Source organism: Telopea speciosissima, chromosome 10 (assembly GCF_018873765.1).
Source record: "Telopea speciosissima isolate NSW1024214 ecotype Mountain lineage chromosome 10, Tspe_v1, whole genome shotgun sequence".
Lineage (NCBI taxonomy): Eukaryota > Viridiplantae > Streptophyta > Magnoliopsida > Proteales > Proteaceae > Telopea > Telopea speciosissima.
The window spans coordinates 40,143,535-40,215,623 of NC_057925.1; the positions used below are offsets into that span (position 1 = coordinate 40,143,535).

The 72,089-nt window shown below is 40.1% G+C and overlaps 2 protein-coding genes across 4 annotated transcripts; one reads left to right on the forward strand and one right to left on the reverse strand.

Moving 5' to 3' along the window:
• Positions 1-4,382: 4,382 nt before the first annotated feature.
• LOC122643554 lies at positions 4,383-7,356 on the reverse strand. Its single transcript, XM_043837167.1, has 5 exons — positions 6,298-7,356; positions 5,914-6,147; positions 4,850-5,809; positions 4,595-4,746; positions 4,383-4,473 (listed from the first exon to the last, which is right to left on the reverse strand). Exons 1-5 carry the CDS (start codon positions 7,354-7,356, stop codon positions 4,383-4,385), a joined length of 2,496 nt encoding a protein of 831 aa, XP_043693102.1.
• Positions 7,357-19,233: 11,877 nt separating this feature from the next.
• LOC122641562 (F-box/LRR-repeat protein At3g59200-like) lies at positions 19,234-36,879 on the forward strand. Of its 3 annotated transcripts, none has more exons than XM_043834836.1 (5): positions 19,234-19,679; positions 19,833-20,099; positions 20,486-20,548; positions 36,379-36,499; positions 36,647-36,879. In XM_043834836.1, exons 1-4 carry the CDS (start codon positions 19,274-19,276, stop codon positions 36,435-36,437), a joined length of 795 nt encoding a protein of 264 aa, XP_043690771.1. In that variant the 5' UTR covers positions 19,234-19,273; the 3' UTR covers positions 36,438-36,499; positions 36,647-36,879. The 3 variants fall into 3 exon arrangements, with proteins under 3 accessions (XP_043690771.1, XP_043690772.1, XP_043690773.1); XM_043834837.1 differs by having other exon boundaries at positions 19,234-19,675; positions 19,829-20,099; XM_043834838.1 differs by lacking the exons at positions 20,486-20,548; positions 36,379-36,499; positions 36,647-36,879 and having other exon boundaries at positions 19,234-19,692; positions 19,839-19,960.
• The last annotated feature ends 35,210 nt before the right edge of the window (positions 36,880-72,089 follow it).

Genomic DNA, 72,089 nt, shown 5'->3' on the forward strand with positions numbered 1-72,089 from the left:
TTCCTCCGATGAGCATTCCAAGTAAATAGATCTAAACCTCCAATGGTGCAGCCAAGGTTCTTCAAGCCAATCCTAGATGCTCTTCAGTTCTTCAAGCATAGATCTAGGTTTCCAAAACCCTAACTCTCAAACAAAGTAGAGAGCAGGAAAAAGGAGAAGAAGAGATCACAAGAGAGAGAGGGGAACCAAAAATTCGTCCAGAGGGGGGGCAGCCAAAAATGTGGAGCACTTCCCCTTCCTGCGTTATTTGGTTATTTTATATGCTATGGTTTCCAAAACCCTAGATGGAAAAAATACCAGTGAGAGTCTGACTCTCTGTCTCTCCTTGTTGGCTTTCCTGTTTAAACTCAAAGTGCTTCTAATTGGTAAAGAAGCAGAATCTAATAGGGAATGATATAATTAATTAATTATTTTAATTTATAGATAATTATAATTAGCACCATATCCATTAATTAACCACTAATCAACACCATCATTATGGAATCTAGGGCATGTACACTTGTACTGTCAAACCCCATTCCATAGTACATGTCCATATAAGAGTGTCTGTGTAACTAATCGGGTCCCGCAAAACTCGATAAAACACTTTAATCAAATAACTGTATATAATCTATTATTTTATGTAAATTAGGTTTTGCAAAAATCATTTCTAAAACGGCATTGGATCTAGATTCCGATCCGACCATACACAGACAACTTCAATCTTGGTGTTCCCCAATCGGGCAGTGGTGACCATGTTGAGTAACTCCTTCACTCATAAAGTGTTCGTGCATTCCCAGAACATTGGCTTTGACTCACTTGAGTCTCAATCATTGATGAACCAAAGAATGCGGTCACACTTCGCAGTGACAGGGTTCCCTCAGGTAAAGGGTCTCGGTGACACATGTCTATCCCTTCCTACATCTGGCAGTAATACATGAGGAAATCGACAAAGTAGATTCTTCACCAATACACACATCGATCATGTGAGTACTCGCATTCGTACCCTGACATCACATGTCTAGGCATACCCAATGCGACAACCATATGATAAGGGTGCCCAGCCCAAACCCTAGTCATGACTGTCATTTTAAGTAATACTTACGGACACAAAATGCTCAAAAAGTTTATATCGCATGTGATAATATTAAACCAAAATGTATAAAGGTTCAATACAAAGTAAAATCGGATTGAACCGGACCGAATCGGTTTTGATGGACACATAAATACAACAGAGGTTGATAAGGGAATGTCTGGTGAGATAATAAGAATAAAAACCACCAAATTATTTCACTCTTGCTTTGTATCATGTGTCTCCAACTGTAAAATTTTCCCTCCAAAACTCAATAATTGATACACGAAAACCCCATAGCAGGGGAGTTAATCAATCTTTCTGGTCGGATATCGATCGAGTTGAATCGATTTTGGTGTAGGAATGGGTGAATCTGAAACCAAACCAATAAAAAAAAGGTTCGGTTTAGATTTCAGCCCGATTTGAGTTCGGTTTTATCTCATAGGTTTGATATGGGATTCGGTTTACCATGTATATCTCTTTACAAATGTAGGAACAGACATGTTTTTTTTTATATAAATTTTGGATTGGTATTGATTTCTTATCAATGTGGGTTCGGTTTTGATCCTGTTTTTTATGTTCAGTGTGGTTTCGACTGGTTCGATTTTCAGCCGATTCTACAATACCTAATCCGAAAACATACCAATAACTAGGTGTCAATTTAGGACCAGAACCGGTAACTAGACCGAAACTGGCCCGCTAGGAACCGAAACCGACCCACTCAATAGCTTATTGGTCTGGTTCCAGATCTACTGATAAGTTATTGGTCCGGTTCCGGATCTACCAATTAGGAACTGGTGGAACCGGAATAATTTCACATCCTAACCTTAATTCTTAAGACTCAATATCATGAGAGCTAATGTCAAACCTTTTTTAGTTTTTCAATTTTGGCTGGTACCACTTGTCTCATAAACTATTTTACCAAAGATTTGGCTGTAAATTTTTAAGGTCCATTTAGGAATGCTAAGTTACGAACATACCTTAAAATAATCCTAACTTATGAGGGTGGTGGTATTCCTACTTATTAATTAATACCAAACAAGAGGTAATATAGACTAGTTATGTGCTTTGAGAAGAAAAAAAATGAATAATATCTCAAGTGCTTGAAATTAGTGTCTTATTAAATATATGTAGCATGCGTTAGGGATTTTTGTAGGGATTTTTACAAATGCCCCCTAAAAATGCCCATTAGTCCAAATGCCCCCTATAACTTTTCTAATTGTAAACTCCCCCTAGTTTCAAAACATTGTAGCACTTTGGTCCCTACCGTTAATTTGGGACGTTATAGGCAAACGGATTGACATTTTTGACAATTTTGAGACCATTCTACCCTTTGTCTAGTACAATGACCAAAATACCCCTCACTTACCATATGACCGTTACAGATCTTCTTCTCAAGGGAAACCCTAGGTTTCTCTTTTCCCTTCTCATTACACCCTGTATTTCCAAATCGGAGAGAAGTTGCGCCACCATGTTCACCGTGAGAGGAGCTGCGCCACCATTGTCGCCATGAGAGGAGCTGTGATAGAGAGGAGCTGCGACTGGGAAGGAGCTGCGACTTAGAGGGAGTTGCAAGCAATTGAGAGGGATCCGTGACTGAGAGAGAGGTGATCTCACTGAGAGGGATCTGTGACTGAGAGGGAGCTGCTCAGACTGGGAGGGAGATTCGATTAAGGTGGAGCTGCAACTAAGAGGGAGTTGTGATTGAGAGGGAGCTGGGACTGAGAGGATTTGCTTGATTTGAAGGGTATGGTTCCCAATTAATCCTAATTTTTTCGGTATGAAAAGGGAATTAGAATAGGAATTATAGGTATTTATCAATGTTTTACAGCAAATTAATTAGATCCATTACTACTCAAGATTCCTTCCATTTGGGATGAAAATACAAGGTGTAATGAGAATTAGAATTAAATTTTTTTGGAACTTTACTTATGAGTTCCTTTAGTATGGACCATGAGTATGAAATGTGAACTTGAAATGAAATGATAGTGAATGGAATTTTCTGCTGTGATAAAGAAGAAGGGAAGGGTGGGTGCCAAGTTGCTATCTCTGGGCTTTATTATATCATGCTTTCATTGTTTTGGTTAATGGGTGTAACCTCATTTGCTTGTTCAACAGGGAATATGTCTTCTGCTAGTGTGAATGAGAGCAGATCAAGGAACTTGGAGTATCCCTTCAAACAATGTCATTGTAGGAAAAGAGCTGCTGTGAGGGTATCGAACTCATTAGAGAACCCAAGCAGACTGTACTATAATTGTAAAGACAAATTCAGGGGTGGTTGCAACTTCTTTCAATGGTGTGATCCAAGTCAAATGGATGAACCAAGTCAAGTTAGCCTAACCAATGATGCACCAAACATTATGGTTGAAAACAATGCAGAAGATCAACAGAGGATGATGCCACACAGGAGTGAAGAGCTTCGCAGTCTGAAGAACAGAGTTAAGGCTCTGGAGAAGTCAAATGAGACAATGAAGTTATTGTGTGTAGTTATGGCAAGGTTATTTGTAGTGAATCTTCTTGTTATTATTCTGAAAATGTGATAGGATGTATGTAGATCCTATGGTTTATAATGAATGAATGTAGGTTCTATGTGTTATTTGAAGTGAACCTTCTTGGTGTAAAGTCATATGTAATTTTGTGATTTGAATGAATGAATAGTACTATGTCATCCACTGTCAAACTACTCTCTCCACTTACATCATTAAAAGTAGACTTCAGAAAAATATGAAAAATAAGACCATAAGAGTGTGGGACTTTGGGGGGGGGGGGGCAGAAAAGGAGTCCTATGAAATTTTGTTGTTTTTTGGCATTAGACAAAGAAAAGCTGTCAATTCTATTTTGGCAGAGGTAGGAAACAGTTGGAACAGCCAAGGTACCATAAGGTCAAACTTGGACAAATGAAATGTCGGACAAAGCTGGGCATGCACAGGTGCTAAAAAATAGAACTAATAAAAAGAAGATTCATTGTAGGCTGTAATTCATGCACAGAGACTGTAATCCATTCCCTAAAAAAGATTTGTTGTTTTTTGGCAACTCTCACTATAGGCTGCTTTACTTATTGAATCACCATGTTATTAAAAAACACATAAACATAAACCACACTCATTGTTCTTCCATCAATCCCAACCTTGACATCAAATTAAACACATAAGAAACATTGTTTTTGCATCAATCCAAACCCCAATCTAGTGTTATGACAATATTACATATAATGTATTGTCAAATGCCATATACAATATGTTAAACACTTAAAAGGAAAAGATTTTTTTCAGCAACTCTTCTTTGACAGCATCTCCATATTTGACAGCATCTCAAGAATAACTGCAACTACTCAATGACAGCAACTCCTCCTTGACAGCATTTCCTCCTTGACAACATCAACTCCATCCTTGACAACAAGCCTAGCCTTGACAGCAACTACTCTACATAGATGAATCACATCAACTTAATTAAATAATTGCTTGCTTATACATGTAATACAAATGCGTCTATTGAGCAGCATATCAAGCAAAATCATACATACCAAATCATTTTTGAATTTGCTTTTGCATTCTCCTTGCCTTTTCTCTGGCAGCCCTCTTTGCCCTTTCTACCAAAGCTTTATCTTGTTCATCTACAGTCAAGCTTGTAGTTGAATTTTGAGAGGACCTTGTGACCCTTTGAGAGAGTGTTGGCTCTTCATGAATGTTTTTCCTCTAAAAGAAACCAACAATACTAGTTAATGAAAAATAAACAAAACATAAAATGTACCTACAAAATAGAATGAAAATCAAACATTTTCATGAGAGCAATAAGTACCTTGACACCACTGCTTTGAGAAGAAGCTGGCCTCTTTCCTTTACCCTTAACTGGACCTCTCTTGCATGTTCTCCTGTTATAACCATATTCTTTGCAGTGGTCACAAATATTAGTGGGGTTCTTCCTCCTCTTCTTATTTCCTTTAGGTGGCTCATTAGCTTCTCTCTTCCTATTTTTACTAGGTCTACCAATTGACCTTTTCAACACAGGAGGAAGCAGTGCAGTGTCAGCTAAAGTTTTGACATCAGATAGTGGGTGAATCATTTCACCATTGGCCATGAGATATCTCTCTGTTGTCAGATATGGATCACAATACTCCACTAGTCCTACTCTGGAGTAATTAGTAGTTGACCCAACATGTTTACATGGCAATCTAGTTGCTACCCAGACATCACATTGACATGTCTTGTTTTTCAAGTTAACCACATAGCTATTCAGACCATCCTGCACCTCATACTCATCTGCTCTAGCATATATTGGATGACACTGCCTCACATCTTTCTGCAATATATCAAGCTTCTGTCTCATTCTGGGAGTTAACACATCTTCATTGCTGCAACCCTTTACATACCTTTTCTGAAACCTTCCCATCAATTTCAATCTAATTTGATCAACTAAGGTTAGTATAGACTTGCTCCTATAGGATCCAATCCACTGATTGAATGACTCTGTCATATTATTGGTAATATGATCACTCTTGGCATTGTGATCATATGCATGTCTTGCCCACATACTGACAGGAGTCCTCATCATCCACTCATATGCTGCTACCTTCTCTTCTTTCATGGCATTCATAGCCTTTTGAAAACCAAATGCATTGTATGATTTACTTGCATCCCAGAAATATCTCCTCAATGCAGGCCCTCCACCAAACTGTGTCTTGAAATTATTATATAGATGCCTGCTGCAGTGTCTATGATGTGCAACTGGGAATTTGATTCCAATTGCTTCAATAAGACCCTACAAATCAAAATAAAAAATAATAGATTACAACATATTATTGGAATAAAAATGAATCTCAAGAATAACACATAAACATATGTTGCTATGAAAGAACAACTTACTTTTTGTTTGTTTGTCATGAATGTAAATGGTTCCCCAGTAGGTGTGACTGATCCAATGCATCCAAGTACGTGATGTAGGAAGAATAACCAACTGTCTTTACACTCTCCTTTAACCACACCATATGCAAGGGAAAACATTCCATTGTTCCCATCAATTGAAATTGCTGAAACCAAGACTCCACCATATACTCCCTTTAGATGACATTCATCAAGGCCAATGAATGGCCTACATCCCTACAAGAAGCCTTTCTTACACTCATCAAAGCATATAAACAGGCGCTTGAATTGTGGATTTACCCTTATCACTCCATGTTGCTCTTCTCCATATATATTTGCATTCTGGTACTAAAGCACATATTTTGTCCCACGGTTTTTTTCTTTAACCATAAACTCATAACTTTCTAACTTTTGGTATGCCCTTGCATGGCTCCCATCAGTTTCCTCATTCACAATCCATTTAGCCCTGTAGAGTTTACTTGGATAAACTGTTACACCATATTGTTCTTTCAACAACTCATCCATTGTCTGGATGCTCATTTCTAGGTCTGCCCTAAGATTGATAGCCAATTTCTTTGTTATCCATGTTGCTCTTACACCCTTGTTTTTGAAACTAGACCTCTGACAAGTGTGATTGGCATTCAATGTCTTGATCACAAAGGTGATCCCATCACTGTTAGGTGAAGCATGAATCCTCCATGTGCAACCTTTCCCAGTACAGATTCCAGTTACTCTATTCTTTTCATTTTTCTTCTTATACACTTGAATACTCTCTTGAACTTCATATTCCTGCAACACCTCTCTAAAATGGTGAACATTTCTAAAATCTTGACCAACACTCAATACAATCTGTTGGTCTACAGCACCCTGCCTGTTAGACATTTCATCCCCTTTTTCAGACTCACATTCTGTATTTGTTTCACTGCTATTCTGCTCTCTTATTTCCTCAGTTTCTTCATCTTCAAATCCTGAGTCATCTTCATTGTTACTTGTACTATCAGATATTTCATCTGATTCTCTTCCCAAGTAATCATCATCTGATGTGTCAGTACAATGTTCATCTACTCCTTTGTCATTGTCAAGTACATCACTGGCTAAAGGAACATCTGCCTCAATAGTAGTAGCAGTTGTAGTTGAAGCACTAAGAAAGCCACCACCTCTGCTTACACATCTACCTGACATGCCAACCTCTTCAAAAGACATACCAGTTTCAGTTAATGTCGCACTAGTTTCATTAAAAAATGAGACATCAACAGGAGTAGTATTGTGTCTTTCTCCAAGAACAACAGTGTGTGTACAATCAGACCTCACAGAAGTGTTCCCCACAGTGGGTGTACTCCATCTCCCACTCCTTGCTGTGAGTGAACCCCCCTGCCAACTGTGGTTATGCCCTCTCTCCTTACTGTGGGTGAACCCCCTACTTACTGTGGATATACCCTCTCTCATGGCTGTGGGTGAACCCCCCTGTTTACTGTGAGTGTGGCTTATCTTGAAGTTGAACCACCCCTACGTATAGGTACTTTTGGTGGCCTACTAAAACTAGCTTCTCTCTGATTTTGGCTGTCACACAACTCAAGAGGAGTAAGAACTTCTACATCCCTTTCTGGCCTATCCATTGTAGTATCACCACCAATCACTCCCAATGTGTGTCCATTGATGGTAGTACATTTAGTTGGCTCAACAAACATCTTCATTATATCTCTGTCACATTTCAAATCTACATCTGTAATCACATCTATTGTTATGCATTTCACTGAGAAGTTGACAGATCTACCCTTGGGTATAGGCTCAAAACTGAGTTGTATATATCCCCAATCATCTCAAGGTAACCAAACCTGTCCTCTTCTACCACCTTAGATTCAGCCCTCACATTATAATGGTACACTAACATGCAATATCTATCACCCATTCTATTTATTTATGCCTGTAATCATAAACATAAGCAGTTTGTAGATAATCATAATTATAATCATAATCATATCATAATCATAATCATAACCAAACAAACAACATGACACAAAATATCGAATAAGATTTTATAAATTTCAATTGAAACCCTGTATTTCAGTTTCGGCAACCAAACAAATCAAAATATTTTGGAATTTCAATCAAATCAGAAGAAACCATACAGTAATTACAGGATTATTCAAGATACAGCTTAAGTCAACAAATGGAAACATTTTGACTTCGACCTGAACCAAAATCAGGTTTGAAAATTGAAAATTGTGAGCTGCATCATCCCTTTCCATCTCCTATACATAAGATACTGGAATCCTAGTAAACTGCCACCATCAAATAAGATTTTAAACTTTCATACCTTTTCCCTGCAGCCCACAAGAATTGTTGGACAAGTGTGTGTCCATCAAACCCGGTTCGGTCCGGTTCAACCCGGTTCACCTTTGTATTGAACATTTATACATTTTAGTTTAATATTGTCACATGCGATATAAACTTTTTGAGCATTATGTGTCCGTAAGTTATACTTAAAATGGTAGTCACGACTAGGGTTTGGGCTGGGCACCCTTATCATATGGTCGTCGCATTAGGTATGCCTAGACATGTGATGTCAGGGTACGAATGCGAGTGCTCACATGCTTGATGTGTGCATTGGCGAAGAATCTACTTTGTCGATTCCCTCATGTATTACTGCCAGATGTAGGAAGGGATAGACATGTGTCACCGACACCCGTACTGAGGGAACCTGTCCTGCAAAGTGTGATCGCATTTTTGGTTCATCAATGACGAGACTCAAGCGAGTCAAAGCCGGTGTTACGGGAATGCGTGAACACTTTGTGAGTGAAGGAGTTATCCAACACGGTCACCACGCCCGATTGGGGAACACCAAGATAGAGAGCTGCGTGCATGGTCGGATCGAATTTGGATCGAGCATCGTTTTGGAAATGGTTTTGCAAAATTTAATTTACATAAAATGATACATTATTTATAGTTATTTCAAATAAAGTGTTTTATCGAGTTTTGCGGGACCCGATCGGATGTACAGACGCTCTTATATGGACATGTACTATGGATTGGGGTTTGGCAGTACATGTGTACATGCCCTAGATTCCATAATGATGGTGTTGATTAGTGGGGGGGTTGTATATGATAAATTGTTATCATATAGGGAGTTATTTGGAATTTGCTAATTTAATTGAATCTTTATTTAATTAATGGATTTGGTGCTAATTGTAATTATCCATTAATAATTAAATAAAGAATCTAATTAATACTTTCCCTATTAGATTCTGCTTCTTCACCTGTGTAGCACTTTGAGTTTAAACAGAACTGCCAGACTGAGAGAGAGAGAGTCAGACTCTCACTAGGGCTCTATTAAATCTATCTAGGATTTAATTAAACCCTATTATTATAAATAGGGGACCAAAAATTCACAGAAGAGCAGTTCTCCACGTTTTTGGAGCAGACACTCTCTCTCCTACGTTTTTGGTTTTTCTCTCTCCCTCTTGTGATCTCTCTTCTTCTTCTTGCTTCTCTCACCTGTGTTTGAGAGTTAGGGTTTGTGAAACCCTAGATCTGTGCTGAGGAGTTTGAGGGCATCTGGGATTGACGTGTAGAACCTTGGTAGCACCATTGGAGGTTCAGATCTGTTTGCTTGGAGCGCTCATTGGAGGAAGAACCACTAACTATTGGAGGAGCAACAATTGAGGCTCACCAGGTTAGCAGTTCTTTATTAATTCCTTATGTTCATTGATTATTAATATTTATGGGATGCGAAAGAAACTCGAATCGATTATTTTCCGCTGCGCATTCGAGTATGGGATGGATCCCTCTTGCCATGTGATGGACTAGAAACGAATTTCTCCGTCCCTATTGTGATAATTAAGTTTATGGAATGCAATAGGGAAGGAGAAACCCTAATAGGGATGCACCAGGGTTCCCATGGGCGACCATGGGAAACCCTAAAATTAAAATGGGGCACCCATGGGACACCATGGGCTAACCCAGGGCGTGCAAAACCCTAAAGATAAATATCTTGGTTTCCCTAGGGAACCATGGTTTGATCCCTGGACCGTTGTTTGGCCAACAGTGTGGTATCAGAGCCACCTTTCTCACCCATAAATATTAGATAATTAATGGTTAATATGATTATCATGAGTGGGATGCAAGTTGGCACATGGGTGGTTAGGATATGGTTGTTGTAACAACCTTCCCATGTGCACATGGGTAGTTACAAGGTTGTTAGTGTAACAACCTACCCATGTGATGATGGATTTGGTTTGTTTTGTTTATTCCAATTATTGAAGCATGTATCCAATTAGGTTGTGATTACTAATTTTTATTTTAAAAATTTTTAATCATGTTCTATATGTGGGGGGGGGGGGGGGGAGCGCACGCTGCCAAGCCTCTGTGCACGCCCTTCCCCATGAACCTACCCTTGTGCGCATCCCCTTATGGGCTGCTGCCTGCGGGCAGCAAGCTTGCGGGCTGCGGGCCTGTAGGCTGCTATCTGTGGGCTTTAGCCTATGGGCAACGAGGCTCGGCCTACAGCACCCAAGGCTGCTGTCCGTGGGCCCTGTGCCTATGGGCTGCGCGCAGGAGTGCTGCGGCTGCGCAAGTGGGCTGCATGCACCCCCCTTGTTTTTCCTCCAGTTTAACAAAAAAAAAAAAAAACAGTTTTTTCAAAACAGAATTTTATTATTTTGTTTTGTTTTTGGAGGATGATGATGGGTGAAGAGATTCCCTCTTTACCCACTTGCAATTAAAATGTGATTTTAATTTTATGGGCTTGGATACATGATATCACATGCGATGTGGTGGTTCAATAATTGAAGGAATCCATGTTTTAATTTTTGGTTCACTTGCTTTAATGCCCATGCATGAAATTATATTATGATGTGATTATGGGAATGGCATTCTAATAAATGGATGGATTGTTTATGTATGTGATACATGGGGTTATGGGTGGATGTGATGCTTCTCTCTCTTTCTCTCTCTCCCCCTTTCTTTTTTATAAACAAATGTACTCCACCCCATGGGCAACCCAAATGGTGGGTTGGTTTCTCCATGCGGGGTTTCTTTATTATTATGGAAAGGAAAGTGTATAGAATTTTTCTAGGTTTCCATTGTAATTTTAGAGGAGTTAGGACTCCCAGGGCATGTAGATGGTGATCTACATGTGGTGCTCAAAGCTTATGGAGATGCAAGTCACCTACTTTGAAGACGTGATCGGGCGGAGGAGATGATCGAGGCGTGGCATCCATGGCATGATAAATGCACCCAAAGTTATTAGTTTTAATTTTATTGGGAGGGTTCTTTAATTGCTTCTGATAAAAATGCAGTCATCCCATAATCACTTTTAATTAATGTTGATTAATTATGTTGTTTAAATCTATCCATGTATGTGAGAGTTAATTAATCCCTCTTTATTCACAATACATGTATGATATGGACTAGTCTTAATCGGTAGACATGTCCATGGCCTCCTATTGAAGATAAATGTAGAAAATGTGTGACATGACCCCGCATAAGCCGACAGGACATTGTCAGGACCTCTGTCACGCATTTATCTATATTTACCTCCATTTAGATACGTTAGGGTATGGATAGTGAGAGGGCACTGCGACAGTGGGCTATCTTTCATGATTCTATGATTCTAACTAATGCGATAGGTAAGTACATGACTTGGGTGTATGTCAGCCGACAGGATCTGGACATGACACCCAGGTGGCCAAAAATATTGGAAGCCCATGAGGCGGACAGCTTAGTCCACACTACCATGGTGTGTATAATGACTCCCGATAGGGTACGTTATACATGCAAGGGTTGTAGGTATCCAATTCATCTTTTGGGTTATGAGGGAAACCCAAATCATGAAAGACCATTGATGTGTGTGTGCTCAATTTATTATTTTCAATGGTCATTAATTAGCATGTGGTTATTTACTTGTGCATGTGTAGATTAATATACGATGGCTGCCGTTAATTCCAACCTATTAACACTCATTAGCGAATACAAACTTAATGGTACAAACTATGTCGATTGGTACCAGGAGCATTAAGTTGCTCATGATTCTTGAAGGATGTACACGTTCTAGATGAACAAGTTCCTCCTCAACCCGACCGAACGATTTTGAGGCAAATGAAGAGATGCAAGGGTTCCTCATGAGGGATTCCAAGGCATCACTCTATATCCTAGGATCGTTGGAAAAATCAGTTGTAGACTCAGTCAAGGATATACGCACTACTGGGGGTAAAATGGATAAGCTTGCTGAATTGTTTAACAGGCAGTTGACACACGCACATTCTAATGCGGTGAGTCAAATCCATAACTCCAAGATGTCTCAGGGGACTCCAGTGATGGATCATGTAATGAAAATGATCAATCTGTTTGAAAAACTGGAATCCATGGGGACTGATTTCAACCTGCGATACAAGACTGATGTGATCTTAGCGTCACTCACTTTTGCCTACGCACCTTTTAGGATGTCCTACAAGATGTCCGAGAAGGAGATGGAGCTCACCGAGCTTGCTAATGCACTGGTAGAGGCTGAAGCATCCTTGAAAAAGGACAAGGTTGAGGTCAATGCAACTGAGGTAAAGCCTTCTTCAAATGGAAAGAAGAAGAAAAAGGGAAGTAAGGGCAAGACCCTGAAAGCCAAGGGTGGGAAGTCTGGCAATAAAGGCAAAGGCAAGTGCTTCTATTGCAAGAAGGAGGGTCACTGGAAAAGAAACTGTCGTGCTTACCTGGCAACTTTGAAAGACAAGAAGCCGGATGAAACAGAGGCTGCTAAAGAAGGTACATGTGATGTTCACGTTCTTTATGAGTCTAATTTGTCTTTTGAACCGACCAATTCTTGGTTGGTGGATAGTGGATCCACTGTTCACATTTGCAATGATTTGCAGGGGTTCAAGGAGACAAAGAACCTGGAAAGAAATGAAGTGCGTCTTCGGATGGGCACTGGAGCTGAGACCATGGCGTTGGCTGTGGGAACTTTTATTTTAAATTTTAGTTCTGCTAGTTTAGTTTTAAAGGATTGCTATTATGTACCCTCTTTCAAGAGGAAGATAATTTCAGTTTCAAAACTTGTTTTGGACGGATATAGTTTTCATTTAATTCTAAATTGATTATTCGTTTTAATAATTCCTTTATGGCATCCAGATATATGCAAAGTTGTTTGTATTTTCTAGATTGCCCTATTAGAACGAATGTTGTTTCAAATGTTGATTTGAAACGGAAAGCAGCTCCAGTGAACTCAACATATCTGTGGCATCTAAGATTGGGTCACATTAATGTGGACCGAATCAGTAGATTGGTGAGGGATGGGTCCTTAGAGAGTCTGAGGGTGGAACCATTCCCCACCTGTGAGTCATGCCTTCAGGGCAAAATGACCAAGAAATCCTTTAGCAATAAAGGTGCTAGAGCCACAGATCTGTTGGAGTTGATACACACTGACGTGTGTGGACCCAGAAACATACAAGCAAGATATGGGTATGAGTACTTTATCACGTTCACCGATGATTACTCTAGATATGGTTACATATACTTGATGCGTAGGAAATCGAAAGCCTTTGATAAATTCAATGAATTCCAAGCCGAGGTCGAAAGATAGCTCGATAAACGCGTCAAGTCCTTAAGATCAGATCGTGGAGGGGAGTATCTATCGGATGAGTTTAAAGAACATCTCATATCCCAAGGGATAGTTAGTCAACTAACTAATCCAGGCACACCACAACAAAATGGTGTATCCGAACGACGCAATCGGACCCTATTGGATATGGTCAGGACGATGCTCACTTATAGTGAGCTGCCTCTTTCTTTCTGGGGGTACGCTTTAGAGACGGCGATATATATCTTGAATAGGGTTCCATCTAAGTTTGTAGCCAAGACACCCTTTGAGTTGTGGAAAGGGCGAAAGCCCAGTATTCAACACCTTAGGGTATGGGGTTGCATAGCACATGTGCGAAAGTACAGACAGAGACAAGTTAGAATCCAAGACTTCGAGATGCTATTTCTTAGGCTACCCCAAAGGCACGATAGGCTATTATTTCTATGACCCAGTTAACCAAAAGGTCATTGTAAGTAAACATGTCACATTTTTGGAGGAAGAAATGATGACCCAGAGGTCCGAACCAGTAGTCATAAAAGAGCTATCGGATGGCTCAGAAACGTCACTTCCAGAAGTGAGGCCAACTAACATAACCCGCTGAAATACCAACACCTGAGGAACCTCGACGCAGTGGGAGGACTGTTAGACCACCCACCAGGCTAACTCTTCTAACCGAAGAGGAAACAGTGGAAGAGTTCCACATGGTATCGGTTGAATCGGATGATGATCCGATGACATACTCTGAGGCTCTAAAGGATGTTGATGCCACTAGGTGGCTGGAAGCAATGCGCTCTGAAATCGATTCGATGCATTCCAACAAGGTTTGGACTCTAGTCGATCCACCACTTGGCGTCAAGCCGATTGGATGTAAATGGATCTTCAAGAGGAAGAAGGGCGCAGATGGAAAGGTCGAGAGATTCAAAGCGAGACTGGTGGCAAAGGGTTATACCCAGAAAGAGGGTATAGACTATGAGGAAACCTTTTCACCAGTAGCGATGATGAAATCCATCAGGATTTTATTGGCTATCGCAGCACACTTTGATTATGAGATCTGGCAGATGGATGTGCAGACTGCATTTCTAAATGGGTTCCTTCAAGAGGAAATCTACATGGAACAGCCAGAGGGGTTCTCTTCCTTGGAGGAAGAAAGAAAGGTGTGCAAATTGCAGAGGTCCATTTATGGGCTGAAGCAAGCTTCCAAGAGCTGGAACATCAGGTTTGATCAATCAATCAAATCATTTGGTTTTGATCAAAACATGGATGAACCATGCGTTTACAAGAAGATCAGTGGGAGGGCAGTATGTTTTCTTGTTTTATACGTAGATGACATATTGCTGATTGGTAACGATGTAGGATTCCTTTCATCAGTAAAATAGTGGTTATCCACAACGTTTTCGATGAAAGACCTTGGTGAAGCTAGCTATATCCTTGGGATCAAACTCGTAAGAGATCGTCAGAAAAGGATGCTAGGCTTGTCACAGGCTACCTATATAGACAAAGTCCTGGCCAGATTTAGTATGGAGAACTCCAAGAGGGGAAGTGTTCCCTTCAGACATGGAGTCAGTCTTTCCAGATCTCAATGTCCTCAGTCTCAGACAGACATTGAAGAGATGAAGAGGATTCCCTATGCCTCAGCAGTAAGGAGTCTTATGTATACTATGTTGCATACGAGGTCGGACGTTTGCTATACAGTAGGTATTGTGAGTCGTTATGAGTCTAATTAGTGGACGTGCCATTGTATAGAGGAGTACAAAATAGAAATCTACAGCCGATCCCTATTTTTATGAACACCTTGCATCATGTTATGCGGCTAATAAGGTGTTTAGGTTAGGAAGTTCCTAACATTTTTGGAGTAGTTCCTGATCTTGTCAAGGGCCCCATTCCCCTGTTATATGACAACAGAGGGCCATTGCACAAGCTAAGGAGCCTAGGGCTCATCAGAGGAACAAGCACGTGCAGCGGAAGTATCACCTCATTAGAGAGATTATCCAGCAGGGTGACTTGAGTATCTCCAAAGTGGACACAACTGAAAATGTGTCTGATGCCATGACAAAGGGTTTGTCACCAGGAGTGTTTGAGAAACACATGGAGGGCATGGGCTTAAAATGTATGGGGGATTGGCTTTGATGTACAAGTGGGAGATTATTGGACAAGTGTGTGTCCATCAAACCCGGTTCGGTCCGGTTCAACCCGGTTCACCTTTGTATTGAACATTTATATATTTTAGTTTAATATTGTCACATGCGATATAAACTTTTTGAGCATTATGTGTCCGTAAGTTATACTTAAAATGGTAGTCACGACTAGGGTTTGGGCTGGGCACCCTTATCATATGATCGTCGCATTGGGTATGCCTAGACATGTGATGTCAGGGTACGAATGCGAGTGCTCACATGCTTGATGTGTGCATTGGCGAAGAATCTACTTTGTCGATTCCCTCATGTATTATTGCCAGATGTAGGAAGGGATAGACATGTGTCACCGACACCCTGTACCTAAGGGAATCCTGTCACTACAAAGTGTGATCGCATTCTTTGGTTCATCAATGACTGAGACTCAAGCGAGTCAAAGCCGGTGTTCTGGGAATGCCTGAACACTTTGTGAGTGAAGGAGTTATCCAACACGGTCACTACTGCCCGATTGGGGAACACCAAGATAGAGACTGTCAGTGCATGGTCGGATCGAATGCGGATCGATGCACCGTTTTGGAAATGGTTTTGCAAAATTTATTTTACATAAAATGATACATTATTTATAGTTATTTCAAATAAAGTGTTTTATCGAGTTTTGCGGGACCCGATCGGATGCACAGACGCTCTTATATGGACATGTACTATGGATTGGGGTTTGGCAGTACATGTGTACATGCCCTAGATTCCATAATGATGGTGTTGATTAGTGGGGGGGTTGTATATGATAAATTGTTATCATATAGGGAGTTATTTGGAATTTGCTAATTTAATTGGATCTTTATTTAATTAATGGATTTGGTGCTAATTGTAATTATCCATTAATAATTAAATAAAGAATCTAATTAATACTTTTCCTATTAGATTCTCGCTTCTTCACTGTGTAGCACTTTGAGTTTAAACAGAATCGGGGAGAGAGAGAGAGTCGGACTCTCACTAGGGCTCTATTAAATCTATCTAGGATTTATTAAACCCTATTATTATAAATAGGGGACCAAAAATACGCAGAAGAGCAGCTCTCCACATTTTTGGAGCAGACACTCTCTCTCCTGCGTTTTTGGTTTTTCTCTCTCCCTCTTGTGATCTCTCTTCTTCTTCTTGCTTCTCTCACCTATGTTTGAGAGTTAGGGTTTGTGAAACCCTAGATCTGTGCTGAGGAGTTTGAGGGCATCTGGGATTGGCGTGTAGAACCTTGGTAGCACCATTGGAGGTTCAGATCTGTTTGTTTGGAGCGCTCATTGGAGGAAGAACCACTATCTATTGGAGGAGCAACACTTGAGGCTCACCAGGTTAGCAGTTCTTTATTAATTCCTTCTGTTCATTGATTATCAATATTTATGGGATGCGAAAGAAACTCGAATCGATTATTTTTCGCTGCGCATTCGAGTATGGGATGGATCCCTCTTGCCATGTGATGGACTAGAGACGAATTTCTCCGTCCCTATTGTGATAATTAATTTTATGGAATGCAATAGGGAAGGACCAGGGTTCCCATGGGCGACCATGGGAAAGCCTAAAATTAAAATGGGGCACCCATGGGACACCATGGGCTAACCCAGGGCGTGCAAAACCCTAAAGATAAATATCTTGGTCTCCTTAGGGAACCATGGTTTGATCCCTGGACCGTTGTTTGGCCAACAAGAACCCCAACCATCCTGTCCATCCAAATGCCTTATCCACATTACATACAAGGTGTCCCATTTCATGCAATCTCATCATCCAAAATAGAGCAGCGGTGAACAGTATGAGCATCTGTGATAGGTGGAGAGACTTCCCGCTAGCTATATTCTACAATCCTATGTTATTTCAATGGATCATGATAATCTCTCCACATATTTTACCCATAACTACAACCAAGGTAGAATAGTGCTCAATAGTATGAACATCTGTGATTGGTGGAGAGAGCCCCCCCTGCTTTATTCTTCAATCCTATCTTCTGTTAATAAGCCATGTTAATTTCTCTAGGTATACTACACTTTAGTACTTTACTAAGAATAAGTATATCAAATTATCAATATACACCAAATTATCAGAAAAAGTTACCCTCATTCCTGAGACAATCCTAAGACAAGTTATCTATGCAACATATATGATGCAGAGTGATGAATTTAATTCCAAGAGAGCAATTCATATGAGTCAAGGTGTTGGTTGACAAAGCCTCCAAACTTTGGTTTGGGAAGTAACACTTCTTGCTAACAGACCTAGAATAAGCACGTAGCTGCCTAGAAGAACATGACAACAAAGGAACTAAACAAGCAATCTCAATAAAATCCTGAAATTCATGATTTTTTTCCTTTTCTAATTAAATAAGGAAACAGGGAGAGGTTTTCCCCAAACTTCTAATCTATACCACCACATCACATTTACAACCTCAATGCTTTCGGATACAGAATTGAAGAATCTGAGCTCTTCAAGCAACAATCTCTCCCTCTCTCTTTCTCTATCTCTCTCTCTATTCTCCATATTGATTCAATTTGTATGCTAGCAAACCCTAAACCTATTTCACCAAAAATAAACCCTAATTTTCAAATTCACACAAATAAACCCTAATTGAACATCTTAACAGAGTAAACACAATCGTAGGACTTTAGTTTGTTAGGGGTTTTCACTTACAATGTATCTGAGGTCCTCTTAGTAGCAGCTCCACCTCAGTCGCAGCTCTCTCTTAGTCACGGATCACTCTCAGTTGCAGTTCCCTCTCAGTCGCACCTCCTCTCTATCGCAGTTCCTCTCACGACAGAAATTTCTCAATCGCAGCTCCTCTCACGGCGAACATGGTGGCGCAGCTCCTCTGAGGAAATACAGGGTATAATGAGAAGGGAGAAGAGAAACAAAGGGTTTCCCTTGAGAAGAAGATCTGTAACGGTCATATGGTAAGTGAGGGGTATTTTGGTCATTGTACTAGACAAAGGGTAGAATGGTCAAAAATGTCAATCCATTTACATATAACGTCCTAAATTAACAACAGGGACCAAAGTGCTACAATGTTTTGAAACTAGGGGGAGTTTACAATTAGAAAAGTTGTAGGGGGCATTTGGACTAATGGGCATTTTCAGGGGGCATTTGTAAAAATCCCTTTTTTTTTAAAATATTTGATTGGATTATTTGAAACCGTTTGGGAATCAAAACCGACCCACCCATTAGGTAACGGTCCTGGATCTCAAGATTGGAGCCGATTAATTTATTGGTCCGATTCTGATCCTAATCCCTTAGGACTAGAACCGTTAAAAAATCGGATCGATAGTCCAAAACCGGACCAATTGACACCCTTACCAATAACTCAATAAGAAATCGGCCAGTTTGATTTGAGGTTTTTGGACGGTTCGGGCTAGGATTTGACACCCCTACCCCAATGGAAATGTTTCCCGCCATCACTCAGAATCCCCATCGTTTTCCTTTTTCCTTTCCCTTCCCGCAGGCGAGGAGAGGAGGTGTTGGTTGAAAGCAGCAGAGCCACGCTCACAGCCGTGTCATATAATCTCTTGTCGGAATCGAAACTCCCTTTTGATCTTTCTGTGTTTTCCCACTTAATTTCGACAACTTCTCTCTCTTTCTCTTTCTCTCTCTCTCATATTATCTATGCACTTATAAAATGTGAAGAAGGTTTAAAATGGAAGAGCAGAAGAAGCGCCGAAGAACTGAAGAGACCTGCTACGATCGGATAACCAACCTACCTGAAGCAGTCTTGCGCCACATAATCTCGTTCCTTCCCACTGAAGATGCTATGAAGACGAGCGTCTTGTCCAAGAGATGGAGATATCTCTGGACCTGCATCCCCGTCCTAGACTTTGATGAGTACTTCTTCTCTGATCAAAAAGCCCTAATGGACTTCTACATGGCAGTTGAACAACAGAAAAAGGCTCACTATTATGGTTTGTTAGAGGAACTCAGGAATTTTGATTACGATTTGAGTCGGCTGTACAAACAGAAGAAGATTTTTGTGGATTTCGTTGACCGAGCACTGCTTCTTCATGAGGGAAAAACCATTCAAGAACTTCGTATAACGTTCCGCCATTGTGAGAATTACAGGTTCGTTTCTCATATCTATCAATGGTTTCGTTTTACGTTGATGAGCGTGAGAATGCTTGATCTAAACTTCGCAGGCGAAAATGAAATTTCACCGAGAGACCCTTGTTCTGAAAGTCTTTACGAGTTACCTTCGTGTTCTTTTTCAGCTAAATTGTTGAAGGTTTTAACTTTGCAGTTTTGCGTGTTTAGACCATTGGATTACAAGAGTTTTCCCTCTATGGAGAAGGTAGTTCTAACTCAAGTTAAGTTGCCCGACGCATCAGTTCAGGATTTAGTCTCCCATAGCCCTTGCCTGAAATTCCTAAGATTAGAGAAGTGTTGCCTACCCACTGATTTTGTTATTTATGTTCCGACATCAAATCTCCAGTGGTTGTATGTGGATTCGTGCTTATGCTACATGGATGACGAAGTTTACACATATGGGATAAATATTCCGAGCCTTCTACACTTTAAGTTTGTCGGGAAGATGCTGGAAAGCTTCTCGGTGAAGAACTTGCAAAACCTAATTAATGCAGAGATCGAGTTTCACCAGAACATCGTCTATGATGGCCATGGTGAAATGATTTGTGAACTTATCAAGGATCTGGATCATGCTGATGAGTTAACATTATCCAGTTGGTGTCTCCAGGTATGATCCTTTTCTTTTATTTTTTGTAACGTGGAAAAGGTTAGTAGTATCTCCAGGTATGTTCTTACTTGTACTTTCTGTTAAAGGATTTGCATTTTGCTTTCTTTGGTTGAAATCTTTTTATAAACATGTTGTGAAACTAGAACACATTACTTTGATGCAAATTTTACATGATAACCTTCTGTAATTGTCATGAAAAACATGTTCTCTTGCTCATGTGTCTACCTGGTGAGTTATTTAATTTCTTTATTACTTGAAAAAATTGTTAAGCTTTGAAATAGAAGATCCAAAGAAGATCGAAAGACTACGAGGTCAGAATTTAATTTGCTGTAAACGCAATTTCAATGAGAACCAATCTCATAATAACAGCATATCAACTTAGCCACCCAACCAAGCTAGCAATATTATGAACATGATTGATGTAATTAATTACAAGGTGTGTCTTCCTTGCACAATCTGAGGTGTCCTGGTATCTCGATCTTATGAGGGAACTAAGGGAAAATATAGAACCAGAGATTGATAAGAGTACTTTCTTGATGATGCCCCCCCCGCCCCTCTTTTCTGCAAAAGCAATGATCTATGAAATAGATAAAAAATGAATTAGTATAACAATAACCACCCTCCTAGAGGGGAAACGGCTCGATGATCATCCACTAATTTTTTTTTCATGTATTCATGTCCTTAAATGATGTGGATTATACAGGTGTTCTATCCCTTAATTCCTTACTGCATTCAGTGTGATGGAAAAGCTCGAGCTACCAGTGTGAAGATGCAAGTTGAAGCCTGAGGGAGGTCACTGCATGCAGAAAATGCTGATGGTTAGGGCAAACTCCAGTCAAACGAAGTACTGTTTGCACTGGTTTACGGCCCTTGTTCCTTTTTCATCTCCATCTCACCCCCAGTATAAGCTTATGATCTATGCCCTTTCAATGGTAATATAGAAAGGACCAACCAAAAAATAAAGATCTTAGGAGGGAATCAAGCCATAAGAAGGTCAATATTCGTGGCATGGTTCAGAGGAACTACTTCTCCCTCACTTTTGGTTAATGTTCATTATAAATGGAGAATCCATCAACCATATGTATCTTCATTGTCAATTTTCTGATGGTATCTGGTGCATTGCCTTGGAATCTTTAATTTTATATTTGTAGTTCCAAACTTCCAATGACATTCTAGATATACTCTGGAAGTTGGCACTTCACCCCCTTTCATAAGAAAGAGAAGGTTCAAAGGAGCTTCACTTTGATGAAAGGGCTACAGATGGTAGGGCCTTTTGTGATATTATCATTTCATCCAAAATATCATCAACACTGTTACAGTGGAAGAGTTTGCAATTGTTTATCCTCGAGTTGCCATTCTTCATGGGATTTGCATACCCTCCATCATGTGATATTTCACTCAGATCAACTCAATCTTTGGTCTCCTGAAAATATCACTAAGCTCAATTATGGTGGTGCCATTTGGGGAATCCATCTTTCTGGAATTGGAGGAGTCTTTAGAGACTGGACTGGAGAGTCATGGTCTTATTGACAGCTGACAAGTTTATGGCTTGAGTTGAGGTCAGATCACTTCTTTTAAGACTCATCGGTTCCTCTTGTAGGTATTCAAAATTTTGTTGTTGGACGGGACAGGATATGTATCAGTGATAGCAAGGACTTCTTTTTAAGTAACAAAATTTTTGTGTCAAAGAAGAAGAATATTAGGAATATAGTACAACAACAACATTAGGGTAGGGATCCTGGGGAAACCATCAAGAGTGACTACACAATCACCCACATACAAAGGATTCCTGTTAACCCCTTCCGTAGGAAGCCCTTCTCCTAAAGACCTAGCAGTCACTCTCCATTATAGGGTGAAATTCCCTTGCAAGCAAAGAAACCGGGCTTGGGGACTCTTATTCTATCAGCGAGGTTTGTAGTCTAGCATCATTTATGTACATCTCATTCATTTGGATGGCTACAGAAGTAAACTTCTTCTGTTAGCTAAATATAGGAATTATGAGGCCGATTATGTAGGAGAAAACCCTATTCCATGAGTTTTTTGTTATTGATGTGAAGATTGTTTTATCAGTCCTTGTTTTTCATTTATTTTTGCTTCTTTTTATATAATTCTCTTTTCTGATAAATTTATCAAATTTCACCTAAAAAAATTCCACATTTATGTGTCATTTCAAACTTTGGGAATGCATTTATAAGCAACATAAGTAGATTTTCTATGTTGCTTATAAATGCATTTACAAAGTTTGAAATGCATGACTCATAAATATGGCATGCATTTTATAAGAAAGATAAGTTGATTTTCTAAGAAGTGTCATATAGAGAAGCTTTGTGTTGCAGAGATGAGGATGAAGATGGATGTGCGGCAAAACTATAAAGGATAAACTAAGAACTGATCGTGTTAGAGCTGATTTGGAAGTTGCCCCAATCAATGACAAGCTCCGAGAATGTCGTATGAGGTGGTATAACCATGTTCAACAGAGGCCTGAGGGTGCCCCAATTCGGAGGAGTGATGCAGATCTATGCGGATCTGCCCCAAAACCAACCCGCAGGGCCAAGAACCAGCCCCAATTAAGCCCAGCCATGGGTTAAGCTGCTCAGGGTTAGTCCTTGTGATATTATTGCTAGTGGGGCCTATTAAGTTGACTCCAAAGAGCCACCAGACCTAAGTTTAATTTTCTTAAAGTGTCTTTTCATATTCCAACGTGTCTTTTCATTTTCCTAGGCTTAGTTAATGAGTTGATTTCTTTTTCTAGGTGCTTTAATTAGACTTTTCAGTTTTCAAGTTGGGTCTTTTAAGTTTTTATGTAGGTGTCCAAAAGTTTGTGTAAGTAATTAATTTTACTCGGTATTAGTTTCTAGGTAATTTAATGCTTTATTGGAGTTAGTTTTTAGGTGATTAATGCTTGAGTCCAAGAGTCATTTTTATTTTCTTTATATACTCATGTAATCCAACAATGAAAGAGAGATTTGAAGAATGAATTGAATATTGGATTTCATTGGAAATCAGCAGGTGTGTTTGATCACCTTCTATCCCTTCCGCTCTTCTCAACGTCTTCTCTTCTCTCACGATATTCCCTCTCATTCCCCCTCGTCACTTCTTCTCTCTTCATCCAAGATAAGAATCTGATCTTAAAACCTCGTCTTCTCCCTTTATCCTATCCCTAACCTCCCTATAAACTAGATCTGATCTCTCTATTACAGATCTGAACCTACCGCCTGCGTCAAGGAGTGATCTGATCCTGAATGAAGGAGCTAAAAGAGCTAAGGGAAGATCTAAAATGACCATAGTAGAGGTTGTGAGGAATGACATGCGTAGTTTGGGTCTTGTACCAAGTATGACCTCGGATAGAGCCTATTGGAGGGAAAAAATCCATGTTGCCGACCCCATATAGCTGAGATTTCCCTGATTTCCTGTGCTGGGCCTCTTTCCTCTTAGTTTCATTTCTCTTTTTCGCACTTCTCATCTCTTATGTCTTCATTCCTTCTTTTCTCTTACTTTGATTTGCAAGGATCCATGTAGCCGACCCCATTTAGATGGGATAAGGCTTAGTTTGTTGTTGTTGTTGTATAAGTAGATTTTCTAAGTAGAGGGCAGACCTTGGCACAACGGTAAGGTTGTTCCATTGCGACCTAGTTGTCGTGGGTTCTCGTCGGGAAATGGCCTCTCTGCGAAGCGGGGGTAAGGCTGCGTACATTATGACCCTCCCCAGACCCTACAGTGGTGGGAGTCTCGTGCAATGCGTATGCCCTTTTATAAGTAGATTTTCGAAGGGATTATAATGCAGTTATGGTGCAACATTAGGGCTTGTTTTGATGGTACTTGGTTATGACTTTGATGTAGAATGGACCACTTAGACCAGCAAGCACTGGGGCCCCAATTGGACCAGGTTCATGGATCTATAGAACTAGCCATCTTTGGCTGAGTTCTCCAAGTTGTGGGAGCTTAATAGCACAGTTAATTTGCTTTGTTTTCTTTCCTAGTTCTAATAGGAGTAGCCTATTTAAGTCCTATTTGATTTCAGCAATTGTAATAGCTAATAACTGTACTCCTATTCCTAATAAGAGTTTGATTTCAGCTTGCATTGTTTGATTAGGAGTTTTGATTTCAGTCTATTTGAGCAATGTAAGGCTGCTAAGCCACTTTCATGTTTTGAATAATAAAATTTTGAGTTGCCTTTGGCTGCCAGAATCTGTGAGAGACGGAATGGGAGAGATTCCCTTCAACCTGAGATAGGTCTCCTTCCCCCTTTTCTGTTCTACCGCCAACCATACTCTGTGCTTGATTTCTGATCGAAAGTTGCTTCTGCTGGGTGTGATTGATCCCTGATTTCATTGAGGTTAGTTGGTCTTGCATCCGACATCATATTCCTATCACCAAGCAAGTCCAATCAAGGATTTAATATCTGTTTCACTGTTCCTGCACATACCTTGTTTTCCACTCTTTCAGCATATAGTGTTCTGTCAACTGAATTTGATTCCCATATCTGATTGCACCTAAACTTTGGGATATCAGAAAGTATCCCTAGAAGGACATTCGATCGAGGTTTAGTGATCTTGTGGGCTTTGTTTTGCTTGCTTTTTTTTTGGGGGGGGGGGGAGGGAGGGGGGTTCTATTGGTCTGTTTGGATTTAATTGCAGTTTGATAATTCTTCCAATATTTCTATCCTGAGTCGGAATTCTCTAATTACTGTCAAATTACTTATCCAAATTACTCTCATCTTCTAAAGGGTGTTATTATTCTTCGTGAGGGTTAGAAATCTCAAGTTTGACCTTAATTTTGGGAGTTTGACTGTTTCTTGAGATCCTGCTGTGAGACTAGGCCTGAGCTACTGTTACAGGTCTACTCTTGCATTAGGGTTTTTACTTTAAGTGTTTTTATTTGTAATGGGTTTGTATAAGGTTCAAATTTTAGGTCCACAGTGGTACACGAATTTAGTCTTTTAATTTAGTATTCTAGTATGCAGGTCCCAGACGTAGATCAAAGGAGAAAGAAGAGAAGAAAGGCCAGCCCAGCCAGCCATCATACAGCCAACCCATCTTGCCTAGCAGCCCCACCTGGCCAGTTAGCATAGGCCCAAGTCTTCATTGGCCAAGCCTAGGCCCAATACTACATGTATTTAGTCCATTCGTGGGGGACTTTTTAATGGTTTTTATTTTGCTTATATTCTCTTTATGTTAGTAGTAGCTACTAATTAGTGAATGTTTCTATTTTGAAATATATCTAGAAGTTAGATCTTATACTTGGACTAGTTTCTATTTTAATTCGTTACTATTTTTAGGGGTTTCCTTCACGGCTTCACCACACAAGGGGGAAAATCTAGTGTTGATTGTTAATAAAGAGGAGGCTTCTACATACACCCCACAATTTTAGACAATAGAAAAGACAATGGCTATATGCTGTTTTCCTTGTGAGATGCAATTATCAAGGTGAGAGACTTTGCATAGCCGGTGAAATGCTGATCCAGGCTTGAATGAGAGGTTCAAGTCATATCCCCCTCCCATCATTTTCTTCTTCTTGCAAATCTGTTCTTGTGATTCAAGTTCCTGTTACATCTGGGTGTTCTGTTTACAAGTTACAAGTCTGCGGTTTTCTGTTTTAGAAGTTGTAGTCAAGCCTGTGGTTCTCTGTTTTAGAAGTTTCTTGACAGCAACTTTGAGGTGTCGTTAGAACAACATCTGGCCATGGGCTTTCTTTGATGTTTTGAAGTTTCCAATAGGTAAACTCCTGCCGCCTTCGATCTTAATTGTAGTCTGATCTGACCTATGGTTAGAGAGTTGCTGCTGTTTACTATTTCTGCTACCTAGTTACTAGTCTGGGTTGTTGCCAAACTGTCCAATATGGCTGTTGGATTAAGTTGTTTTTCATATATTATGTTCTACTTGAAGGATGAGTCAATCAATCCAAATATGATGATGTTCTGTTGTAGAAGGTAAAGCCTAGTTTCTGATCTTTCAAAAAGGAACTTATCTCTTAAGGATGATCTGATTTTGAGGGTTTTCAATTTAAGACTCTCGGCCTCGAAGCTGAAACACCCAATGCCAATTTACTGGTGTCCCCCCTTCAATATGCTGAAATTAAATGTTGATGGTGCAAGTAGGGGTAATCCAGGAGTGAATGGTGGTGGGGGTATCATTCATGATAGTGAAGGATCCTTGATTGCTGTCTTCTCTAATTTTTATGGTATCTGTTCTAATTCGGTGGCTGAAATGAGAGCCCTTCGGGATGAGTTGCGGCTTTGCACCAGTTTGGGTTTACACCGTTTTTTCATTAGCTCGGATTCGGCTTCGATTGTGTGTTTCGTCATACAAAGGAAATTGTAGAATACCTAGGACCTGTAACCAGTAACTCTAGAGAGAAGAAAAGAGAGAAGAGAAGATGGAAATTGTAAAATACTTGAATTAATTAATTGATAGGTAAGCCCCTCTATTATAAATAGAGGGGAAATTACAAATAGACAAAACTAGGCGATGTGGGACTAAAACCCACATTGCCGACTGTACCTAATAACATAATAAATAAACTAACCCCAAAACGACCAGAATACCCTGGATTACATATTCCAACACTCCCCCTCAAGCTGGATCGTACAAATAAAAGAAGAAAGAAGATCCAGCTTGAACTAAAGAAAAAAGAACTCCTAATAACGCTAACACTCCCCATCAAGTTGGCGTATACAAGGTATTAATGCCCAACTTGAACAAAATGGAAAAAAACTAAGTTGCAGCAGAATCCAGTTTGACATATGAATGCAGCTCCCAAATAAACCTTCAAGAACTTGAAAAAATAGATCTTCAAAACTTGGACAGATATGATCAGCAAACCGGGACTGGAATGTCTTCCAAAAAAGGTAGCTTTCAACGATCTTCAATAGCTATCCAGTGATGAATCTCAGATTGTCATAGTAACTTAGAATCTTGAAGTGAAATAACTAGAGCAGCAAGCAGCGAAAACAAACTGAATCAGGCAGCGGAAAAAATACTGTATCAACCCAACTGAAAGTCCTCAGATAGGCAACAACCAAATATCTTCAATACTTCAATCTCCCCCTTACGGCAAACTCAACCCAATAACGAAGGATACCCAATGACAATGGTGGAGAAAACTGATCTTCTATGTTTTGCATCGATGTTCCTGCAAGTTCTTCTGCGTTCTGCAATGTCTGCAGGTGTACTGTACATAATCCCCCCCTCACGTGTAGTACACGTGGACATAACAGAGATGATGTAAGAGATAGAGCAAAAACATAATATTCCAGAATTTTCCAAGAGGTGCTAAGGGTAATGGAAAAGGAAGAAATGGCAAATTAGAGAATACCATTATTGTCCAAAGTGGTTATGGGTATATGCCTAAGGTATGGGATATGAAGGGAATAAGAATTATTGAAAGGGAATGGTGTTGGAAAAAAAGGATGGCATGGCTGTAATTTGGTGAAAATCCACTTTTAAATACAATCCAAGCCAAAGGGCAAACTGGTAATAAATCAGAATTTTCAAGGGTCAATTGGGTAGTCAAATAGGGGAATGGTAGAACTGTAAATAACACAAAGTTGAAAAAGGGATGGCATTCTGGTAAATATGGGGAACAGTATAGGATTCCTTTGAAAGAAACAAAAAAGGCCATAGGGTCAAGGAGCAAATAAGTTCACAAAGTAAGGGCAAAGCTGGAAACTCAAATAAGGTAATGATGGCACATGATGACATGAAAATTTGGAGAATGGCTTAAGTGGAATAAACAGAGAAAGGAGGGGTAATATATGAAACTAGATAAAGTAATGATGACATAGGGTACTATTGGAGTAGTTGTCTTCACGTGAAACAAAGGGGTATGGATGGAAATCCAAAATAAAGCTAACCAAGATGAAGAGATATCGTGGGCAGAAGGTCTTCTTCAACCTCACGACACAAACAAAGGTGGAGAAAGTCACGGAACCAGACCTGGTTCGAAGGGAATATCGCAACAAATAGGGCTTTTTCAACCTGAAATATTGGGAAATACTTCGTAATCTTCAAGCCTCTTCTACTGTGAGAGAAGGAAGCATAGTCACCTTCAACCTTTGGCCACATCCGAAACCAGAGACGAAACCAGACTTGACTTCGAAGAAGAAAATTTCCTCACCTTTGATCTGTTCGATCCTAAATTTCAGGCAAGGCTTTGTAACACATAGGCCTCTCAAGATCCCCCAAGGACAGTCCCTGATTTTAGGTATTATGCCGACAAAGTGTGGCTAAAACAAGTTGGGGCGATAATCTGAGAACCAGACCTGATTTGGTTTCGATTCTCACTGTAGGAGCATCAACAGGAGCCAAGATTCTAGAGTTTCAGTCGCCCTTTGGGAGAGAACAACCACACAAAATTGCAGGAGGGAAGGAAGTTTTCGGCAATGGCCATCGACTCCCTCTCGACAACTAGATAGCACACATAATCCCCATTCGATTAAGTGAGACCTTCGATTCAGTGGAAGAAAACCAGCAGAGCCAGCAGAAACCCTCTTCTCATAATCGAGAGACAGGAAGACAAAAAAGGCACGGTGAAGCAAGAATATAGTCTTCTTCTTCCGGCAGTCGTACAACGGAAATACTTCAACATGCAGGTGGAAATCAGGTGGAACCCATTCTACTAGCGACATCAAATCAGAGAAACCCTTAAGGCAGCAACTGTCTATCTCCAACCGTCATTGAATGAAAAAAAACAGAAGCATAACTGGAGAAAATTTTTCAGAACTGGAAACCGCAAGCCTTCAATGTATAACCACACGATTTCCAAATAAATAAAATTAAAAGGATGAAACAAGCAGGAAATCCTAGTTCTTCTTTTCTTTCTATAAACTAGGGTTTCTCCATAAATCGGAGAACCTTGAAACGACTCTCAAAACTGTAAATCTTGGAGAGAATCAATCACTGGTTACAACAGCTTTGATACCATGTAGAATACCTAGGACCTGTAACCAGTAACTCTAGAGAGAAGAAAAGAGAGAAGAGAAGATGGAAATTGTAAAATACTTGAATTAATTAATTGATAGGTAAGCCCCTCTATTTATAATAGAGGGGAAATTACAAATAGACAAAACTAGGCGATGTGGGACTAAAACCCACATTGCCGACTGTACCTAATAACATAATAAATAAACTAACCCCAAAATGACCAGAATACCCCCACGGTATTCTGGATTACATATTCCAACACTCCCCCTCAAGCTGGATCGTACAAATAAGAGAAGAAAGAAGATCCAGCTTGAACTAAAGAAAAAAGAACTCCTAATAACGCTAACAGAAATGTACTCTGTGGAGCTGTTGGTTTTGGTTCTAGGAGGTCATCTCTCTTTGTGACTCTCTTGGTGTTTGCATTCACTTCGCTTATCGTGAAAGCAATCGTGCTGCTTATTTTTTGGCAAACTTAGTTTGTGAATCTTTGGTTGATTCTTCTTTCCACGATGCTCAAGGTATCCCACAGGGTTTACGTCGGATTTTTAGTGAGGACAAAGCTGGTTTACCAGTTTTCATAATGTAATTATTTTGTCGGGCGGTTTTTTGTTCCTATGATGTGTGAGAGAGCGAGGCTCTTTGGGTTGGGGTAAGGCGGGTTATATCCCCCCCTTGTATTCTCCCTTTTAGTTGGTTTATTAATAAAATTTCAGGGGCCAGCCCGGGTCCCAGGTAATATTCGGGTTTAAAAAAAAAAAGAGAAAAAAAGAAGAAAAAGGTAAAGCCTAGTTTCTAAATCTGAAACTAGTTGCTATTTTCATTCTTACATTCATATCTTTGAATCCAACCTTTGGATTGCTACGAGTTTTTGGAAGCTGTTCCTCTATACCAGCCCTATTCTTGATTAACTTTGAGGTTAGTCCGATCTGCTGAGGCTCCGTTTGACAACATTTCTGTTCTGTAAAGGTGATTCTGAGTGAAGTAATTTTTTGTGATTCTGTTTCGAGAGAGTGATTTTATGAGAGTAGAAACACATTTGGTAACTGGACGTGAAAAGTGATTTGAGTCAAAAAAGAAATAGAACCGCGTTGGAAGGAAATATTCTCATAAACGCTTCTGGCATTTCTATTACAACCCAAACTGAAGATCAAGCTACGCACAGAATCTCATTTTTAATACAATGGGGAAGAGCTTGACATATGGACAAGTATACGTTTCAAATCAATGGATAAACCAGGATTTGCTGGTTTTATATGTTTTTCAGACTAATAAATTATCAGGTGAAAGGAATTGACTAGCAAAGAATGAGAACAAGCAAAAACCTTCCCCCTAAATATTTTGCAAGTACATGCATTGCCAGCTAGAATTTTGTCCTCAAGCGAAAATATGGATGGGAGGGGGCAAGTGCAAAAGATGAATCAGCAGGTGATGACACTACCGCAACTATCTTCTACTGTTTGCAGTCTTTGTTGAGGTTGGCAAGCTCTTCAATGAGTTACTTTCTTCAGGTTTAAAGATGTGGGCCTAGTGATTTTCTCTGTTGATGGGAACTAGTGGAGGAGCTTTCTCTCTCTGTTCATTAATAAGGGTAAGTTTTGGCTTTAAGGGGGGTTGGAGGTGTCTCAACTCTCACAGCTGGGCCTTTTAAGCGTAGTGCAGCTGCCTAACAATGCTTCACCCACATTTTTTTTTTGGCCTTTTCTTTTTCACACACAGTTTAAAGACCCTCCCATTACAATTTACATGTGAGAAGGTAATAGATATATACATTAGATTTTAGCATAATCTAAACCCTTGAAGACAAGACAACATGATTCTGGGCAAAAAAAGGTACAGCCCAATAGGGAAAGAAGGCAGATCCAGTCCAAGTCATTTCTGACCCAAAACAGAGCTCAAAATTCCATTGGTTCAATAAATACATAATCATTAAGTTATGGAACACAAAATGCATCAAAATGCCCTATCGTTAAATTTGTATACTTCACAATATAATTAAAACCCCAGCTTATAAAGATACAGCCCCAGCACTGCCTCAAACCAAAAAACCCTATCTTCTGGCCTTGGCTGATGAGACCGCACCCAACTATAAACTCTAAGTTGTCTTTGTGTGTCACTATCATTGCTCACCGATCTTCCCTCTAGAAGTTGATTCCACACTGTTACACATCATGGCCAGTCACCCTGATTCAAACTCACCCTGATTCAAACTCACCCTAATTCAAACTAATCCACTTTGTCCTCCTGACTTGCCCATCCCCTCCACATGTATTGCAAGGAGCTGACATCTCACCAGTCATCCCAATGGGGTTCTTACTGATGAAACAACTTGACATTGCCCACCACATGTGCTACATTTAGTTGGTTTGGTCCCTGGCTTCTCTCTTGATTCACTGCAGGTACCGCAGGACTTGAGCCAGGTTATCTCAATCTCTTTCTTCACCTCAAAAACTGCTTCCTTGAAATTCAAGACTAGATTGTAAATCTGATCATCGCCATCCACTGCTCTACTTCTAGAACCTCTGCCTCCCATACCTGTGCCACCCGTTCCATCCATGCCTTCAAATAATGACTCAAACAGATCAAATGGGTTGCTGTAATCCTGTATGAGAAGGTACCGGTTAATGGTCTGGAACAACAGAAATAGTAATCCATCCATTATTAACCATCAATACTGCCTTCATGTAGGAAGGTTTCAGATGCAAAATGGGCATATTCATCAGAAAACAGAGCATCCACCAGCTCAGATTCCGTGGTCGGAGATGGAGAGAGCCAGTGAGGGAGAAACGGAGAGGCAGAGTTACAGAGAGATAGATAGTGAGAGGGGGATAGAGGAGGAGAGGGGAGAGTCACAGAGACAGAGAGGGAGAGATCAGATGAGAGGAGGTGAAGAAGTCGAGAAAGAGAGGTAGATTTTAGGGTTTGGCTGAACTTAGGTTTTGTCACAGAAACAGAGGGATAAAGAAGAAGAGGAAGATGTTAGTATTGTTGTTACATAAATAGAGGGAAAGAGAGAGAGAGAGGGAATGGGGATAAGACGGAGGATATGTACCTGTCATGGTTCGCTGCATTGGGAGAAATTTTTTGCTTCTGCATTTTTATTCTTAGAACACTTTTTGGACTAATCAACCTGGAATTGCGTTTCCCAGAACAGAAAAATCATCAGATTCACTCCTGAGAAACATTACCAAATGGGGCCTGATTGGCTGCTATTGGGTTTTTTTTCTGGTTTTTATTCTTGCCCTACGATTCCGCGTGTTGGGCTTGGTAAGCATAAGCTATTTAAGTAGGCTCACTGCTTCACTCAACAGAAGAGTGTGCGCGCTAGCTAACTCAGTGTCAGTAGAAGGGAAGAAAACAAACATGGACACTATCTCGCTCATGTCAACAAAGAATTGCTGGGCATTTCAGCTACGTACTTGAAGTATCGTAGCGATTGTTTGGGTATTCGATAGAACCACTCCCATTGCTAGGCCTACTAGGCCTATAGGAAATCGCTTTAGTGCCACGCAGCAAGTCAGGGAAGATGTAGTCGAAGTTGCCCAGAGAGCTATAAGTGAAGTACTGGGAATAGAAATGCCCATAGAGGTAGTAGCAAGAGAGGCCAGGCCAGGAGGCATGAGTCTCAGAAGATTTGGTAGGGAGAGCGAATGCCCCAAGGAGAAAACGTAATGTGAAGAGTGCGAGGGTTCAAGTAGTGGGAGCAGTCCATATGTGGTGCAAGCAGTAGGAGGAGCACAAATACTTAGGGAAGTGGAGTCATTGTGAAGACTAGCATAGAGGTCCCTAACTTTTATAGAAGCTGAGACCCCCCTTACTCAAAATAGGGGTCTTAGACTGGTAGTCATGATGGACCATTATCTTGAACTGGAAGATATTAAGGACCCCGCCTTTATTCTTGCCCTACAATTCTGCCTGTTGGGTTGGAATCTGAAACCTTCTTAAAGGATGCTTTGATTCCATCAGGCCCGTTTAGTCTTGGGGGTTAAGTAGTTTTAGTCTAGTAGTTCATCTAGATTTAGTCTCATTAATGATTAATGCTAATCTAGTTAGTGGTAGTGTTTAAGTCCTTTAGGTTACCTAGTGGTTATTTATTCTGTTAGAATTTTGTGCTTGGATTTTACTCAAACACTACTTTTGAGTTTTTGTATAAGGATGTAACCCCTATCAGATTACGTAGTTGAGTATGAATTTATTTGTAGAAGTGTGTGAGAGCTATGAGCTCTCTCCTCTCTTCCCTTTTCCTTCTAAGGTACTGCTCATGGGTACTGTTTACAGTACCTGAGCAGCCAGTATCTCTTCTCTTTCTTCTCTTTTCTCTCTTCTTCTTTCTTCTATGTTTCTTTCTCCTATCAGTCTACTTAAGTGCTGATCTACAGAACCAGCAAGTCAGACTCCAGTGGTTGGTAATCTTTGCTACATCACGGGTATAGATTAAGAGAGGTTCCAGCACGAGTATTCACATTGGAACAAGCTCAAATCCAAGGCTAATGGGTTAATAAGTAGCCTAATAGGATGTATGAGTCATGGTCTGGGATTTTTTATGTTTTCTATTTTAATAGGCCTATTTTGAAATCCCATGTATGAGGGATAAGTGGCTTATACGAATGTAACTATTAGTTGTATCTAGTCTTCGAAAGTTGTTAAGTGTTGGGGATGTCAATAGGTTAGTTTCATTGTTAGTTGTGAAAGACCTTTGAAAATGTAAGGTTCATTTAATATCTTGAAAAGAATCCCAATGTTCCGTGAAAATGTACAGGCCATTAAGTCTAAGGGGACATACCTATGAAGGTCTAGAATCCTCCAATGCTCTCTATAAAAGGAGTTGCCTGTAAGCATTTGAAATCAAAATTTGAATGAAATTAAGTTTATAAAATTCTTCAGTGAAAAACAGAGCTGCAATGAGATTCTGTTCCTGGTGAGAGGCTAGGGTGGTTGGTGAGATACTAGTCTAGGCTTGGGGTGAGACTCTTCAAGTCATATCTTTCTTCTTTCATCTAATTTCCTCTATTATGTTCATGCAATATCAAATAAGTTCGAAGTTGTTCAGTTGTTCTATCATTTTTTTATAGGTTAATTGAAGATATTCCCTGTTGTGCATCATCTCTTATTCAAATCTGAAGTTTTTCTTAAATCTGAGCACTTTTGGGTGCTGAGATCCTGTTATATTGAACTGGTTTTGAAGCTTATTATACGGTTAGGGCAATCTCCATTAATCACTAAGTTCCAATTCTGAAAATATACTGTTTATATTCTGTTCTAGTTTCCTGAACCTGGAATTCTACTGTTATATTCTGTTAGGGAAGCAGTTTTCTGCACGGGAGTGTGGCCTACGCCAGCACTTCCATGTTTCTATCTCTCTCCTCCTTAAAACAAGAGGGTAGAGGTGTCTTTTCACATGGGGAGGAGAGAGATAGACTCATGAGAGTGCTGACGTAGGCCACACTCCAGGACAGAGAACTTTTTCCCATTCTGTTATTACTTCTTTTCTGACTTCAACTATGAAATCTGTTATCAGTCCAACATTCTAGATTAGTTCAGATTTGTTTTCCCACCTATCCTTGGGCCTGTGAGCAGTGTGAAATCCAAGAGTTGGAAATCAGATTGTTTCGGTTAGGAGAATATGAAGAGAAGAATCTAATGCATGAAGCACAATCTTAAAGTGCTCTATTGTTCTTGGATGGGAGGCAAACTTTTCATCATCTGCATCTTATTCTGTAAGATATTTAACTATCTGAAAAGATCTTCCTGCAATGGCAGATAGAATAATACCAGAAGGTAGTTGATACATGGTCTGGTAAGATTGATGGCATAGTTGGCCGAATTAGGGGGGGGGTGTTTCTGATTTGTGTAATATGGTTAGTAGTTTCTAGTTAGTCAATACTACATGTTAAAGAAAGCAGGGGGGGGGGGAATTCAAAATGTCAAAGAACTCTTTTAGCCAAGATCACCACAGAAGTATTTAACTCTTTTGGAAATTACTCTTTTCTTGTTCAAACAAAAGTAGATTGGGGGGTTTTGGCTTTGGAAGATCAATGCTGATTTGGGAGTAGCTCCAATACATGATATGCTATGAGAAAGTCGTTTAGGTGGCATGGTCATGTTCAATGGAGGCCTCTGGATGCTCCGGTACGGAGGAGTGATTTGATTCAGATTGAAGCAACTAAAACAGCCAGAGGCAGACCTAAAATGACCTTAGGAGAAATGGTGAGGAAAGACATGCATATCTTAGGTCTTGTAACAAATATGACCTCAAATAGAGCTGATTGGAGGGTAAGGATCCATTGTACCCAACCCCATTTAGTTGGGATAAGGCTGAGTTGTTGTTGTTATAGAATCAATGTTGATATCATCTATCCAAAAAGAGAAGGGAGGAGAGAGAGAGAGAGAGATTGTGTTATGCTTTCACCTATTACTTTTAACTTTTTTTGTTTATAATTGTCTATGTTTCAAGTGCTAAGATAATGTTGTGACTATATTATGCTTGAACCCCTACTTTGGTTCTCTGTGTTACACATTCATTCATCATGTGGACTACCTCAAATCATGTAATTTGGCAACTATCTGGATTAGTGGGTAAGTGATGCTGTGGTATTTGATACCAACATGAATCACTAAACACTGGACTGTTGGTTAAAAAGCACTAACAAATGGGGCAACCCCTACCTCCCCACAACCTCTGGCCATCCCCATGCAACCCCTAACAGGGTGGGTTTGGCAAAGTCCGCTGGGTTTGGATTGGTATCAGATTTTATTTGATGAACTTGTGAGAGGTTCTAATTATTCCAAAACATTCCTTATTCCAAGACTTAACCTTTATTAAATCTTGATCATTTACAACTTATAACACTACTTTCTTCTATTTTATTACTTTTCTAATTGAATTTCTCTACATTATTGCCTGCCCCGGCATGATTATGTCTTGTTCTTGCACTACCTACCCAGTCATGTGTCGGGTAGGGTTTTGGTTGGGGTGGACCAGTTTAGTTGGGTTCATGTTAACCAAAACCTGACATCTTACTATCCCTAGTAAAAGAATGGGACCTCAGCAGAAACAAGATACCTTGGAATATTATTTGATTTTGGTGGAGGAAACTCTATTGTTCCATTCATGTTTTAAATATGCTTTTTTATTTGAAGGTTATGCCGATAAGAGATGGAGTAGGTGGGCTACAACAAAGTTTGCCTTCTCCACTTAGCAATCTGAAGCATTTAACAGTGAACACAGGATTGGACAATTGTGGGGTCATCAGTATAGCATGTTTGTTGAGGAGCTCCCCTAACCTAGAGACTCTTTCCATTGATTTCGGTTATTCTGTGGATATGAATTGGGTAATGCACTGTGGACTCTTATTCCATTAAATACTTTGGTGTATATCTAAGCTATAATTTCTCAATGTCTCTTCAGGAATTCATGGACAGTGCTATGCATTTAGATTTTTTTGATTTGGAAGGAGAGAAGTTCTGGGAGTCACAGCCATTGCCATTCCATTGTTTACTCCATCATCTCTGGAAAGTAGATCTGTATGGCTTTAAGGGACAAGACCATGCAATAGGGTTGGTGAAATTTTTGCTCAAGAATTCGATGGTCTTGGAGGAAATGGTTATCATTTACACGAAATTGAAGTCGCCGTTGCCTGGTGAGTGGGTAGACGAACAGAATAAGTTGGCATTCCTAGAGGAACAGATGAATAATCTTCAGAAGTTGTTAGCTTTCCCAAGAGCTTCATCTTGTGCTGAAATAATATTCTGTTAGGATTTCTCTTTTGTTTCCTCTTCAGGAGATCAAGTTCAGATCTAAAATCAACATTTGTTTTTGCTGTGTCGTAATCCTCAATAGCTGTAAATATTAAAATAGTGCATGCTCAAAGCTTTCATGAGTTCATCAAGTGAGTTTGTAGTTTGGCACTCTTTTAGCTGGTCCAAGGAATCATGTATGTGTCTGACCTTTAAATTCCTGATCTATGTAAGATTTTTTGAAGACAGGAACAGGTATGCCATTGGAAGATGAGATCCTTTTCTTGTAGATCTTGTTTCATTTACTTTATTGAGCTGATCTACTATTGAGCTAATGTGCAGTAATCCTATTTACACTGTTCTCATTTTTAAGTGTATAGTGTTCAAATACTGAATTATGATATCCTCTTTTAGTAGACAAAATGTTTCATTGATTAAGAGTATCGACAGCTTCCCCAAGTCAAGGTTTAAAAACTTGAAATCAGACATGAAATCAGTCCCCATTGATTCAACTTCGAATAGATGGAATCAGCCATAACTTTAGAGAGTGGAAAAGATTTCCAAGGATCTAGTTTTTTTATTCAAAACTTGTAGATCTTGTACAACAGATAACTTTCGTTAATTTTCTGTAAATTGGGGGGAGGGTTGTCAAAATGAAGATCAAGCATAATCAAAATTAGTTGACAGATTCCAATTTGAATTGATTGATTCCAAAACACGTAAAGAAACAAAAACAGAGCAAGATGACACAGATTTTAATGTGGTCCATGGGTGAAGGGGAAGCTGTTTCACTATGTAAATCGGAGAAAGTTACAATGAGAACTCTCAAGAACACCCAAAACGACGTTGCTGCTCTCTCCTTGAAACCTTAAAACAAAAACCCCAAATCTTACACTTTACAACAAAGCGGGTAAAGAACATAAATACTCCTCCATCGGATCCGGGTCGGCCCAAGCCCTCCGCTACCATCATAGATCTCAGAAAAAGTTTCATTCGGGTCGCCACCAAAAAATGTCGTAGTGGGTCATTCTTCGAAACAGGTCCAAGAATTCGAGATACACATAACAAATCTCCACCTTGGCTTGAATTCTCCTTCAACAAGCAAACACATAGCTAGAAAACTTCATCTTCTCCAATAGCCCTTCCAAGGGCTCAACTCAAAAGTGGCAAAGACCAATCAAGTTCAAGCAATGCTCGAACTTGGCAGCACACAAAGGTTTGTCAATATATCAGCTGGATTGTCTTCAGTACCAATCTTCAACACTTGGATATTGCCTTGAGCAATTATCTCTCTAAGAAAATGATACCGAACATCAATGTGCTTTGACCTCTCATGATACATCAGATCTCTAGTCAAGTGAATAGCACTCTGGCTATCACAGTGGACAACAGTCACAACATGATCCATGTTGAGCTCTCCCAACAAACCTCTAAGCTAAATAACTTCTTTAACTGCCTCAATCACTGCCATATACTCTGCTTGAGTAGTAGATAATGCAACTGTAGCCTGTAAAGTAGCTTTCCAACTAACCGCATATCCTCCAAGAGTAAATACATAACCTATGAATGATTTCCTCTTGTCAAGATCACCTGCATAATCTGAATCAACATAACCAGATAAACTATCACCATTCCTCCCAAACTCCAAGCATACACCAGAGGTCCCCTTCAAATATCTAAGTATCCATTTCACTATTTCCCAGTGAGTTTTACTTGGACATGACAGGTACCTGCTCACCACACTGACTGCCTGTGAAATGTCAGGACGTGTACAAACCATAGCATACATAATGGAACCAACTGCACTAGAGTATGGAACATGTGACATGTACTTCACCTCTTCATCTGTCTGAGGTGATAGAGCAGCTGAAAGTCTAAAATGAGATGCAATAGGAGTACTTACAGGTTTGGCATCTTTCATGCCAAAACGCTCCAATACCTTCTCAATGTATTTCTGTTGAGATAGCCGCAGTTTCCCTGCTTTTCTATCCCTCTTAATTTCCATACCAAGAATCTTCCTTGCTGCCCCCAAATCCTTCATCTCAAATTCAAAATTTAACTGTTGCTTTAACCTGTTAATCTCATTCATATCTTTAACTGCAATCAACATATCTTCAACATATAGTAGCAAATATATGAATGAGCCATCAAAGAATTCTCTGAAATATACACAATAGTCATGTTGGCACCTATTGTAACCAAAACTTTCCATAACAGAATCAAACCTCCTATACCACTGTCTAGGAGACTGCTTCAACCATATAGGGGCTTCTTGAATAAGCATACATGGTCCTCCTTACCCTCAGTAACAAAACCCTCAGGTTGATGCATATAAATTTGTTCTTCCAATTCACCATGCAAGAATGCTGTTTTCACATCGAGTTGCTCCAACTCCAAATCATGCATGGCAACTAAAGCAAGCAAAACACGAATAGATCTATGCTTAACAACAGGTGAGAAAACATCATTAAAATCTACACCATATACCTGACTGTAGCCCTTTGCAACCAATCTTGCCTTGTACCTAGCATCTTCAACACTTGAGGTAGATTCCTTCTTCTTGAAGACCCATTTGCAGCCAACAATTTTCTTCCCTCTTGGCAGCTTGACAAGCTCCCAAGTCTGATTTTTATGAAGAGATTCAATCTCCTCATTCATGGCAATCAACCATTTGGTGGAATCAACAGAAGAGATAGCTTCAAAATATGTTGCAGACTCACTATTTTCAATGTATCTGCAACAGACAATGCATAAGCAACAAATTCAACATACCCATATTTTTGTGGTGGTCTGATATTCCTCTTTGGTCTATGCTTGGCAATGCTATACCGCTCTTCTTCTTGATCCCCTTGAGCTTCATCTTCTTCAGTGAAAGTAGGCAACTGAACTGAAGTAGATTGTGTTTTGTTTCAAGATGGACCATCAATTTCAAACTCCACCTTCTCCTTAGAATTTTTCTGGCTTTCATCACACTGAACATTAATTTCTTTCGTAGGATGCAACATAGCAACTCATCTAAAGTAACATCTTTGCTAATAAGAAATTTAGGAGACTTTGGATCAGGACACCACAACCTGAATCCCTTTACTCCAGCTCCATACCCAAGAAAAATACATTTCTTGGCCCTAGGTTCCATCTTCCCATCATTCACATGTGCATAAGCAGGACATCCAAAAATCTTTAAATTTGAGTAGTCGGCAGGCTTACCTGACCAAACCTCCTCTGGAGTCTTGCACTCAATAGCTGTGCAAGGGATCTATTTACCAACCAAGCTGCTGTGTTTACTGCTTTTGCCTAGAACTCCTTTCCCAATCCTGCATTTGACATACACCTTGCCATTTCTAAAAAGGTTCTGTTTATACGTTCTGCCACTCCATTCTGCTGAAGTGTCTTCAATTGTGTGGTGTCTTACAATCCCCTCATTCTTGCAGAACTCATTGAAATCACATTCACAAAATTCTAGGCCGTTGTCGATACTCAACCTCTTAATTTGCTTCCCGATATGCTTCTCAAGAAAAATTTTCCATTGCTTAAAAGTGACAAATACTTCATTTTTGTGCTTCAAGAAATACACCCAAACCTTCTTAGAAAAATCATCAATGAAAGTGAGCAAATATCTAGCACTGTTCCCCTTTGAGGAAACCTTGGAGGGTCCCCACAGATATGAGTGAATGTAGTCTAGAGCTCCTTTAGTCCTGTGAAAAGCAGTACTGAAGTTGACCCTCTTCTGCTTCCCAAACACACAATGCTCACAGAACCCCATTTTACCGGTAATTTGACCACATAATAGACCTCTTTTACTCAACGATGTCATTCCTTTTTCACTCATATGGCCCAATCTCATGTGCCATAAATTTGTGACATCAGACTCAGACATAGATGATGAAGTTGCTGCAACTGAACCTGTGACTGTAGTACCCTGCAACACATACAAACTGCCAATCTTCATTCCTTTCATCAATAAGAGAGCACCCTTGCTTATCCTCATGACTCCACCTTCAGCTTTATATTTGCACCCATTTGAATCAAGAGTGCCTAAACTGATGAGATTCTTTTTTTAGTCAGGAACATGCCTAACATTAGACAAGGTTTTGATAATGCCATCATGCATCCTAATTCTGACTATCCCCTTTCCAACTGCTTTACAAGAAGCATTGGTGCCCATCAACACAACTCCACCTTGAACTGATTTATACATGGAGAACCATTCACGGTTGGGATACATATGGTAGGAACATACGGAATCAAGAATCCATTCATCCTGTGATCTGATTCTGTCGTCAGCCACCAAAAGCATCTTAGATTCGCTCTCATCTTCAGCAATACTAGCCTCTGCAGAGTTTTCTTTCTTCTGTTGGTTTTGGGCACCATCACATGCCTTTTGCTTATTTAAAAGCTTGTAACATTCAGATTTAATGTGCCCCTTCTTCTTGTAGTAGTTGCACGACAAATTCTTATGCCTAGATTTGACCTAACCTTCTTCTTGTCACTGTCTGAACCCTTTTTAGAAGTTCTCCCCCTAACCACCAAACCAACACCCTCAGATTTACTTGATGTCAACTCATCATCATTTTTTTGTTTGCTTAGTAGATTCGTTTTTACATCCTCAACAGAGATGGTCTCTCTACCATAAATCATGGTGTCCCTAAAATTCTTATATGATGGAGGCAGAGAACATAACAATAACAAGGCTAAATCTGCATCATCAAACTTCACATCTATTGCTTTCAAATCAATAATAATAGAATTGTAATCAGAAATATGGGATTTAAGTGAACTACCTTCACCTATACGAAGGGTATACAACTGTTGCTTTAATCTCAACCTGTTGGTGAGAGATTTAGTGAGATACAGGTTCTCTAACTTTGCCCACAACTCAACAGTTGTCTTCTCTGAGAGAACTTCTTGCAAAACGTCATTTGAAAGACATAACTGGATAGCTGAAAGGGCTTTAATATCCATACTGTTCCACTCCTCCTAGGATAGAGATGCATGTTTCTTCGCCTTCCCAAGTAGGGCTTCCCTCAAGTCTTGCTGTGTAAGAACAGTCATCATTCGAACCTGCCATAAGCTGAAGCTCATGTTGCCATCGAACTTGTCAATATCGTATTTCGTTGATGTAGGAGCCATGTATGCAGTGATCGAAGCAACCAAGAGCTCTGATACCAGTTTGTTAGAACAAACACCGACCAAAATACGAAAAGAAACAAAAACAGAGCTAGATGACACAGATTTTAACGTGGTTCACCCACTAGTATGGTGTGCTACATCCATGGGCGAAGGCAAAGCTGTTTTACTATGTAAATCGGAGAAAGTTACAATAGAGAACTCTCAAGAACACCCAAAATGGCGCTGCTGCTCTCTCCTTGAAACCCTAAAACGAAAACCCCCAAATCTTACACTTTATAACAAAGCAGGTAAAGAACATAAATACTCCTCCATCGGATTCGGGTCGAACCGTACCATGGGGGGCGAAGCCCCTGCACCCCCAACAAGGCCCAAACTCGGAGCCCATCACTGATCTCAGAAAAAGTTCCATTCAGTTCACCACAAAAAAATGTCGGAGCGGGTCATTCTTTGAAACAAGTCCAAGAATTCGTGACACACATAACAGTTTCTCTTGTCCATTCCATAATTGCTTTCTTGACATTTGTTGTCAAGAGGCCATTCAGCATTTATGTTGGACCAAGGCCCAAACAAGTACTTCAGAATCAAACACGAGGATGTATTGAACTTCAAATAATTAAATTACATGTACATCCCCTATAGTGTAGTCCAATTACAAGCAATTCCCCTATTGTTCGAACAATTACATGGACCTCCCTGTTACAACTGCACCCAAAACCCTAATATAATATTGTATTGTTGTGCCACGTAGGCGAAGCAGCAGCATACGCCGGGGAATTATTTACAATGGCCGTCAAGCCAACTCACCAGATCATCGACCGCAACACCGGACTCCCGGTTGAAGAAAGTTTCCTTAACAGAGATTGGGGGAGGTTCGTGGATGGCGATTTCCTTGATTGCCCTCCTAGTACTTGTCCCAAGAGCTAAGAGGATCACAAGGAGAATCCGATGGCCACGTGCATCAACAAGTGGTGCCTCTGTGTCGTGTGCATCGAAAAGAGACTACTGTTCAGGATCCAGGAACTGAGCTTGGATGAAAGGTGAGCAAATACCTTGAACATAGCCCCCCAACACTCACAAGGTTGGACCCTCCTCGAGGCTCTTGATGTGTGGGTCAAAGCCCACAACAATCCTTGGCTCATCCAGCCTTTACAGTAGGAATAGAACCACTACTGGTAATTCCGTTTGATCGTTCATTCAAGCTGTCAAGGGTATTATGGTAATTTGGTGTGTGGGACCCACAGCCCCGCACTCCAGACATGGTGTCCCTATCCCCAAGTGTGGTAGGTCCCACCCTTGGCCTTCACCTACCTATTGGGCCACATAGGTGGGCCCACATGGCTCAATTTAAGTAAAAATGAGTATCTTGACTTAGGGGTAAACCAAACAGGGCCTTAGGGCCACTTTGGCTTAGTAATAAGAGCCAGCCCTTATGGTTCATTCATTCCACACCAACAAAAAACGTGGGAGCTTGGGCAGGAGCATTGAAGGAAGCTTGAGAGGGGAAGAAGGGGGCAAGATCAAGGATTGATTGGTGGTGGGTGCCCTAATCCCTACACTGATTGAGGTAAGCCTTCATTCCACCCTCCTCTCTCTCCCTTTCAATTTATTTTAGGTTTTGAGAACCTCCTTGAGCATAGGTTTCACCTAGGGTTCCACTTGGAACCCAAGGTTGTGAACTGATGATCTGTGGTACTCTACAATTGGGTTCCATACCCATCAAAGCCTAAAGGAACCCTATGTGTCAGCCTATTTCTGACCAATGGTTGCCAAACCCTAAAACCCTAAATGAGGTCAAATGGAAGCCATGTATAGTGAACCCTAGGATCTGGGATGGCTGGGTTCGTGGTGACCCTATGAGGGCTTAGGACACCCCCCTCTTAGTCTTTGGAACCAATGGATTCCAAGGAAAAAGGTTGGGAGAAGAAAGCTCCCAAAATGATTGTTTTCCCTTGGGCAGAACTACGAATGGAACCAGGCATCGGGCCTCCGCCCGTAGTTCCATCCCATTTAAAATGAACATCGATTGGGCGCAACAATGGACGAAACCACCCTGGTTGCTTCTGTCCAATGTTCCAAACCCCTCGGGGATGTCTTAGGATATTGGCGGAATAACGGACGGAACCATGACTGAGATTCCGCCCGATGTTCCATCCTATGTATTTCAACCCAAGGCCTGGACGGAACCAAAGGCATTGCCTCCATCCCTGCTTCTGTCCCTGCTGTCTTTTGTATTGAGTTACAATAACTCTTGGGACTCCTCATGGGACCCACCTACACCTTCTAACACGTTTACTTCACGCATCCCTAGGTAATCAAAGTAGCATAGGGGAGCGTGTACCGAGGTAATACTCACCGAGCGATACAACAACGATAAGTGAGTGGGTTTGGGTCTTGTTGGGTTTGCCTATATGCATCTATTCATATCTATAAACGTAATGCTTCTAATCATCATAACCATGCTTGCATTATTGCATATATATTGTTATTGGACACTTGTGATATGGATTATGATGTGGACTGTGCTGGGTTTCGGTGTCGGGAAGTGTCGGTATCGGGATCCCGGATTATCTGAACTAATGACATGCATGAAATTTTACCTGAATGCGCCGTGTTGTGTTGGTAACCGGGTGTTAGATGGAATGGGACGTTGATACACCCGGATTACCTCTCCACACGATAGAGCCCATGTAGTATATTTGTGGTTAGGACCAGTCCCCTATGCTATGACCCTTACCAACAGGGGTTTAGGTGTTGGATAACCAGGGCGTCAGATTCTGTGGAGAGGTAGAGAGGCTAGTCATGGTAGCAATGGTTATCGGGGTCTGCCTCTGGGTGGTGATGACTGCGGTCGTCGCGGGCTCTCGTGTGATAATTGAGGTTGCATCTGTGGCATCGAAAGGAAGGGACCACAATGTATTCCCGAATTATCATTGTAGCATTTACCTATTGACCTAGCATTGTGTGTTAGGTGGAAAATGAATTACTAATACCATACATCATGGACTATTTGCATCCCCATCCCCTCACTGGCTCAGTGGAGCTAACCCCCGTGTACATAATCTTTTTAGATGTTGATATAGGTACTGGCTGTCTTACGGGTCTCGAGGTTGAACCCTCGAGATATGATGTTATTGGATCCGAGGATCCGTAATATGAGATCGAGGAGCACGGAGACGGATGTCTGTGTGATGATTGCTCTTATGGAGCACAGTGACTACTTGGGACTTGGTCCCCTCTTTTGATTCTTTTGGGGCTTGTAAGCCTTTGTATAAACATTTTCATGTTATACTATTATTTTGTATAGTTATGTCATGGCCAGTCTAAATGCTGTGTTATTATACTGTATCACATAGAGGTTGAACATGATGTAACTAATGATACTAACGCTTTCGCACTGATTGCTTACTCTTGGAAATGTAATTATTGTACCTTCTGCTGCACTCTGGTATGGATGTGACATTTATGTTAATTTAAGACTGTGGATTGGGACATTGCATCTATGATCCTGGTAGTGTTGGGCTAACGTGTGTCATCCCAGTCATCCCTTTTATTACTATTATATTTCTTATTAGAATGGGGGCGTGACACTCCCCTAGACTTTGGTGGGGCTTACAAGTAACCCCAGTCTGTTTTGAAACTGTTAGTCGAAGCAAAACATTCATTATTGACCATATTATCCTTCATTAATATAGTTTTACCCTTTTACCCTTATTTTACAAAACCCAAACTCATCTCCTCAACCTTCCATCGTTCCAACCTCATCTTCTATCTCACATTTTTCTTCTTCGGCGATCTGCGAGGACCTCCACTCTCCAATCCGACAATCTTCAAGCCCTCTTTCTCATTCAATTTTTTTTATCCACATTCATTCCCAATATGTACAAGAACTCAATTCGGGTTCTCTACAATGCAAACATTTCGGAGGGATTCATTCCCAATATTGTTGAAGGTCAATATGTTGTCTGTCGGAAATATATAAAAATTTCTCTTTTTTATCTTCTCTATACCTCTTTTTCCTGGGTGGGGAGGGGTGGGGCACTAAGAAATCTCTCTCTATGATTTTCGAGAGAACGCTATGACACTCCCATCCCTCAAACCAGGGAAATGTGTCACGCCCCTATCCCGATGTAATAAATATTGCCACATAGGGGTATGACTGGGACAATTACACATCATTCCAACACCTACCAGGATCATGGATACAGTGTCCCGAGCCACAGTCCACCCTATCATCGCATCTTGATAACAACAAGGAACGTACAAAAAGGAATAAACCGTTCCAGATACAGAGTTAGCGAAAGCAAAATTTAATTAAATCATGTGAAATTATAGAGCATCGGTTCTCTAATGATAACACATATTACAATTCTAATCATAAGTAACCAATCATTACTCTCCCTATAATAAACATATAGTTTATACATAAATGTGGAATGAAGAAAGGAAATTAAATAATAAATAATTGCCACAAGGGCACCAATCTTGGGTGTACATTTACATCCAAGTCATAGCCGCTGGTCCCGCTTGATTCGCATCCAACGGTGCTTATCCAAGTAGTACCTCTGCATAATCAACTAAAAAGGGTTGCACAACGGGGTTAGCTACACTAGCTAGTGAGGGAGCAGAGGAGAATGCACACACACCATACAATCAATATCAATCAGAATGATGCATGCCAATATTAGATTCATTTTCCACCTAACACACAATTGTATCGGTCAAGTATATACTATTGTGATAACTCGGGAAACACTGAGGGTCACTTATCCTATTGCCCTAATGAGTCCTCAATTATCACGAAGGGACCTGCGCCAATAGAAGCCATCATGACCACCCAGTGGCAAACCCCGATAGCCATCACTACCCCTGCCCTGGCCTCTCCCACCTCCACAGACCGCAGGTGCTCAGACTATCCAACACATAAACCCCTGTTGGCAAGGGTCGTAGCATAAGGGAACAAGCATCCTAGCCATAGATATACTATATGCAAGTCCTATCGTCCTGAGAGGTATTCCGGGTGCATCAACGTCCCATTCCATCTAGTACCCGGGTACCAGCATAGCACGACACATACAAATCAAGATGACATACATTAGTTTTCATAATTAAATAAATTGGGGTCCCGATACTGGCACACCCGACATCGTAGCCCGATACAATGGTGAGCATGCTATCACATTCACAACAGTTCACAAATGAATAAAATGCAATGCGCACCATGCTTATAAATATATATACTAGCATGCTTAAGATTTCATATTAATATATATTTAAACCCAACAAATCACCCAGAACCCACTTACCTAGCACGGGCGCCGCCACGTGTGGTTGACATGAATCTCACCTGGGCTTCCCGCTCTCCATCGAGTTGGGTAGCCTAGGAATACAAAAACAATCATTAAAGCATGCATAGAAGGGTCCCATGCTAGGTCCATAGGGTTAAAATCAGATTTCAACTAAGACAGCACGAGCGGACTCACGGGCGGTCTCAGCAGAGGTGAATCCGCCCCTGACTCCATTAAGGCCAAAAGGTAAAAGTAGAGCGAGCGGACCCACGAGTGAAACTTCTTGGTTAAATCCGGTCGTTGATCTGTTAGACACTTGAAACCATCATAAAAGGGAGCAGATGATCGGGTGGATGTGCTTCTTGGGTCCGCCCCTGCATCCGTTCGATTTCCTAAGACAGACCAGAGAGCAACAAGCTTCGGGCAGAGGCAAACAGAGTGAATCCGTGCCTTCGTCCGCTCAGGCCAACACACAGGGTTTATGCTGGACGGACTGGTGGGCGGTACCACGATAGATGGATCCGGTCGTTCGTCCGCCGATAGTCTCTTCCGAGAATGCAGAGGGCTTTTGCTCCAGCTTGAAGCTTGGAGCTCCTTAGCACCTCAGGGTCATGGGAGAGGTGTCTAAGCCCTCCTAGGGTCACTAGGTCCTAGGCTCACCTCAAGGATCCATTATCCTACAAGGTTTGGGTCTCACATTGGTCCATGGGTTGGGATTCAAGGTTCAAATCAAGGGTTCATTGGCCATGGCTGCAATTGCAGCACTAAGAGGCCTAGGTTACCATCCATTAGAGCTCCCAACTAGGGCCGAGCTTCACCTTGAGTCGCAAATGGAACCCTAGGTTAGCCCTAGCTCAAGAAACCAACAAAATAAAAGGGAAATGAGGGAGAGCTAGGTTGAGGGAGCTTACCTTGGTGAGCTTCCTTCTTCCAGCAACTCTCTCCATCTCTTCTCCCGTGGATCCGGCTAGCTGGGGAGGAGGTGTGGGGATGCCAGCCATCTTGCATGGCTTCCACCTTCTTCCCTTCCCCTCCTATTCCTCTTTTACTTCACCTTCTTCTTCCTTCCTCTTCCTCCTTCTCTTTTCTCTTGTCTCTTCTCCTCCACGGTTTATGGGGGAGGGGGAGAGATAAGTGAATGAGAGGGGTTCTTTTAGCTTTTAGGGGGTAGAAGGGTCCTTAGGGTGTGTTTGGTCTAGGTACCCCCAATCACTTAGTGGCCCTAGGTCTTTAAATGGGTTTTGGTTTAGGCTTTAGGGCTTGTTTGGCTTTAGCCATACCCATTAGGTCCATTAGGTCATGTTTGGGGTGCACCCTAAGTCCATAGGACTAAATTGTCCACTAAGGTCTGTTTGGTTTAGGCTAGGGTGCATAAAACCTATTATTCACCCAGTTAAGCCCTTGTGGGCCCCACTTCATGGTCCACTCAACCAAGAAATGGTGAGGGCAAGGGTCCATATGGTCCAAAAGTTCACTTAGGGTGTTCGAGACACGGGTATGTGGGTCCCACAGGAAAATAAACCAAAAAGACTGATGATACCATGAGCGGATCCTCGAGCGGATTCAGCAAGAGTAAGTCTGTTAGTAACTCCAGTGCTGCTGTCATGGCCCAAACTTCAAGGAAAATGGTGGGGCTTTGGCCCACACTTCCAAGTCTTCGAGGGGAATCTTTTTATGGTATTTCTAGTTCAAAGTCATCAGTGTTGACCACGGCCATAGGGCATTACCCATTGGGTAAGGTCTAAACTGCCCCAGGTATAAGGGGATATCTGGGGTGCGGATGTAACAAAATGTGATGGGAATACCCCGGTATTCCACACCAAACAACAGGATCGATACACTTTGTTGTGTCATGTATACTACCCGGCTTCTTATTCAATGAATAAGAAGAAATCAGAGTTATGACGGAAGAATATAAACATAATGATCAAAATTGATTATGAGTTCTATGTGATATCTTATAAGTAAATTAAACAGTTTAACTCAATATGTCAATTCACAAGTAAATCGCCAGTACTAATGACCATATAAGAGTAAGAGAAGGAAGTCAAGGATTATGTCATTATTACATTCATCCGCAAATTCACAAGTACGAGATATCAAATCCAAAGTTCAAGCCCCAGGCTCAAACTAATAACCCTCATGAACGCACTCATCGCAAAGATAACCCGACGCCGGCTCCGACTCTGGCTAAGCACTCCAAGGCTTAAAGTCCTTGCCAAAGGGTAGCGCCGAACCACCCTCAACTGTATCCGCTAACCCTGTATCCACATCTAAAAATAAGGGTTCCCGATGGATGATCTTACAATGCCCAACGAGCGATCAAACCATTCACAATAGATACACCATCAATGCATGCTAAAATATGCACATCACATATGATGCATGAATGCTTTTGTTCAATTTTCCACCTAGCAACAAGATTCTAAGTCAGGTCAAGTACTACAATAACACAGGCAGCATCATCAGCAAACGGTACCATAATGACAAATAACGGTGCCACAATCGGATGGTATTCCGACCATGTCAACCCCATGTTACCAAGGAAACCCACGAGACCGGACTCACTCACCAAATACAAACCCCATCCTGGTGTCACCGAAATAAGGTGATGACTTCGCGATGGGCTACCCCAAAATACGGTCGGGACCCATGGGTTTGCCCGACACCTACACCCCTGTCGGAAGGGTCGTAGTACTGGGTACATCATCCCCTAGCCAGCAAACAACTATTGAATGCAATTTATATTTACAATCCCACGCTGTGCGAGTATAGCTTGGAGATCGAGTCCAGAGTGCCTAATCCAAAGGTCACTATCCTATTGTCTCTCCAGCGTACACCCACACCCAAATAACAATACGGCGGGTATGATACCGAAATAACGTTCGGCCGATCACCACCCGAATCAATTCCATAAACCAATAAATATGAAGAATTAAATATAAAGCATCCTACAATATGCATATCTCCTTCTCAATATTATCAATATGCATAACTGATCATGTCCCCTTACATATAAAGTCCGATTCCATTAATTAAACATGCTAAAGATAAAGCAATCATGCATATCATACACAGCCAATTAGCATGCACACCTAGCTTGATGCCTAATGAGAAACATGCCATAAAATAGTTCAAATGTTCGATCCACTCATTGAAGTCCACGCGTAGGTGATAAGGGCTTCCGTGCAATGTATGTTCCTCCCACACGCGTACGTCAGCCTAACATGTCATAACATGAGTTTGCAATAAGTGAGAGGTGGCTCAAATGAAGTCCTAAGGCTGGAACCACCAAAACAAAGCAGTTTGGCCTTGGTGGATGATGCCCTGTATAACCTGGCGGATCATGCATCGTCCGCCAGATCCAGAGAGAGCTGTATTCAGCTCGGATGGCATCCAAACTGAGGCCAATGGCCTAGGGTTCTTCAGGTACAGCATGGGGGGTGTCAAGGGTCCCTAATGGAGCCATTAAGGCAATGGATATGACTCCAATTAGTACCTAATGGGCTGGAACTTAATCCAAACACCCAACATCTATGGAAATGGTGTTCCAATAGGAGTTCCCAAGCTATCTAAGCCAAGAACTGAGGGATTGGTCCCTCCTTGGGCATTAATTGGTGCAATTAAGCCTTAATCAGTGGGCTAGGTCCTTAGAAATGAAAAGCCCCTTGGTTGGAGCATGGATTGGACATCAATACATGAAATCTACATAGATTAGCATAAGAACTAAGTGGAAGTGATGGCTTACAATGAGTTCCAGCCAAGAGTAGAAAGAGAAGGAGTTCCTAAGCTGAGCTTGGGCTCCAAGACACCATTTCCATGAGCTCTTAATCCATTGGTGAGTGAAGGGCTGGTTAGGGAAGAGATGCGAGCTCAAGGCTAGTTCAAATGGAGGTGGAGTCCTTCCTCTCTCTCTCTCTCCTTCTTCTCCCTTCTTCCTCACTCTTCCTCCTTGGCTTGCTCTCCACATTTTCAGCTCTCTCAAGGGTTATGAGATGAGTGAAATGAGGAGGGATAGGGTTTTGGTTAGGTTATATAAGTGGTCTAGGTCTTATTTGGCATGGGGATGGGTTTAAGGTCCAAAAATGGGTTTACTTTAAGATGTAGCCCAAACGGGTCATAGGCTCATGTCTTGTAGCCCAATTGGATCCCTTGGGTCCCAAATAGCCTAAATTAAGCATTGGCTAAGCCCAGGGTCAAGGCAAGGTCGAACCAAGTTGTCCTTAGCCTCACAAAGACAAATCTGACATCTGGCAGATCATGGGCTGGCGGCTCATGCATGATCCGCCAGTCCCAGATGGCAGTTCAGGGGTCCCAAAGTGCTAAGATCTCTATGAGTGGGTCCCAACCAATGAGGGGGGTATTAATGGGCATTAATGGAGGAGGTTGGTACACCAATTCCCCCAGGGGTATAATACATGAAATCTACATAGATTAGCATAAGAACTAAGTGGAAGTGATGGCTTACAATGAGTTCCAGCCAAGAGTAGCAAGAGAAGGAGTTCCTAAGCTGTGCTTAGCCTTCAAGACACCATTTCCACGAGCTCCTAATCCATTGGTGAGTGAAGGGCTGGTTAGGGAAGAGATGTGAGCTCAAGGCTAGTTCAAATGGAGGTGGAGTCCTTCCTCTCTCTCTCTCCTTCTTCTCCCTTCTTCCTCACTCTTCCTCCTTGGCTTGCTCTCCACGTTTTCATCTCTCTCAAGGGTTGTAAGATGAGTGAAATGAGGAGGGATAGGGTTTTGGTTACGTTATATAAGTGGTCTAGGTCTTGTTTGGCTTGGGGATGGGTTTAAGGTCCAAAAATGGGTTTACTTTAAGATGTAGCCTAAACAGGTCATAGGCTTATGGCTAGCTTGTAGCCCAATTGGGTCCCTTGGATCCCAAATAGCCTAAATTAAACATTGGCTAAGCCCTGGGTCAAGGCAAGATAGAACCAAGTTGTCCTTAGCCTCACAGAAACAAATCTGACATCTGACGGATCATGGACTGGCGGCTCATGCATGATCCGCCAGTCCCAGATAGCAGTTCAGGGGTCCCAAAGTGCTAATATCTCTATGAGTGGGTCCCAACCAATGAGGGGGGGGTATTAATGGGCATCAATGGAGGAGGTTGGTACACCAACTCCCCAAGGGTATAATTGAAATTAAAACAATGTGAATTGTACATACCTTCATTCCTCCAAGGAGGGTAGTCCCAGGGGAAGGTTGACATGTGCGGAGTCGTTGATGAACTTCCCTTGATCCCTATCGAGAAATCTCCTCCTCAACAGGCTCACCATCCGACATATTGAAGATCTTATAGGTTGGTTTCATGGTGATGTTCCAGAGGTCCCCAACATAATAGAGCTCCGCCCCTACACACAAGTTTAAATTAGTAAAGGTTTGGTTACGAATGTAACAAATGCAATCGAACCTCAAATGATTTCTAGAATGTACAACCCCAATTGTTCGATCACAATTTCTACCGAAGGTTCGTTCGATTGGTTTTTCTCAATTGTTTCCTTTTCTATTACAGAGAATGAATTCGTAACTTTTCTGGGTTTTCCTTTTATTTCTTGTTTTGTAGACCACCATGAAAAATCTAATCGGATTTGGCATCCTTGGGAAAGAGAAACATTAGAGTATGTTACATTGGAGGATCTCTGGAGTTGTTATGGTGAATGGAGCGCTTATGGGGCAGGAACTCCAATTATATTCAACAATGAAGAAACTGTGTTCAATACTATGTTCCTTATCTCTCAGCAACTCAGACTTTCACAAGCACTGCAACCTTAACCGGATTCTGGTAAGCCCTCACTCAATCTTTTATGGTTTGGATTTCTTTCTTTATTTTGTTAAACTTAGCAAGGGAAGAATTCGATTCCTCACTGTTCAAAAAGTTTAGAGCCCAGATACCACCATATCAGAGCTTAAACTTCTCAAAACAAACACTTCGGAGAAATTTCCCAGTACCCACCCCTTTTCTCGGCAAGGGTTAACTGACGGATCTGGTTTTCTGTATTGTGACCTCAAATGGGTTGTCATGGTTTTCTTGTCTTTGAGATCTACCCCATCTAGGTTTTGAAGATTTCTTGGGCATTTTGAGGTTACAGGGTCCTGCTTCTTGAGTTGGGGAATACTTAGTTGGAGTTTAATAATGATGGAACCGGCAAGGAGTGGGGGTAGGGATGGGAGGTGTGGCAGGCAGCAGGGGTGGGGGCGGAGTTGTAGGAATGGGGTTGTAGGCGGAAGAAGAAGAAGAAAGAAGGGACAAATTTGTCTTTTACATTTTAAAACTAACACCTCACTATCACCATCAGCCTTCAGGGGTGCGGATCTAATTGTTCAAACAACAAGAGGTTGCTTGTAATTGGACCAAACTATAAGGGAAGTAGACGTAATTTACTCTAATTTTTTTTTATGCAACTAACAAGTGAAATTAATTAAACAAAAACATATCAACACGGTCAGAAATATCTTGACATAGTCTATGTATCCAAGCTTTAATAGAAACCTTCAGTTTTGGCTTAGTGATAGACATTTTCAATAAAATGGGGAATAACTCCTATGACAATCCTTTTTGAGTTCTCTCTGTTGGCCAATTACAATGATCAGAATCATCCACCCACACCTCTCACCTCTACCTGTTGGAGTTCTTTTGCCATGATTTGGTACAAATCTTCCAGGATGCTTCTAACCTTTAATGCCAACATCTTCTTTGAAATACCAATACTTAAAGACACATAGTGAAACTTGGATGGATACAAAATAATTGCAGCCCAAACACTATAATGCAACATTTGATCCATATTGCCATCACCAATGACAATTCAATCAGACAATCCCCAGATGGAATGGCTTGGTATTCCGCCAAAGATAGACAATTAGTATTACTACCACCTGACTGTAGAGAACAATAGGGAGGAGGGAATAAAGCAAGATTGGCGAGCCATTTATAAATGAGTTGAAGAATATGATTTGCTTTGGTTTTGAAAAACACATTTGTTGTGGTATAGCCAAATGAAATACATTGTGATTGCTGAAATAGAACATATGAGACATCCATAGAGGAAACCACCGATGATCGAGCCATAGAATTAAACAAGTTGAGTAAGGAAGAAGATTGAAGATATTCTGTATATAATCCTAGCAGTCCAGGCTCTATATGGCAACGTTAAAAAAAAAAAAAAAAACAATTCTGGTGTTTTTGTAGTTTTTGAATCAGAAAAGGAACAAATCTTATATGTGTTGTCTGGTCTGATTTTTTTTTTTTAAACAAATTGGATAAAAAAACATATTTGATGTCCTTTGGAGAATCATAAAAAAAGTTGTAATAAAAAAGCAAAAACAAAAATTGTGGATCAGCATGCGACAATAGATGCAATTTACGACATTTCAAAGGACGCAGCTTACAACTCTCGAATTGGAAGAGTCTCAACCCTCATCTTAGTTTGCTGAACTCATCTGATCTCGTCATCACTACTGTGCACAACCCTCATCTCAAAATCTCTGATCTCCTCTGAACTCCTCTACGCTACTTGTATGTAGCCTTCATCTCAGAATAGTTGAACTCCTCGACGCTACTGTGCGCAACCCTCACCTCACAATCGCTGAACTCCTCGACGCTACTGTGCGCAACCCTCACCTCACAATCGCTAAACTCCTCGACGCTACTGTGCACAACCCTCATCTCAGAATCGTTGAACTCCTCTGATCTCCTCATTGCTACTGTGCGTAACTTGAAAATCGTTCGAAGGTATCCAAGTATGTTTGCCCTAAATCAATCTCCATCTTCCTTGAGGGTGGCCACCTCTATTTTCCCTAAATTTCCAACATTTCAGGTATTTTTAAATCTCTCTCTTGATTTGTATCCAAATTGAGATATGGTTTGCAATCTCTTACCTGAAATGTATGGATTCTCCAAATTGATATATGGTTTGCAATCTCTTACCTCAAATTTGTTTGGGCTCTAATGAAGAAATTTATTATTTTTTTATTGTTTTTGTACCTAAAATATATGGATTCAGGAACCCTACAAATTCATTTGGGCTCTTATGAATGGATGTGTTGCATGATTACTTCATGAGCCATATTAGTAGCTCCCCTTCTCATTGTGTTGTGTTGTACTAAAAAATGAAAATGTTTTCTAGCTGAGCAGCCATTACAGTGGTAATGTGAAAATCTGATGTGATTGATCTTTACGAATAATATGGTTTGTTTTTTTCCCCTCAATAACTTTAATTGTATCCGGATGCACTCATGTAAATCTCTAAATTCTCAAGGGATGTATTTATGTAAACTAATCGTGTAGCCTTATTATACCATTAGTGGATTAATTCACAGGGCTAATACTTTTTTTCCCTGAATAACTTAAATTCTATCTGGATGCACTCATGCAAATCCTTCTTGTGTGTCAAGTTAGATGTTTTTCAATGGAGATCCCCACAATAATAGCTTGTTACTGGAACCTAAGATGTTTATTATTTTTTTTCTTGATATCTTCCCTTGGCACTATATGACAAATCTACTAGTCATCTTCAGTTTCAATGGGATAGAATTCATTGTGAATGGTGACTGAGATGAGAGACTCAATCCACGACACTTGAGTGAACTCGAAATAGCTATGATAACAACTTACTTTAAGGAATGCATTTTTTTTCCAGTTGTTTTAAGTAGAAGGTGTTCAAGAACATGGCTACCAAAACCCAAGATATTGTTAGAAAGTGGGAGACTAATGCCTTTGGTAAATATATTGGTTAGCTGGAAAAAAAGGTGCAAACACATTGGAGTCTAGTTGATACGTGTTATTTATATCTTTGCTCATCTCTCTTTTACTCAAATGCCTACATAACCCACTTAGGTGACAAAACCTTAATCCCCAGCCCATTTACTTTAATCAATTATCGAAATTATTAAATTTTGATTAGGTAATGACAGGAATTAATTGAGCAAACCTCAACTTGATTGATGATAGTTTTTGCTTCTTTGTTGGTGGTCGACAAGACTTTGAGTTGAATTGAGGGTGGGTAATAGATTTTCAATTGTTCAATTAGGTCTCAACTTGCTATGTAACCCTTGTTAGAAAATAATCTTTGGGATGAAACCCTGATCTCAAACCATACAGTGAAATTAGAATACGATGTAACAATTAACAGAGTAGAGATTGGACGTACTTTACACCGTTCGTATGTTGATGGTGAATAATCAAGAAAACCTTCTCTGAATACTTGATTAACACATTCTTGATCCAAGTCTTCCACAACACCTCAAACATCCTTTTACTCTATCTTTTGTGGTAAAGTGGAGAAGAATAGAATGAGAGTTGCAGGGACCCAAAACATAGTATATATAATATTGTCCTGACCCTAAACCCTAAATCACAATGGATTGAGCCAATATATACCTAAAACTGTAGAGTGGGCCAAAACCGGTCCATATAATTTGACTCTTATCAATTCATCAATCTAAATAATTAATTAAGTCCATAATTATTATAATCTTCCACTTGGGTTACATTAATTATAAATGTTTTTTAATTAATGTGGCCATAGAATCTCATTACATTAACCACTCTTACTTTGATTCAATTGAAAAATCCACTAATGTCGAACAACAGTTGAAGATACACTTCGACATATGACATACAAATTTCTGTCATTACAAACATAAATGAATTTATCAACATGAAACCCTTGGGATATAAACATGGAAATAATGACATATCCTTCAGTTAAGAAAATGTTATTCCATGCAGGTCCTTAACTTTGATATTAACCTACACTTTGTTTCGTCTTTAAACTTTGATTAATATCTAACTGTGGCTTATCGCCTATAAATTATGGCAAATACTGTCAGTAAACTATGGTAAAATTGCTTATAAACTGTTCAACAAATAAATTAATGAGGGAATAACTTTGCATAAAATAAATGCAGAAATCAAATAAGAAAAATAATCAATATCCATCAAAATGTGCTCAAACATATGGGTTAAGGTTCCAAATATAAATAAAACAGTCAATAGGATACAAAGCTCCCACTAACCAAGCATATCAAAAGACTCAATTACAGCCAAGTTGGAAATATGACCTTTGAACACACTCTCACTGGTAAAGCCTTTGTAAGAGGATTTGCTAACAACCTATTAGTCACAATATGTTCCTCCACGACATACTTTTCATTAACCTTTTCCCTTACTAGGAGGTACTTGATCTCAATGTATTTGGTACCGTTGAATTTCTTATTGTTCTTCAAAAGGAAGACAACTGATATTAAATAAACCAAATAAGTGTTGCAGCAGCTCCAAGTGCACCCGATCAGGAACATGACCATAAGGAGCAGAAAATCCTTGATCCGATTTTTGAGGCGCAAGTGGTTGGCCGGACTCAACCCCCTCAACAACCATTTACAATAGCTGCTACATTGTTATCCTTTGGACTAAGAATGCATTGGTCCTCTTATTAATCCACATTTGTCGCGAAAAGAACAATAACTTAAAAAATTCAATCACCTTTGGGCAGAAAGAACCCCTAAGTTACTATCCTTTTCAATATGTGTGCATATGTATTTCTTTAACTTTGATGACATCATCTTTGGACAAATGTCACCAACATTGCTATGAAGGTAAAACCATAAAAGAATAGAATTTACCACTTTGATGGGTTCTACCCAACCCTTTCACGATTTTCTATAAACATATACCGTGTAACTAATCATATGTGGAAGCTTTTATTATATAAGACAAACAATCAAAACTATGATCAAATATGTACAATATTTAATAAATGTAAATTTAAACAAATTCATAGTAATCCTTGATGTTTCTCCCTCAAGGTTATTTCTAACAACACAATGCATAATAAGAGTTAATAGTAGCATTGTGTTCTAAACAAAAATTAAAAATTTCAACTGTATCCTTATCCTTTGGGATAGGAATTCATTGGTCTTCTTATTTCCTTGCATTAATTGTAAAGAGAACACCAACTTTCAGAAATTCAATTACTTTTAGGCAAAAGAACCCCTAAGTCAACGTCTCTTCTTATACATGTACATATACCACAAACTTCATGACATTACCTTTGGAAAAATACCATCTTTACTATTAAGGAAGACACAAAAAGAAATTGGCATAAAATTGCACATAAACAAGTTAGATGACAAAATAGAGCATTAATAAATCCTTCTAAAACATTCCAAAGTAAAACTGGAACAAAAACGATGCCAGAACTGTCCAAGAGCAGTTCTGGAACACTTTTTTTGTTTTGGAATAGAAATTTGTTTCAGAATAGAAACAGAACAATAATAATACAAATAGAATTATAAATCAAACCAAATTGATTTTTTAAAATTTTGTTTCAACCCCTGTGTTATTTTTATTTAATAGGTTGCTTCTCAACTGTCGGTCAACACCGACTATCTGATCGTCGGCCGACCCAATGGGCTAGATAAACTGGTTCTAGGGCCGGCCATCCAAAAGTCCCTCGACACATTAGCTGACTCGGTCCTCCAAGGGATCTATGATTTAACGATGTCAACTAAATCAGAAAACTTTTTGTCGAAGGAGTCCATTGACAACAACCCTCCCAGCCCCATTCATTATAAACTGATCATTGGCCACGTCTAAAGCTAAATTTCTCACCTTGATGGAGTACAACTGAAATCATATCCAAATATTTTGACAGCAACCAAACCCAATTACCATGGATTGATGTCAAACTTAATAACCAAAAGCTCAATATTCAAAAGCCAAAAGGTTTCAAAGAAAATACAAACCACCAACCAAAACATAATCCATACTACAATAGCTCATGGGTGGAGTTTCTACAATTATTGTTGTTCCAATCCATAGCATTAGAAGCTACCATCAAAAGCTAAACTCAAAAGTAGCTACGATTTGCAGTATTATCAGACATATAGTTTTGCATGAAAAATACAGATCTAATACGGGGATAATTAAAACACAAACCGTAATATTATCCACCTAAAATTATAAGTCATATCCGAATACCATAACTGCAATTCCAAATACTAAAACTGATAGTTGGGGACATTTTCTGTACTAATAGACATAATAAATCAAGATTACTACCAGATATAAATTATAAAAACATGATGCATTAGATTTGCATTCCACAAGGAAACGGCCATGAAACCACAAGGCTACCCGCTGAAAACAACCTCTTCCCTCAGGACCCTAAAAAACTAATAAAAAAGGATCAACATTGATTAAAAATACAAATTTAATCACCTAAACAATTTTGGGAGAGAAACAACACAACCTTTGGCATAATCCAAATCAGTCTCACAATCATATTATTAGATGGACCGTGGTAGATGGCCATTGGATATCTCACCACCTTTCAGAATTATTCAATCGGATGGTGCTCAATTGGGACGCATATTACATTAGCGTCCAATTTAAATAGCTTCCTTGTAAAAATGGTTTCCTAAGCCAAAAGAAAACCAAATTTGACAAGATAATTTATTTTAATTTTAATTAAAATATCAATTTAGAATATTATTCGGAAATATTCGAGATCATCTTAACCTCCCATTCTTGAACCAAAGCCCTACGACAACCGTGAACGGGATAACCAAAATTAGGCCACTACCTGCCAGGTAGACATCTATAATACCACTACCAGCCCTCGACTATAGATTTTTGGCCATGATTTGACCAGAAAACCACATTTTTTGTTGGTCAAAAATTTAAAATTGCATCTTTTTTTTGTTTTAAAAAACTCACAGTAGACGGTGAATGAATGGCTTGAATTCATCTGAACCTTTTGTTGGCAATGAAGCCCCACCCAAAACTTCAAGCTCTGGATTAACCTTGGTGAGAAAAAATCGATCAAGAGATTTAAAACATATGTCTCCACACTGTAGGACACAATGTAAAACCTCTTGAACATAATAAACACATGAAACATAAATGACAGCAACACTAAGATTTTGACAAAGATAAATCAGAGATATCCTTTAAACCTTTGGGTCGATGGATTATTGGTTTGTCAAGACTTATGGATACTTAACGATATAGAGGATTTGAATCTGGTGAAGTCACATGCCATCCCACTTCTTAATTTTTTTTAATTAAGAAACAGGTCGATCTTTCAACCCTGAAAATGATGCCAACTAAAATGAAAGATCGATTCTAGTCCTGTATGGTAGGCTTTGATACCAATTGTTAGAAAATAATCTTTGGGATTAAACCCCAATCTGAAACCGTACAGTGAAATTCGAACACGATGTAAGAATTAACAGAGAAGAGATTGGACATACCTTACACCGTTTATGTTGGTGGTGAATAATCAAGAAAACCTTCTCTAAATATTTGATAAACATTAATTTGATTTGAGTCTTCCACAGTACCTCAGACATCCTTTTGCTCTCTCTTTTGTGGTAAAGTGGAGAAGAATAGAGTGAGACATGCAGGGACCCAAAATATAGTATATATAATATTGTCATGTCCCTAAATCTTAAACCACTATGGGTTGGACTAACATACCTTAAAACTGTAGAGTGTGCCAGAATCGGTCCATGTAATTTGACTCTCACAATTTAATCAATCTAACTAATTAATTAAGCCCATAATTCTTACAACCCTTTCATGATGGAGGTTATGAAATAAGAATTAAAGAGAATGCATTCAATGAGAATTGATGCTTTAGTTTTTGTAATATTATGCAATATGTAAATAGTGAAAAAATGGTAAGTAAACAAGATGTTAATAAAATGCATGCATATAGCTCTGTGCTTGAATTTCTTTTCTTCATAATTTTGTCTTTTATTTGGTGTAATTGTCAAAAAATACCAATTCTCAAGGAGTTAACGAATGCAAAGTGGAGCCAATCCAATGTTGACATTCTTGTTATGATAATGTTGAATGAGGTTAGGAAGGGCAATAGAACTACCAATACTTTTAACAAAGTAGTGTGGAGAAATATTATGTGAATTCAAAGAGACAACTGATGTTTTTTATAATATAGGACAATTGAGAAACAAGATGAATAAATTGAAGCGAGACTAGTAGTTTTAAAAAGTTGTTGGAGACAACTAGATTTGGTTGGAACAATTTGACCAGAACTTGCATAGTTAATGATGAATCTGTATGGCCTATGCACATATAAGTAAGCTTATATTTTATTAGATAACTGCATTGAAGGAGAACTAGTAGTAATATGATCATATTTTATTGATTGTGGGTGTTTATATATATCAGGCAAACCCTAAATGGGCAAAGTTCAAGAAGAATAGTCTTCCACAGTGTCTAGAATTGTGCATGATATTTGAGGATATTTATGCAATCGGTGGTGGTGGAATGAGTCTACACAATTCTTTGTCAACAAATGAGTCAAATGACAAATGATAATTATGAGTCTCACGGGGAGTCTAGTGATGTTGAGAGAGTCAAGTCATTGGGTGACAATCAACCTGAAGTTAGCCCCACACCAGCTCCAACTCACAAGCATGATAAGACACCTAATACTAAGAGAAAAAAGAGCAGAGGCTCTGATTTTTCACTGGCATGCAAGGCCATTCAAGATATTAGTAGATAAAGATTGGAGAGGGATGCTAGTATGTCTTACACATCAACCCAAGTTATTGACTTGCAATATAGCATTACTAAGGCCATAACAGTGTTGAGACAGTCAACGATATAAACGAGGAATGTATACGAAGGCAGTTACATGGTTCATATCAGACCCACACTGAAAATAGGCATTACTCTCATGCCCCTCATACTGCAAGAACATACTTCTTAGAATGCTTGCTTGATGATTTCTTTATTCTACTAATGGATTTTATGTGGATGATTGTATTGGTACAATTTGGATTTGTTGGATGATATAAAATTTGGATAATTTTAGTATTTTTTTTTATTCTGTATGAATTTATTATTTTCTTTCAAGAACTGTATGCATAACAGTTTATGTTGACCTAATATTTTGGTTGAATGATACATGATTATTTGGTATTTCTAGTACAAGCATGAATCGGTTTAATAGGGAAGAATCTAAAGAAGATTTAGCTTTATGTATGACTACTTCTACATGTATAAGAGTTACTATTCACTAGAGAGCCTATTCGTGAGAGCAGACCCAAAACGGGTATATGAGATCTTATATGGTCATGTAGATAGGTATTTTGAACAGTACAAGATGAAATGAAATGTCTTCTTCAACCTTTGTATGCTAATGCGAGAACGAGGGTGGTTGAAAGATAGTTAGTATGTTAGAGTTGACGAGCAATTAGCAATGTTCATAACTGTAGTTGGTCATGACGAACGATACAGAGACATAGTAGAACATTTTCAACATTCCCCAGAGGCCATTGATAAACATTTCAGTAGAGTACTGAAGGCTTTCCTTAAGCTGGGGGAAGTGAACATAAGACCTCCATCATTTGCTTGTATCGCCCCAAAGATTGTTGATAATCTAAAAAGTATCCATTTATCAAAGATCAAGTAGATTGGATATTATTACATAATAGGAATAGTTTTTTTTTCTGGTCCTATATTTGTTATTTGATGTCCTTTATGGATTATATTAGAAATTTATCAGTGCTATTGACGACACTCATATTGATGCCATAGTAACTCGAACTAAACAAATACCTTATAAAAGAATAAAAGGAGAAACAACACAGAATGTCATGTGTGTATGTTCACGTGACATGAAATTCACCTTTGTATATAGTGGTTGTGATGGTTTCGTAAATGATTGTCGGATCTTTGCCACGATACTAGCAAATCCAACCTTACATTTTTCTCATCCTCCTCCAGGTAAAGTTCTTATATGTTTATAGTTGGCATGAAGTTCCAAATATTAGTAACTGATTTTTTATTTCAATAATATATGGTAGGTAAATATTATGTTGTGGATTCTGGATATCCACTTACAATTGGGGTTTTTTCTCCATTTAAGGGGCAACATTATCATCTCCAAGATTACAAAAGCAAGGGAAGACAAGCTAGGACTACTAAAGAACTATTTAACCACAAGCATTCCAGTGTAAACAGAACTTTGGGGCCTTGAAAAAGCTCTTTCCTATAGTTAGAAAATACCATGTTTTTCATTTGAGACCTAAAGTCGCATCGTCATTGTTTGTTGTGCCCTGCACAACTACATTCGGGACGAACAAAATACTGATGAGATTTATGCTCATTATGAAGAGGAAGATTTGATAGAGGGACCTCCTAATGATGTTGATGATATCCCACCATAATATGGTAGCACTTGTAATACCCCGCATCCAGTTAAAATGGATTTAGATTTTGACAAAACCCAAAGATGGGTATTTTTACCCGAAAGTGAGATCTTAGGAATTTTAACATTTTTTATATATATAGCATGGTGTTGAGTATGTAATGTGTCATACACGTATACTATATGCTCTAATAAACCTTGAGACATCAAAGAAAACGTGAAATGGGTAGGATATGTTTTTATATTTTATTTGGGCGTAGAATACCAAGAGATTTAACAACCCAGTGGTCACCAACACATTCCATAAGCCACAAGTTTAAATCTCAAGGCAGGTTTCATGGAGGGTAAAAATGGAATTTTATAAAAAAATAGAAAAAGAGGAAAAAGGGAAACTGAGAAAAAGAATTGAAAAGAAGGAAAAACCGAGCTTGGAAGAGACATAAGGGTTAGAGGTAAAAGTATTATGGGAGTTTTAGGGTAAAAGGCAAGATGAAGGATGATAATCAATTAAAAGGGGTTTAGGGAGAGAGAGAATCTTCTTTTATAAGGGAAGAGTGGAAACTGACTTATGGGGAGAGAAGTTAGGGCAAAAGAGAAACCGTACTAGTGAAGGGAAGAAAAGAAATCGAGAGAAGAGAGAAAAAGGTGGGGAAAAGGTTAGGGGATGAGAGAACTTGGGAAAGAAGAGAGAAAAGAAAGGGAGAAACAAGGAGAGAGAAAGGGGGAAAGAGAGGGTGGAAGCCGAGAGTGAGTGAAAGGGGGAGAGAGACCGAACAAAAAGGAAAAAGAACTGAAATTTGTGGAAGCAAAAGGGGTGGACTGAGGAATCAACAGCTGGATTTCAAGGCTTGAACAAGGGATTTGAGGTTTAGAGTTGTGGATTAGAGGAAATCGAATCAAGAAGGGAGTGGTTCTTCATAGAGTTAATGTTTTATTTCCAAATGATTTATGAGTTATTATCCTCTATTTTGGATTTTGGTTTGAAATAGGAAACATCAAAAGAAAAGGAATGGATTGGTGAGATTCTAGGGCTTAAATGGGATCAAAGTCTTGGTAATTGAAAGGAGTTTCTTCCAGAGACATAAAATGGGTATATTAAAAGTGAAAAATAGGCTGAAGAAGTTACAAGAGAGGGGTTGGAATTGTGGGAGTTGGGCAGGAGAGTTGCTACCGACCTGTAGCAGGCCCGACCAACATCCCAGGCCGGCTGTTACATGGTCAGTAGCCAGCCCCTTTCCCCCTCCCATGGTTTTAATGTTGTATGTGTGTGTGTGTTGGTATTTTGAGTATGTGGGTTCTGGGTCGAGGTCCTTGTGGCCTCAACCACAGCTACTAAAAGAAAAGAAAGAAAAAGAAAAAAAAGAAAAGAAAAAGAGTTGAATGATGATGATGTTGTTGAGGCTTTAATAAAAATTTTAACATTGTGTGTGTGTGTGTGTGTAATATGATGGTGTGGGATTTAAGGTAATTTTAGTGAATTTTGAAATGGTTTGTGTTGAATCTATTGCTATGTTAACATTTTTGTGATTTTAAGACGAATGTTAGAAATTGGTGTGAGACATGTAGGGTTACCATGATATGTGATTGTGCAAGTGAATAGAAAATGGTGGATGTCATGAAATACTATTTTTCTTATGAAATGATGACAATTTCTTGACGAAAGGTATGTTCATATATTGTTGAGTATAGAAAAAGGGTAAAACCGAAAAAGGAATTGGAAAGGAGGAAAAACTGAGCTTGGGAGAGAATAAAGGTTAGAGGTAAAGGTATTATGGGAATTTCAGGGGAAAAGGCAAGATGAAGGATGATAATCAATTAAAAGGGGTTTACGGTGAGAGATAATCTTCTTTTAGAATGGAAGAGTGAAACCGACTTATGGGGAGAGAAGTTAGGAAAAAAGAGAAAATGAACTAGTGAAGGGAAGAAAAGATATCGTGAGGAGAGAAAAAAGTGGGGAAAAGGTTAGGCGAAGAGAGAACTCAGGAAAAAAGAGAGAAAAGAAATGGAGAAACAAGGAGAGAAAGGTTAAAAGAGAGGGTGGAAGTCAAGAGTAAATGAAAGAAGAGAGAGACCGAACAATCAGGAAAGAGAGTTGGAATTTGTGGAAGCAAAAGGGGTGGATTATGGAATCAGCAGCTGGATTTCAAGTCTTGAATAAGAGATCGGAGGTTTGGAGTTGTGGATTTGAGTTAATCGAAGCAAAAAGAGAGTGGTTCTTCATAGAGGTAATGTTTTATTTTCAAATGATTTTTAAGTTGTTATCCTTTATTTTAGGTTTTGGTTTAAAATGAAAAAAATCAAAAGAAAATAAATGAATTGGTTGAGTTCTAGGACTTAAAAGAGATCAAAATCTTGCTGATTGAAAGAGGGTTCTTGCAGAGACATAAATGGGTAATATTAAAAGTGAAAAAAATAGGTTGTAGAAGGTATAAGAGAGGGGCTGGAGTTGGACAAGGGAGTTGTTGCCGACCTGTAGCAGGCCCTGTCAGCATCCCAGGCCAGCTGCTATATGGCCAACAGCCAGCTCCTTTCCCCCTCCCATGGTTTTACTTAAGGATGTCAAAATGGAACCGAAACCAAATATCGGAACCAAAACTAACCGTTTACGATCGAACCAAACCGCACCGTAGAAAAATGATCCGGTTTTGATTTTATAGGTTCTCTTTCCGGTTCGGTTTTGATTTTCACCACAAAACCGTGGTTCTAAACCGAATAAGAAACTAGAAAAACCGAATAAAAACTGATACCTGTTACTTTAATACTAACCCATGCATCAATTGGATTAATTAATAACATATAATTAATTTAATAAATATATTTTTTTTTTGTAGAAATAAATATAATTATTGCATCAACATGAAACATAAAATAAGTAAAATGCCATGGGTTAACTATATATTATATTTGTTCAAGTATGAATTGAAAATTATGGATGATGTTAAAATGGCTTAACAAAATCCTACTTTTTAATAGAAGAAATAGTTTGTTCATCATGTGAGAGTGGAGAAGAAAAAAAAAAGGAAAAACAAAGAATAAGTAAGGAAAAGGACGGGTGAAGATGGGAAGTTTTTTATTTTTATCACATAGGCATAGGAAATATGATGAGTGAGGGCGATCGGGAGAGAATGGGGAAACACGGGAATATAAAGGCCTTGAAAACTAAGGTTGTCTTCATTATTGTTTCCAAAAACAACACTACACGAACCGCATGTAAACCGATTGTAAATCGGATAACGAAAATCGAATAGAAACCGGTAAAATCGGACCGTATGCAAAACGATCTAATTTTGACTAATTACTATCCAGTTCGGTTTTGATTTCACCTTATCAAAATGTAAACTGCACCGCAATTGAAACGAATAACCAGAACCGCACCGTTTGACACCCTTACTTCTACTATTGTGTGTGTGTGTGTGTGTGCGTGTGTGTGATTTGAGTATGTGGGTGCTGGGTTGAGGTCCTTGTGGCCTCAACCATAGCTAACCAAAAAAAAAGAAAAAAAGAAGAAGAGGTGAATTATGATGGTGTTGTTGAGGTTTTAGTAAAAATGTTAGCATTGCGTGTGTGTGATATGATGGTGTAGGATTTAAGGTAATTTTAGTGAATTTTGAAATTGATTGTGTTGAATTTATTGCTATGTTAATATTGTTGTGATTTTAGGATGAATGTTAGGAAATTGGTGTGAGACATGTAAGATTACCATGATATGTGATTCTGCAACAGAATAGAAAATGGTAGATACCATGAAATGCTATTTTTCTTGTAAAGTAATGACAGTTTCTTTATAAAAGGTATGTTGTCATATATTGTTGACTGTGATGGCAAAAAGTATAATGGTTAGTAAATGTGTTTTAATTTAATGTTATGAGATTGTTGTGATGTGGTGTTGTTAAGGACTTGTTATTTGAGGATAGATTAGTATTAAGTTTTATTAAATTGTGATAGAATTGTTGCAATGAGTTATTTTATTAAAATGATGAATGATAGACAATTCTTAAGAGTAATTCATAGTATATGTATTGGATATGAAAATGAGGTGTGTAATGCTATGGTTGGAGTGGACTATGGTTTATGTTATTTGGTAGTAGTTTTTGTATATAAAAATACACATGCCAGTGAGTTGCTGAACTTTGGTTTAAAGTGTGCTTGAGTTGTAAAAGTTAAGAACATAGTTGATGCTCATGTGTAGGACAAGCTTTGAATTAAGAATGGAAAGCCTTGGGATTATTTTGTAGGTTATGTTGGGTTTGAGATTTTCAAAGAAAAGGGTTTATTGTCCAATTCATATTCGTGAGAATTTTAGAGGAATGCTTGTGTTGGGATTTAAACTTTATTTTCTCTATTTATTTCAATTATGGGATATAGTATCATGCTATGAATGCAAGATTATTATAGAATGTTTGTTATTAGATTTGGGGAGGATTTTCTCCAGATAAATGGGCTTGGTTACTATTTAACTAGTTGTTAAATTATAGTGTTATGAGATCTAAGTGAGAGTTGAGTAATTTTCAGATTGGATAATTATTGAGGTTTTTTCTTGGATAGAAATGTTGATTATATTATTTAGGATGTGATGCAGTAATAGTATATTACTATGCTATCTAATAGTTTTAAAAATGGCAATAAGGGGCTAAAATGATGAATCTTCCTGATAACCAAAGTTTAGTGAAAGATAATCTATGTATGGTTAAAAGGGCTTGCATGTGAGATTGTCTACCTACCTAGAACCTAGACTACCTACATGAATTAAGTGTAAAGAGGAATGAAAACCTTGGTGATGATGATGGATGTATCAAGTATATGAGAAAAGCTAGTTGAAGATTAATCAGATGTTAATTTATGGTTTATGTATGGGTGAAAGTCACAGGCATTAAGGTAGATGCATATAATATACATAGTGTGTAATTATGTACGCAAGTAGTGGAGCTTAATTGTCTAGCAGGCTATGACTATTTAAGTGTGTCGCCAAAACATGAAATTAAGGTAAACCCAGCCATGCATACCTTCAAGTTCTATCTACTATATGCATACATGGAGTTTTTTTTTTTTTTTTTTGTCAAAATGCATACATGGAGTTTTAGATCGAGGGAAAGCTGATATAGAAATATTCTTTCCATTTTGATGAAAAATTTTGGAGCACTCGGCATTAATGTTGTTTATCTAGAGGTTATATCCTCGTCACCTTGTGAATTGATTGTGTTGCGTTACAAAATTGCCGATGGGTCCTTCGGGTGTCGCAACTTGCAAAAGGACGTCAGCAACAAAGGAGAACTGGTGTGGTTCTGGCCTAGGACTCTCCAATGCCTAAGTTAGATTTCTCTTAGCAACAGATGAATTATTGGAATCCAAGACCCATAATGGAGTTGAATACCTGAGTATTTATAGTTGAGTGTGGCAGTGTGGAGAGTCCCAATTGGTGATAAAGTGTTCTATGCGGAGTAGGTCATCACGTAGTAAAGTCGTATTTGGAAGTGCTTCCTTGTGAGACGTAGAGTCTTAGTAGGGAAGAGGTTCCCTATTAGATAAGCGCGTTCTTCACGTGTTGGGCAATATCCCTTGATGTTTGAGTTTTACTAGAATTATATCTCTTTGGGATAATGTCCCTCTGGTACTTGCCCATGCTCCGACCTTCTAGTGATAAGATGGCGTGGACCTTGGTGGTGACATCATAGTTGGACCTCATTGGCCCGCATGGAGGACTTGGTCCCTGGATGACTTTTTGGGTCTATTCCTCTTGGATTACCGAATGGGTTTTGATGTAGTCCGGCCTGGGCTGGCTTCTTCTTTGTGTTAGGACACGCGGCATCATGGGTTGGCCCGTGTATTTTTGGTTTATCACTTGCCCCCTACTCTCTTGGAACGGAGTGCTCAAGAGAGTAATGTCTTTGTTATTGTCTTCAATCTTGTGAGGGGCTTGGTGCAAATAAAGCTTCTTAGAAGGAGTTTTGTGATTAAGCATCTCGTGACCGTTGAATGGAATTTGCTACTTGGGGTAGATGGCTATTTCTTCTTTTCTGAAAATTGGTAATTGGGGGAGATGTTTGGTTCAAACCTCCATCACTACACCTTTCCACCTTTTCTGATCCTGATTTTTGGGGTAGATGGCTTTTTCTCCTTGTAGGAAGTTGGTAAGTGGGAGAGGTGAGGGGTTCAAACCCTGCTTACTACCTTTTTATTCCCCTTTTAGCCTTCTTTTTCCTTTTTTCCTCCTTTTCTTCATTTTTCTCCCATTTTCTCTCTTCATTGGAGCTTTACCATTTTTTTTTTAACATTTTCTCAGTCTCGACCATTGTTATTTACTCAAGGGTTTCTTCCCAACCCCCTTCATCTTGCCCACCTTGCGTGCAAAAGGGAGTTCTTTCTCTTCATCACCTCAGGGTTCAGGGTCTCGCCCTTCACGCCTTGGGGTTCAGGGTCTCGCCTTTTATCCTCGTGGCTTGGCGTCTCGCCCCTCGAGGTCCTTGGTCCCGCGTCTCGCCCTTCGACCTGCATCTTGCCCTTCAAGCCTGCGTCTTGCCCTTCACGTGCACGTGGCCAGAGGTCTTACCCTCCACGCCTCATGGCCAGGGGTCTCGCCCTCCACGTGCTCACGGCCAGAGGTCTCACCCTCCACGTCTCGGGCCAGGGATCTCGCCCTTCGCGGCTCACCGTCACATGGCTTGCGATCTTTCCCTCCTCGGGACTCTACGTCTTGCCCCTCGCGGTCCGCGGTCTCACGTCTCGCCCTTCGGCCTGCATCTCACACTTCACGCCTGCGTCTCGCCCTCCACATGCTTGCGGCCAAAGATCTTGCCCTCCACATCTCACCGCCAGGGGTCTCGCCCTTCGAGGCTCGTAGTCACTCGGCTTGTGATCTTTCCCACCTTGGGGCTCGACATTTTGTCCCTTGCGGTCCTACGTCTCGCCCTTCGGCCTACGTCTCGCCCTTAGGCCTACGTCTCGCCCTTCATATGCGTGCGGCCAGAGGTCTCGCCCTCCACGCCTCGCGGCCAGGGGTCTCGCCCTCCACGTGCTTGTGGCTAGAGGTCTCGCCCTCCATGTCTCGTGGCCAGGGATCTCACCCTTCGTGGCTCGCGGTCAAGTGGCTTGCAATCTTTCCTGCCTTGCAGCTCGACATCTCGCCCTTGGCCTTGCAGCCTCGCGGTCAGGGGTCTCGCCCTTCATGGCTCATGGTCACGTGGCTTTAAATCTTTCCCTCCTCGCGGCTCGACATCTCTCCCTTGGCCTTGCAACCTCGCAGTCTGGGGTCTCACCCTTCGTGGCTAGTGGTCACACAGCTAGCGGTCACACGGCTAGCAGTCACGTGGCTTGCGATCTTTCCCGCCCCGTGACTCGATGTCTCACCATTGGCCTTGCAGCCTCGTGGTCAGGGGTCTCGCCCTTCATGGCTCACAGTCACGCGGCTTGTGATCTTTCCTGCCTTGTGACTCGATGTCTCGCCCTTGGCCTTGCAACCTTGCAGTCAGGGGTCTCGCCCTTCGCTGCTAACGGTCACGTGGCTTACGATCTTTCCCACCTCGCGGCTCGACATCTCGCCCTTGGTCTCACAGTCTCGCGTCTTGTGGTCTTTCCTGCCTCACGGCTCGACGTCACGCCTTCTTTGTGGTTTGGTGGTCACCCCCTTCCCGTATTTTTTTTGAACCTTTGTGGTGTCAGCTTAATGAGGTTGGGTCTCACCCTTTTTCTTATGCTATATGCATGTCGTGATTTACTATTGCTTGGTTGTCTCGTGGCCTACAGGCCTTGGTGGCATGATCGTCTCGTGGCCCCAAGCCTTGGTGGTGTGATCACCTCATGGCCTACAGGTCTTGGTGGCATGATCACCTCGTGGCCTAGAAGCCTTGGTGGCATGATCACCTCATGGCCCCCAGGCCTTGGTGGTGTGATCGCCTCGTGGCCTACAGGCCTTGGTGGAATGATTGCCTCATGGCCCCCAGGTCTTGGTGGCATGATCACCTCGTAGCCTACAAGCCTTGGTGGCATGATCGCCTCATGGTCCCCAAGCCTTGGTGGCATGATTGCCTCATGGCCTACAGGTCTTGGTGGCATGGTAGCCTCATGGCCTATGGGACGTAGTGCTTAAGTGAGCTTGATCAGTAATGGAGAAATGTAGCTAAGAACTTTTATTATAAATTCAAAATCTTCAACTTCAAAAACCTCAAAAAACTTTAAAACATAAAAACAAACTGAACCAAAATAACTATGGCAAAAAGCATTAACTTAATCATCTTGTTGGTTCATTGGTAAAACTTCTTTAGGTGCTCAGAGTTCCAGGGTCAATCTATCTTCTTACCCCCCGGAGTTTTCAAGCGATACATCCCTGGTCGTATCCACTTGGAAATTATGTAGGGTCCTTCCCATTTGGCTGATAATTGTCCTTCCTTCCTTGGTTGTGATGCTCGAGCCTTTCTTAGAACTAGGTTTCCCTGGTGGAATAGCCTCTCCTTGACCCTTAAGTTATAGTACTTGGCTGTTCGCTGCTGGTATACCACGTACCTGAGTAACGCCTTCTCAC

Coding starts and splice junctions, on each gene's coding strand:
- LOC122641562 (XM_043834836.1), top strand. CDS start 19,274: ATGGAAGAGCAGAAGAAGCGCCGAAGAACTGAAGAGACCTGCTACGAT. Junction 19,680..19,832: donor TCGTATAACGTTCCGCCATT/GTGAGAATTACA, acceptor CTTCGTGTTCTT/TTTCAGCTAAATTGTTGAAG. Junction 20,100..20,485: donor CTTATGCTACATGGATGACG/AAGTTTACACAT, acceptor TTTGATGCAAAT/TTTACATGATAACCTTCTGT.
- LOC122643554 (XM_043837167.1), bottom strand. CDS start 7,356: ATGAGAGAGGGTATATCCACAGTAAGTAGGGGGTTCACCCACAGTAAG. Junction 5,810..5,913: donor TCATGACAAACAAACAAAAA/GTAAGTTGTTCT, acceptor TTTGATTTGTAG/GGTCTTATTGAAGCAATTGG. Junction 4,474..4,594: donor AAGGCAAGGAGAATGCAAAA/GCAAATTCAAAA, acceptor TCATCTATGTAG/AGTAGTTGCTGTCAAGGCTA.